The 72,089-nt window shown below is 44.8% G+C and overlaps 1 gene segment (V, D, J or C); it reads right to left on the reverse strand.

The window, feature by feature from the left end:
- Positions 1–1,365: 1,365 nt before the first annotated feature.
- LOC132808826 (Ig heavy chain C region-like) lies at positions 1,366–55,985 on the reverse strand. The segment is given in 8 exon segments: positions 1,366–1,374; positions 1,750–1,908; positions 29,143–29,270; positions 32,104–32,433; positions 32,889–33,197; positions 35,168–35,297; positions 35,361–35,479; positions 55,658–55,985. Coding segments are annotated over 8 exon segments (1,512 nt in total).
- Between the last annotated feature and the right edge of the window lie 16,104 nt (positions 55,986–72,089).

Genomic DNA, 72,089 nt, shown 5'->3' on the forward strand with positions numbered 1-72,089 from the left:
GAGGAGACCACACCGTGTGCAAGATGCAGTAGATGTTGCTGATAGATGGTATAGGTGAAATTTTTGACAGATGTGGAAGAATCCCTTGGGCCTTGGATGGAGGTGAGGGAGTGGTTGCGGCCATTAGGTTTTGCACTTCCTGTGGTTGGCAGGAAACAGTGCCAGGAGTGGGGTGTAGGCTGGTAGGGGACGTGGACTGACGAGGGATTCACAGAAGGAAGGGTTTTTTGGAAAGCTGATAGGGGTGGGGTGGGGGGAAATATATTTCTGGTTGTGGGGTCCATTTGGAGGCCCATTAGTTCAGTGGGACAAGCGCAGGTTGAGACAATGGGTCGACCAGGGCAGTCAGGTTTGAGTGTCTTAGGAAGGAGGTGGAATCAGGCAGTGCAGGGTTCATGGACAATGAGGTTTGGAGTCTGTGGATGGGTGATCCCCAGAGATGATGAGATTGTGGATGGTCCGGGGGGATAATGGCTTGGTGATGGAAAGTGAGATCGTGAGTAAGGGGGCGGTCGGAGGCGGAGTCTGCAAGCTGGTGCCTGGCTTCAGTAGTGTAGAGGTCAGTGCACCACACGACTACTACGAACCCCACCACCCCCCCGCCCGCACGTTTGATGGTGAGGTTGGGGTTGGAGTGGAGGGAGTGGAGGACTGCATGTTGAGAGGGAAAGAGGTTGGAGTGAGTGAGCTGGTTGGACAAGTTGAGGCAGTCAATGTCATGGTAGCAGTTTGAAATGAAGAGGTCAAGCACAGGTAACAGGCCAGCATGGGGTGTCCATGGATGTGGTGTGTTGAAGGCGGGACAAAGGGGTCCCCCGTGGATGTGCAGGTGTCTCAGTTTTAAAAAAAGTCAATACAGAGGCAGAGGAAGAAACATTCAAGGTAGCAGCTTGTGTCAAACTCATTAAACTGGGACCGTAGAGGGATAAAGGTGAGGCCTTTACTGAGGACGACACATTCGTCCCTACTGAGGGGAAGGTCTGGAGGAATGGTGAAGACACCGGAAGGATGGGAGCTAGGACCCCAACTACCTCCCTCTCTATCTGTAGCAGCACCCTTACCCCACCCAGGTCCTGAAGAAGGGTTATACCTGAAACATTGACTTCTGCACCTCCCGAAGCTGCCTGGTTTGCTGTGTTCTTCCAGCCTCCTGTTTGTCTACTTCAGATTCCAACATCTACAGGGTTTGGTTTTATATAAAAGTCTCTCGCTAGTCACTGAAGCAGTATAAATTGTAATTGCACTGTGGAGTCTATGGAATTTTTGGAGATGTGGCTGAAGCCAAGGGAATTTCCTGAAAAATTGAAAATTCTGTCAGGGTAATCTCTGTGCAACTGGAAACTTTAACTTTCAGAGGATTCTAACTTACTCAAGCTGAATAATTACACAACAAAAAGTTCCGAGTTGAAAAACGTACTCCAACTGTTTGGTAATCGCGAAATCCACTTTATCTCTGGGCTCCAGAGCAACATTCCCATCCCACTCCCCCATTCCAACTCACACCCCCCACCCCATCCAGACTCCTCCACAACCCTCATCTGATCTGAACCCAACTCAACATCTTCCTCAGAGCCCACACTGACCCTGACCTTCTCTCCCTCACACCCCACCGACTACACAATATTGTGCTGGTTGGAGTGGAAACCAGCCTCCCCCTTGCCCCCTCCTCAGGAGCTCACCCTGACATCTCACTGACTGGAGCAGACACGTTTCCCTCGCGACCACACCCAGCCCGATGACGTCACTCACCACGTTCCAGAACTTTCCGTTAAGCCGTTTAACCTTCCCGCTCTTGGCCAGAGCATGCGCAGTAGGTGGTGGCCTGGGAGGGAACATGCGCAGTAAATGCCTTCCCCCGCCTGACGTTCCTTGCCGAGAGCCGGCAGTGGCAGCGGTTGTTGAGCGGCGCTAGGTTTAGGATTAAGTCGGTCAGTTATCAGGAGAACTCTGGTAATAAGGGAGGTAATGGATTTAAAGAGTGGAGATCCCCGGGATTTGCTCGTTACCATCCGAGTGTGTTAAAGGAAATTCCCTCATTATAATCATTGCAGAGTATTCTCGATCGGAAAATAACACCACTCCGAGGAAAACCAGGGACACACTGAGCAGTTAGTCTAAGTGTTGGAGTTTATCATCAGGGATGGGGTCACTGAATATCTTGTACATTTTTAAGTTAATCAATGAGCGTCATGACACGTAGGTCATGCCTGACAAACTTCTGAATTGTTTGACGAGATGACTGAGGTCGGACATGGCAATGTCAACAGAGGCAGTGCTCACATGGACTACCAGGAGGCATTTGATGAATCCCACATAATAGTCTTAGTCAGAAACCTATGAAATTGAAGGCAAATTACTGACATGGATGGATAATGGATAGGAACTCAGATTTGGCAGGATGTGACCAGTGGTGTCCTGTTGGGATCTGTGTTTGGCTTCAGTTATTCACATTATTTATTGATTAATTGGACAATGACACAATGGCCATATATCCAAATTTGCTGATGACACAATGTTAGGTATTCAAGGTTTGTGTAAAGATTTGTAGCTCAGGTGCCTGTTGCCATGGTTGTGGGTATGATCGCTGATCTGGGAAGTTGATTTGCAGTCATTTTTGTCTCCTATCTAGGTGACAGCTTCAATGCATATTAGATGGCATTATAGACATGTACATCAGCGTCTCTCAACCTTTCCCTATTCAAAGCCCCCTTCTTATCCTTGAAATCATGCAACGCCTCCCAAAAGTAAAGCTTGAATTCACATATAGTACTTTCATCAATCAGTTTCTTTCGATATCAAAAGGGAAGATAATTTATCCTCAAGATTTGAGGCCATTTCATCGATGCACCTTCTCACGGAAGGTGCAAGAAGAATATGCTTGATAGTCATTGATAGTTCCTGATGTAGCACAGTTGATAATATTTTGGCAATAGCTGGAAGCACCAACAATTCACCCACGGAATGAGGTTTACCACATTTTGCAATTAGCTTCGCTATGTTGTATGATGCCACAAGGCCATCCACATTTGTGGCTCCTATCTTTGAAAAAGCAATGGAAATCGTTGGTTGTTGATTGAATTTATTCTTAATGCTTGAAAATATGCCAAATCTTCGTCCTTTTTGTCACTATTTCTTTTCCAAATGTTTAATAAGATAGGAAGGCTTCATGGCCTCATTGGAAAAACTTTGTTCACAGACAGAGCAAGCACAGTGGTAATTGCTTATTAGATAGAGATTGAATAAAGCCATATCACAAATAGTCCATACTATACTGCATGCTATACTCCACTTTTTCTTACTCAATGAGGCCATTTTTACACTGTCGCTCGAATACCCAAATGGAATCATGGGTATTACCTTATCACAATTATTTTAAGACGCTCAGACAAGTGGCAAAATTTGATTGGCTAATTAGCTATAATGTGCATTCATTCTGCCACCCAAGCAGAATGCCATCTTAGAAGCGACACGAGTTAGGTGATATTGATCTCAGCAGTAGAATCAGTGCCAACTGTGAATGAGTTCAAATGGTTTGCTATTCACGGAAAAGACTATCAATAATAGCTCAGGAACCAGTCAGAGCGCACTCCTCCATGGGTGCAGGGAAAATAACAGACTCGTGTTATGCGACTGTCCATCTGCACACAGCAATGTCCTTCAAGGACATGGCAGTCTTCCAAGTGATTGGTAAGCTCTCTACAAAGTCGTTCAGTGACCCCTTGCCGTCCCCTTTGACTTCAACGCCGACCGAAGGAAGGGAAATGCCCCTCAGGAGGCACTTCCGCCCCCGTTGAGAAACACTGGTGTACATGATGGCATAAAATTACAAGGGGATATTCATAGACTAGGTGGACGGGCAAAACTGTGATAGAGAGAGTTCAGTGTGAGTGTGAGGTATCAATTTTGGACTGACGGAGGATAGATCATGATGTTTTTCAAGATGGTATGAAGTTAAGTATAGTGGAAGTCCAAAGAGACTTTGGTTTTAGGTGAATAGATCTTTAAAATGCCATGAATAGATGCAGAAAAAAATTATAATCAAACAAATGCCAGCTTTTATAACGAGAGGAAGACAGTACAAGGATGCAGAAGTTACGCTGTGAGTATTCAAAACTGTTCGAACCTTACCTGGAGTACTGAGAACAGATTTGGGCATCAGGTCTTAGGAAGGATACATTGGCTTGTAGTGAGTACAAAATATGTTTACAAGAATGAGACTTGTAGTTTATTCACTCATGGGATGTAAGCTTTGTCGACTGGTGAGCGCTTATTATCCCACCCGAGATGCTTTTGTGAAGACGGTGGTAGTATGCCTTCTTGAATTGCTGCAGTTGATGTTGCTGGTTCATCCATCATAAGGTCAGAAGTGGGGATGGTCACTGATGATTGTAGAGTGTTTGGAATTGGCGACTCCTCAGATACTGAATAGTCCATGTTCAAATGCAACAAGGTCTGAACAATTTCCAGAATCAGGCTGACAAGTGATAAGTAATATTTACACTAAACAAATGCAGGGCTATAACCATTACCAATAAAGACAATCTGACCATCATCCCTGTTATTCAATTGTATTATCATCACCAAAACCCCAACTATCAACATCCTAGGCGTTACCATTGACCAGGAACTCAACTGGACTTGTCACACAAACACAGTGGCTATCGGAGCAGATCAGAGATTAGGAATCGTGTGGCAAGTAACTCAGGTTGTGACACCCAAAGCCTGATCATTATCAATATGGCACAAGTCCAGAGTCGGTTGGAGGGCAACTTGCCTGGATGAGTGCAGCTCCCACAATGCTGAAAAAGCTTGACACTATCCAGGACAGAACAGCCTGCTTCATTGGCTTTACATCCACTCCCTCTGCCACTTATGCTCAATAGCAGTAGTGTCTACTGTCAACAAGATGCACTGCAGAAATTCACCAGAGATCCTCAGACATCACCTTCCAAAATCATGACCACTTCTATCTCAAAGGAGAAGAGCAGCACCATCACCTTCAAGTTTCCTTCTTAACGTCCACTTAACAGTCTGACTTGGAAATACATTGCCTTTTCTTCATTGTCATTGGGTTAAAATCATGGAATTCCCTTCCTCATGTCAGTGTAGGTCAACCTACAACAGGTGAACTGCAGCGGTTCAAGAAGGCAACTCACCACCACCTCCTCAACGACAACTAGGGACAGGCATAAAATGCTGGCCAGCCAGTGATGCCCACATACTACAAATGAATAAAAGGTCCATAAGCTGTTGGTGAATCCACAATGCACTTAGGGAAGAAATTCCAGGGTTTTGATCCAGTGACTGAACAAATAGTAATATTTTTCCAATCCTGGATGGCGAGTCGTTTGGAGGGGAACTTGCTGGTGTTGGTGTTCCCATGAATCTGCTGCCCTTGTCATTCTCGAAGAAAGTGGTTTTACATGATGAATCATGTTAGGCACATATGTATTTGATTGTGATTGTTGGAGGCCAGTCACCTCAGCTCCAGGACGTGTCTTCAGGAGTTCCTCAGTGTAGTGTCTGAAGCCCAACCATCTTCAGCTGCACCATTAATGATGTTCCCTCGATTATAAGTGCAGACTAAGGATCTTTGGTGAATTTGTGCAGTTCATGTTGTTACATTGTATCCTGGGTGCCTGGTATGACTTTACCCAGCAAAGAATTTGCCACCCACCCCTCGTATTCCAGTTTTCCTACAGCTCCTTGATGCCACACACAATTGAACATGGTCTTGATGTCAAGGGCTATCACTTTGGCTTCACCTCCATGTTTGAACCAAGGTTGTAATGAGGTCAGGGACCTGTGTGGCCCTAGTGAAACCCAAACTGGGCTTCATTGAGCGGATTATTACTTGAAATTTTCTTGAGAATTTAGAAGGTTAAAGGATGATCTGATTAAGGTCATTATGATATTACCAGGAAACGACAGAGTAAATTAAGATAAACTATTTCTACTGATTGGGGATTCTAGAATTAGGGTACATAGTCTGAGAATTAGGGCCTGACCACTCAGGAGAGATGTTCAAAAGCACTTCTACATACAAGGTGGGAGATATTTAGAACTTTTTTCTCAAATGGCAGTGCATGTTAGATTAGTTGATTTTCAATCTGTGATAGGTAACATTTTGTTATGAAGGGATGTTGACCAAAGGCAGCTTTGGCACTTAGGTGTAGATAGGCTATGGCTTATCACAATTAATACGATATTAACAAAATGCAAACTAACAATTTACACTATAAATCTAATGAACTGTCTTGTGCTTTAGCTTAACTCTAATTAACCTTAGGATGCTGACGTCAGCGTGTACAAGGGGGCATAACTACAAATTGAGGGTGATAGATTTAAAACAAATGTCAGAGGCAGGTTCTTTACGCAGAGAGTGGTAAGGGTGTAGAATGTCCTACCTGCTAATGTAGTCAACTCAGCCACATTAGGGATTTAAACAATCCTTCGATAAGCACATGGATGATTTTGGGATAATGGAACGAGCTGAGAATAGTTCACAGGTCGGTGCAACATCGAGGGGCGAAAAGCCTCTTCTGCGCTGTATTGTTCTATGTTCTATGTTCTCTATGTTCTATAATCTACATGATGATGATCATCTAGTCATCTTCTCCTGCTGGTTTCAGGCGTGTCTTCACGTGGTTGGTCTCAGGTTACCGCTCCTGAGGATGGTCTTGCAATGATCCTTACACTTTGAGGATTCTCCCAAAAGGGTATAAAGACTTCAGCATCCACCAATACATTGATCAGGAAGCCATCTCTAAGTAAGGGCTAAGGCACCCCTGCGTATGGTAAACAGCTTAATTTTTCCAGTTGTCCTGGGGATGGTATTCAGGTAAATTCAACTCAATTGAAATTCAAGTGTATATTGTATTGTCTACAGCTGCTGAGTCAATTGTATACTGTCTGTCTGTAGCTGCAGTCTGCCTGGATTCTGCACTTTTGGTTAAAGCTTGTCTCAATTTCCCAGCATGCCTCACTTATTGTCCATTTCTCATAAGTCCACCATTTTGAGTGGCCTGCCTGGCCACAAGGCCCTTCAGCTCTCCAAGTCTGCGCCAACTCATTTCGCCCTTCTATACTAAAACCGTCCTCACAGAACATAGAACATAGAACAATACAGCACAGAACAGGCCTTTCGGCCCACGATGTTGTGCCGAACATCTATCCTAGATTAAGCACCCATGCATGTACCTATCCAATTGCCGCTTAAAGGTCTCCAATGATTCTGACTCTACCACTCCCACGGGCAGCGCATTCCATGCCCCCACCACTCTCTGGATAAAGAACCCACCCCTGACATCTCCCCTATACCTTCCACCCTTCACCTTAAATTTATGTCCCCTTGTAACACTCTGTTGTACCCGGGGAAAAAGTTTCTGACTGTCTACTCTGTCTATTCCTCTGATCATCTTATAAACCTCTATCAAGTCACCCCTCATCCTTCGCCGTTCCAACGAGAAAAGGCCGAGAACTCTCAACCTATCCTCGTACGACCTATTCTCCATTCCAGGCAACATCCTGGTAAATCTTCTCTGCACCCTCTCCAAAGCTTCCACATCTTTCCTAAAGTGAGGCGACCAGAACTGCACACAGTACTCCAAATGTGGCCGAACCAAAGTCCTGTACAGCTGCAACATCACTTCACGACTCTTGAATTCAATCCTTCTGCTAATGAACGCTAATACACCATAGGCCTTCTTACAAGCTCTATCCACCTGAGTGGCAACTTTCAAAGATCTATGTACATAGACCCCAAGATCCCTCTGTTCCTCCACCTGACTAAAAACCCTACCGTTAACCCTGTATTCCGCATTCTTATTTGTTCTTCCAAAATGGACAACCTCACACTTGGCAGGGTTGAACTCCATCTGCCACTCCTCAGCCCAGCTCTGCATCATATCTAAGTCCCTTTGCAGCCGACAACAGCCCTCCTCACTGTCCACAACTCCACCAATCTTCGTATCATCTGCAAATTTACTGACCCACCCTTCAACTCCCTCATCCAAGTCATTAATAAAAATTACAAACAGCAGAGGACCCAGAACTGATCCCTGCGGAACTCCACTTGTAACTGGGCTCCAGGCTGAATATTTACCATCTACCACCACTCTCTGACTTCGACCAGGTTAGCCAGTTTTCTATCCAATTGGCCAAATTTCCCTCTATCCCATGCCTCCTGACTTTCCGCATAAGCCTATCATGGGGAACCTTATCAAATGCCTTACTAAAATCCATGTACACTACATCCACTGCTCTACCCTCATCCACATGCTTGGTCACCTCAAGGAATTCAATAAGACTTGTAAGGCAAGACCTACCCTTCACAAATCCGTGCTGGTTGTCCCTAATCAAGCAGTGTCTTTCCAGATACTTTTTTGAACAGGGGCACAACATTCGCTACTCTCCAGTCCCCTGGTACCACCCCTGTTGACAGTGAAGATCATTGCCAACGGTACTGCAATTTCCTCTCTTGCTTCCCACATAATCCTAGGATGTATCCCGTCAGGCCCGGGGGACTTGTCTATCCTCAAGTTGTTCAAAACGTCCAACACATCTTCCTTCCTAACAAGTATCTCTTCTAGCTTACCAGTCCGTTTCACACTCTCCTCTTCAACAATACGGTCCCTCTCGTTCATAAATACTGAAGAAAAGTACTCATTCAAGACCTCTCCTATCTCTTCCGACTCAATACACAATCTCCCACTACTGTCCTTGATCGGACCTACCCTCATTCTCGTCATTCTCATGTTTCTCACATACGCATAAAATGCCTTGGGGTTATCCTTGATCCTATCCGCCAAGGATTTTTCATGCCCTCTCTTAGCTCTCCTAATCCCTTTCTTCAGGTCCCTTCTGGCTATCCTGTATCCATCCACTGCTCTGTCTGAACCCTGTTTCCTCAACCTTATGTAAGCCTCCTTCTTCCTCTTTACTAGACATTCAACCTCCCTCGTCAACCAAGGCTCCCTCACACGACCATTTCTTTCCTGCCTGATAGGTACATACATATCAAGGACACGTCGTATCTGCTCCTTGAAAAAGTTCCACATTTCCACCACATCCTTCCCTGACAGCCTATGCTCCCAACTTATGTTCCTCAAATCCTGTCTTACAGCATCGTAATTTCCCTTCCCCCAATTGCATTCCCCCACAGGATCCATATCCCTCGACAGTGGAACCTCGATTATCCAAAGTCCTTGGGCGAGCAGGTTTTCATTCAGGTAATTGATCATTCGGTAAATTGATTTGACGTTAAACAATTGAAGCTGCATCGCCCATAATTGCATTAAAAAGCATGCTAACAGTGTGTTTATTTCATTTGATCACTAAAATCTTCACAAACACTGCATATTGCTTAAAAATTCATGACATTTTACAACTCAGATCACATTTTATGTACTTGTGCAATTAAAAAAAATCATTGAGGTGGAGGTTATTTATTATTTCCAAAGAAATTATCCAGCGGCTGTTGTTTGAGGAAGTGCTGTCTCTTTTTTGTTTCCAAACAATAACATGTGACGAAGATGCATCAGTTTAACAGCATCAACTTCATCTTGTGTTTCATACCACTCCATGAAAAGTCGCAAACTGTCAATAGCTTCATTAACTGGAGGTGATGCCGGTATCAGAATTTCCTTACTATCCACACCATTCATACAGTCCTGCTGTTCCTCTGTGACTACGTTGACTATTTGATCATTGGAGAATGTCTCTGTTTCAATTTCATTGTCAGAGTTCACCCAAGCATCAATCTCTGTCTCTGCAAAGTCTCCTAAACCCAGGTGTCTGCAGTTTTCAGTGATTTCAGTGGTTATGCTTTGTTCTGAACGGGTGTCCACTTCACTGGCACAGCTCCCAATACACAAGCTATTGTACCAACAGTCTGCAATTGTTGATGGCTTGATGTGGTCCCATCAATACTCTCCTGATGTTCTCTCTCTCTCCTCTCTTCTGAACCTTGCTCTTTTGTCTTTTAGTTAGAGGAGGAAGGGGGCTGACCATTCCTTAACACCAGGTTGGTCCACGATGCTCTGCAAAGTCCACTCCCAAAATAGTTTTTTTAATTTCAAAAATAAATTTATTCATAAGAAATCTCATAATGTCTTTATAAATACATTGGCACAAGTGCGGTTCAGTTCTATACAGTTGCATATCAAATAAGCAAACAAAACATTGGACTTTGACCTGTCCAAATACCCAAAGACTTCTCTTATATATGCAATACTAATAGTTACATAAATGAGGCAGTTTCTCAAATATATCTACCTATTAGTATTTGCACACAAGAGTGGATTTTGCTTCCGTTTTTTGGCAGAATCCAAGTCCAATGTTTTGTTTGTTTATTTGATGTGACACCGTACAGTCCACTTCCAGAATGCAAATGAGAAATGTCTCAGCTCCTCCAGTTAGATGCACTTCCTCCTGCTGGTCACCTGGGGTGGTCTTCCACGATGCTCTCCACATCCATGCTGATTGTGAAGTCCACTCTCAGAATGCAAATAAGTGATGTCTCCACACCTTTAGATTGAACATAGAACATTATGGTGCAGTACAGGCCCTTCGGCCCTTGATGTTGCACTGACCTGTGGAACTAATCTGAAGTCCATCTATCCTGCACTATTCCATTTTCATCCAGATGGTTATCCAATGCCCATTCTAATGCCCTAAAGGTTGGCAAGTCTACTCCTATTGCAAGCAGTGTGTTCTACGCCCCTACTCCTCTCTGAGTAAAGAAACTATCTCAGACATCTGTCCTATATCTATCACCCCCAATTTAAAGCTATTTCCCCTTGTGCCAGCCATCACTATCTGAGAAGAAAAACTCTCACTGTACACTCTATCTAACCCTCTGATTATCTTGTATGTCTCAATTAAGTCACCTCTCAACCTTCTCTCTAATGAAAACAGCTCAAGTACTTCAGCCTTTCCTCTTAAGACCTTCCCTCCATAACAAGCAACATCCTAGCAAAGTTTCTCTGCATCCTTTCCAAAATTTCCACATCCTTCCTATAATGCGGTGACCAGAACTGTAAGTAATACTCGAAGAGCAGCCGCACTAGAGTTTTGTACCACTGCAGCACAACCTCATGACTCTGAAACTCCATCCCTCTACCAATTAAAGCTAACACACTGAGTGCCAACTTAACAACCCTATCAACCTGGGTGCCAACTTTCAGGGATCCATGTACATGGACACCGAGATCTATCTGCTCAGCTACACTACCTAGAATCTTACCATTAGCCCAGTACTCTGTTTTCCTGTTGTTCCTTCCAAAGTGAATCACCTCACGTTTTTGCATTAAGCTCAATATGCCACCTCAGCCCAGCTCTGCAGCTTACGTATGTCCCTCTGTAACCTGCAACATCCTTTGGCACTGTCCACAACCCCATTGACCTTAGTGTCATCCATAAATTTACTAACCTATCCTTCTACACCTTCATCTAGGTCATTTATAAAAGTGACAAACAGCAGTGGCGGCAAAACAGATCCTTGCGTTACACCACTGGTAATTGAACTCCAGGATGAACCTTTCCCATCAACCAACACTTTTCAGCTAGTCAATTTTCAGTCTTTCAGCTAGCCAACTTCTGATACAAACCATTAAATTTCCCTCGATTCCGTGCCTCGCTATTTTCTGCAATAGCATACCATGAGGATCTGTATCAAACGCCTTACTGAAAACCACATCAACCACCTTACCCTGATCCACCTGTTTGGTCACCATCTTAAAGCACTCAAGAAGATTTGTGAGGCACAATCTCCCCTTCACAAAACCGTGTTGTCTACCCCTAATCAACTTATTCCTCTCTAGGTAATTATAAATCCTTTCTCTTATGACTTTTTCGGACACTTTACCCACAACTGAAGTAAGGCTCACTGATCTATAATTACCGGGGTTGACTCTATTCCCCTTCTTGAACAAGAGGGAGTTGTCCTCCAGTCTTCTGGCACTATTCCTGTAGACAATGACAACACAAAGATCAAAACCAAAGGCTCTGCAATCTCCTCTCTGCCTTCCCAGAGAATCCTGGAATAAATCCCATCCGACCGAGGTGACTCATCTATTTTCACACTTTCCAAAATTGCTCACACCTCCTCTTTGTGAACTGAATTCCATCTAGTAGCCTGTTTCTCAGTATTCTCCTCGACAATATTGTCTTTTTCCAGTGTGAATACTGATGAAAGATATTCATTTAGCAATTCCCCTACCTCTTCAAACTCCACCCACAACTTCCAACTCCGGTTCTTGATTGGCCTTAATCTTTCTCCAGTCATTCTTTTATTCCTGATATACCCATAGAACGCTTTAGAGGACACTGGTGGTTCTTAGCCTTCTCTTTAGGTCTTTTCTGGCTGACTTGTAAATCTAAAGTGCCCTAAAGTGTCTCATCCTAATAGAAGCCTTTTTCTTCTTCTTGACAAGAGATTCAAACTTTTTAGAAAACTATAGCTCTATCGCTCGACAATTTCCTCCCTGCCTGACAGGCACATGCTTATCAAGGACGCACAGTAGCTGTTCCTTGATAAAGCTTCACATTTCAACTGTGCCCAACCCCTGCAGTTTCCTTCCCTATTCTATGCATCCTAAATCTTGCCTAGTCGCATCATAATTGCCTGTCCTCCAGCAATAACTCTTACACTGCCGCATATACCTATCCCTTTCCATCACTAAAGTAAACATAACTCGAATTGTGGTCACTGTCACCAAAGTGCTCACCTACCTCCAAATCTAATACCTGGCTGGGTTCCTTACCCAGTACCAAATCCAATGTGGCCTCGCCCCTTGTTGGCTTGTCTACATACTGTGTCAGGAAAACATCCTGTATACATTGGACAAAAACTGACCCATCTAAAGTACTCGAGCTATTGTATTTCCAGTCAATATTTTTAAAGTTAAAATCCCCCGTAACAATAATCTTGTTACTCTTGCTGCTATCCAGAATTATCTTTGGTATCCTTTCCTCTACATCACTGGAACTATTCGGAGGCCGAGAGAAAACTCCCAACAGAGTGCTTTCTCCTTTACTGTTGCTTACCTCAGCTCGTGCTACCTCAGTAGTTGAGTCCTCAAATGTCCTTTCTGCCACTATCCTTGACTAAGTGCACATCTCTCCCTCTTTTAGCATCTTCACAGTTGCATGTGAGTAGTTTTGGACCCAATATTTAAGGAAAGCTATTATTTCATTGGAGGCAGTTCCAGAACATTGATGTGGGTGATCCCTGATCAAGAGGTAAAGGCTAAACAGGCTGAGAATTTAGAAGAATGCGATATGATCTCATTGCAACATATAGGGTTCTTAAGGGACTTGACAGGGTAAATGCTGAGAGGATATTATCCCTCACGGGAGAGTCGAGGACCAGAGGGGATGGTCTCATAATGAAGGGTTGACAATTTAAGACTGAGATGCAGAGGAATTTGTTCCTAGGTTTGAGAGTCTTTGGAACTCCTCATTACATAGAGCTGTGGGAGTAACATCCCTGTCTATATTTAAAGCTGAGATAAATTCTTGAGCAGTAGGAGAATTGAGGTAATAGGAAAATACAGAAAAGTAAATAGTGTGGAATGTCGTATCAGCAATGATCCTAACGAACGATGGAGCAGGCTTAATGAGCCAAATGGTCTGTTCCTATTCCTATTTCTTATGGTTTAGGACCTTGAGCTATAATTAACCTATATCACGTTCTCCTTTCCCACAACATCACTCACATTTTCCATTGCTGTGACCTCAGGCACATTAGTCGAAAGTGGATGCAAGTAGAACATCTACAGAAGTCCGTGCCTGGCATTAGGAACCTATTGGAAGTAGATTATTCCTATTGGACACTGGCCTATGTTATATCTCAGCAGGGGTCAAGTAGCTGGTGTCATGGAAGTTAAATTGACTCGACTCAAATGCTAGCAAGAGCATAGACAAAGCTTTATTGTAACCTCTACAGGGGGCTAATAGATTTGGCAAAAATGTCTTATATAAGGGCCCTGAACAAGTTTCACATATTCTCTTTATACTATTTTTTGCTTATTCTTATCACAAGCTCAAGCACAAGGGTTGGGAACATTCAAGCCTCTTCCTGCCCACCCCCCATTCTTCACTCCCTCCAAAATCATTGCCATGGGTCTCCAGAGTCTGGTGACATTTGATGAAATATGCCTACATATTTGAAGAAATATGGCTATGGATTAGGACCGGCTCCTGGTCTCCTTGCCTTGGTCTATCTCCCATACAATGTCGCTATTGAATGCTTTGCACTTTTTATAATTTAAGTTGGCCAGAGGTCATGTGTATCCACGGAGTCAGGCACATTCCCTAGTAATAGGTATTTGTTTGAATCGAGCTTATAAAGTGTTTTCATGGCAAATTCAATACAGGCAGCATCACATCCACACCGTTTCACTGATGTCATCAATTAACAGAAGTCTAAATACTGAGGTGATTACACTGCTCTGGGTCAGAGACCTGTAATTATTCCTGGGTTTATTATGGTCAGATCTTTCAGTAAACTGCGAATGGATGAAGGAGCAGGAAAGGAAAAGGAATAAAATTCTCTTTTCAACAAAACAGCCAATACTGACTAATATGACATGAACCTTCAGTAAATTTGAATAATGAGAAATTACTATGTTCGGATTCTGATCAAACATTGAGTTACAAATTGTGCTTGTAAGGGTTAAATTAGCAATAGTGTATAAAGACCTTGAGTTTCTTGTTCCGAGATAAGGAAGTTAAACTTGAATCCTTGCATTTGGGATATTTCCCCTCTGTCCCAGTGCAGACAAGTCTTTATTTGACCTATTTACTCCCCACCCACCAGCTCCTGCCCTCACAGCCAAAACTCTCGATGTTGATAAGAAGTGCCAAATATTAACTTTGTGATCATGCACATATTTAAAATGATTTAACTGATATTTTATGACCAGTTGCGGCTGTGAAAATGTTGACACCTCACACTGTGAATTAAGTGGAAATCTAAGTTTGTCAGAAACTAAAGGGAACACATTGGCAAGTAAGTTTGGTCTAATATCAGATTAAATCTGCTATATTAGGGATCCAATAATGAGAAAGGGAAGTGCTGGCAGTTGTTGTCAGATTATGTCAGGATTGCCTCACGAAGGCATCCCACAGCAGCGTGGTGAACACAAACACAGATGAGAACAATTACAGAAAACAACTGCTTGACTGGTTCAGAAATGCTTGGCTTATTTTGAGAGACCAATCTTAAATCAGCATAAAACATCCAAAGTTTTTCAATGGTCCGTTGAATTTTGCCTGTTTTTCAGTATAAAGGTATTGCATAGCCCAGAAATGGCTTTAAACAAGGATGACGTACTGTGACATACTGAAGAAATGGTTTTCTCTTTCTTTCGCTCTGTGCTGTCTCTTCCATACCCCAACCCCTGCATTCCCTCATTGTGGTGTACTGTAGACATCCTGTGGAAGTCAAAAGAATCCCATACCAACACGACCAAGATGGTTCATGAGGCATCTTGAAAACAAATAAAATCCCAGCAGCATTTTTTAGATCATAGGACAGCATTGTCAACACACTCCAGGGGGATGGGTGGTGAAGACAGCAATAACTAGTTACATTAGCAAGATTACAAGACTGGGATACAAGGTGTACTGCTTTGTCATTACCCCCTCATTAACTTCACCATTGCAAGGCTAAAATCAGGAGCATTGGAATCCTCACTGCTCACCTGGTGATTTGTTTAATTGCAACAATAGTCAAGAAGCTCAATATGATCAAAGAGAGAGCAGTTTGATTGACTGGCAAAAGAACTAACGTACCTAATTTCCACTCCCTTCACCATCACTGAGCTACGATGTTGGGCTACCTAGCACTTACACTCGACGGAATGAACTGCAGCAACTCATTAGACTTACACTGAAAGGACCTTTCCTGTCTATAATCTCTATTTCTGAACAGAACAATAATCAGCTAAAGGTCTGTTCCACCTGATTCTGACTTTGCATGGATATCTCTGTTCTTTTATTATCACTATGGCAAAATAATGCGATTTATTAAAATTGCAGTCATTGACTAACTTAGGAAAACTAGTCGACCAGACTTGGAATATTGAATCTCAAGTCTGTGATTTCTTTTTTGTTAAATTGCTTTAGACTTAATTCTGAATAAGTTTACTGATGTTAAATGAGTTAATTTGTGCTCTTTGATGAATTGCAGTTCTGGAAACATTGTCAGTGCAAACAGTGAGGAAAATGGGAATGCAGGTTCTCCTGGATCAAGTGAAGTAATTACAAAGTAAGCTTAGTTGCATGCATGACTAAGTTAGTCATTATATCAGGATATGACAAACCATTAGGAAATAACTGGTGAGCTGGTAGTTTATGCAATGTTATACAACGATCAATGGTAACAACTCGGAGGCAATGATTTGATCAGCTCTCAAAGAGGAACTTACCTATGTTCACTCCCAAGTCCTTTTACTATGTGATACTGCAAAACCTCTCCTTATGAAAATTGTAGATTCCTTTTGAAGACCTCAGTTGAAGCTGCCTCCACCACTAAACTATCAGGCAGAACAGTAAAAAGTGAGGTCTGCAGATGCTGGAGATCACAGCTGCAAATGTGTTGCTGGTCAAAGCACAGCAGGCCAGGCAGCATCTCAGGAATAGAGAATTCGACGTTTCGAGCATAAGCCCTTCAAGGGCCTATGCTCGAAACGTCGAATTCTCTATTCCCTGAGATGCTGCCTGGCCTGCTGTGCTTTGACCAGCAACACATTTGCAGCTATCAGGCAGAACATTCCAGTTTCCAAGCAATGCTTTTTAAAAACAGTTTTCCTTGTAACCGTTGTTTTCTTTTTTTTTGCTGATCAAGTTAAATCCACTGATCCTTTTCTTCTCAAGCCTTTTTTAAAATATAATCCGCACAGTATGGAAACAGGCCACTTGGCCCAACAAATCCACACCAACTCTCCAATCCAAATGCATTCTCCTACTCTTTTTACTCTATCCAAATCCCTCATGATTTTGAACACTTTTAAAATGAATTCTTCATCTTCTGTTCTCAAACTATCCACATAGTTCTCCAGTTGCTCATCTCTGGTACCATTTTTGTGTACCTTTTGTGCACGTTCTCAAATCCCTTCCTGAAGCGTGCTGCATAAAGACCAGACATGAGGGAAAAGCATGTTTATAACTATTTGTCATAATTTCTTTATTTTGCATGCCACTGTCTTATTTATAATGTTCAGAATCCTCATGATATCTTCAATCTGCAATCAGAGGAAGTTGACAATTTAAGTTCACGAGTAAAGAAAGTGACAGTCGAAAAGGAAGTTTGATCCAATGTATGAACATGTTATGCTTCAACATGTGTTCAGTCTCTTTCTGAACCTGTGCCACCCTTCAAAGGTTAAGTCTATAGGATGTTGCTTGATTGGAACAGCATTTCCTCAATCAATATTATGTGCAGTGAGATTAGTAATTCCCAGGTTATTCCCACATATCTCCCCATGTGATTGTAGTAACTCTTTCAGGTCATTTCGATTTTCATCCGGAAGGTAACTCAGCAGTTTATCCCAGTTTTCCAGAACTTCCTAATTGTTCAATTTAATTTGAGGAATGTCCAATTCACAATCATCTGAAATTGTTTCGTCACTCTGTGTTGTAGCCAGTAACACATTCTTTTTTGTTTTCCTATCAAAATAGCTTTTGAACAAAACACATCTCTTTAAGCCACAGAATGGTCACAGAAATAAGTGGAGCAGTAAGCCATTCAGCCCCTTAAGCATGCGCTGCTGTTCAAAATGACAATGGCTGATTATCCAACTCAGTACCCTGTTCCATTATTCTTTTGATAAGCTTTGATCTCTTTAGCCAGAAAAAAAACTATTATGTTTTGGACTCAATCAATTTCTATGACTGTGAATTCTAAAGAGTCACCACTGTCAGGGTGAAGAAAGGTTTCCTCATCTCAGTCCAAAATGCCCGAGCCAGTATCTGTAGACCGTGACCCTGGTTCTGGACTCCCCAGCCGTGGAGAACATCCTTCCTGGTTATCTAATTCTGGATATAAACACTGACTTGTGCTGCATCTTGTGATCTTAGCCTGGGTCAATATGGGGAGGGTTATTCTCAGTATTGCCACACTTTGACAGTGCAAGTTAACCTCTTGCTGACAGCAGGCTGGAAGCAAGGTAGCCATTTGTTGCTAAGGAAGAGATAGGACTGAGTGCTCACTGCCCATATTCAAAAGGGAAGAATGACCCATTGAGGAGAGATATTAGAGGACTTTTTGTAGCTGTAACGGTGGACACTGATAGAAATTACTGACTCCCGTATAACACACAGGGAATCAGCAAAGGTGACTCAAACTGCTGATTCCTAATTAGCACTTTCCAAATGACAACAGCCCATTGGTTGAAGAAGCTTTCCTTTTTAACATTAAAATGTTCAGCAATGTATGACATGCCTCTGGAATAGGCAGGACAGGAATTTAAACCTACTAGGTCTAATCTAGGAACTTAAGCCTACTGATCTAGGGGTAGGGAGACTATCATTCCACCATAAGAGGCCTGTTGTGCATCTCATACAGAATCAATGCAATTTCCCTTAATTGCTTCATTAATTTCTGGGGATGTAAATAATAAGCCGCCTGTCAGAGTATTGGGTGTTGCTCAGGTGTCACTGAGTAGTGTGCTGATCTTTGAGTTGGAGGGTTCAAGACCTACCATCGGGTTTAGAACAGACTAATTGATGCTGCCACAACAGTGCAGTCCTGAGATAATCCTACGCATCAGATGTATATGAGGCATTAAACCAAAGCCACTCTGCCCTCTAAAGGGACCCTTATTATTTTGAATTAAAGTGAGGAGATTATACCTGGTGTCCCAGCCAGTACTTATCGCTCAATCCCGATGAGCAGATGATCTGGTCATCATCTCCTTCCTGCTTTTCTCATGGTACACAAATTAGATATCACATTTCTGACATGTGACTACATGATCAAAAGTACTTCAGTTGTTGTAAAGAACATCTCTGATTGAAAATTGACTTTGTCAGAACCTGCATGTATTGTTACTCAACTTGGTTGTTCATGTTTCACTCTCTGCTGTAAGAAAACACTCCTTCCCAACTTCCATCAAATGAGAATGAGACAAAGCTCAGTGCTGTAATATTTAACTTTGTACTAACATCTGGGTCAAACTAATATACCATTCAATGCAAATATAAAATAAATGGAACCAGTTTTAAAGTATCAAAGCAAATTATATTTTCCACCAAAGGAGTGTATTGAAATATTTCAATAGTTCTCATTGTGTCAAGTACCAGCAAACAGTGGAGTCTGTTCCAATCTATTTTATCTTGTCTAAAGAATAGGCTGAGGAAAAGAACAGTGCATGAGGAGAGCAGTACAGTGTGGATCAGTGATTAACAGCAGGAGAATTATTCTCCAGATTAGAATAGATATGTAGTGGAATATACTAAAATGATAGAATAAGAGAAGCTAAAGTGAGATGTTGTCAGCTGAAAGTTTTATAAGCTTGTTAAAATCTGGTCAGTCAGGATCTTATTGAATAGGGGAGCAGGCTCGAAGGGCCAAGTGACCTGTTCCCATTTATTGTTCATACCGCAAAACAATTTTGCGAGTTACTCGAGCGGAGGTATTAAACACACATTTTAAACTGTTACATGTGCACATGTTGACATTTCCATCTCTGATTCCCTGGGTTTGATAGCATGTAGTTGACAGTAGCCCCAGGGGTTCTGCACTTGTTTCAGAGATCTGGAAAGAGATGTTTAGGATACTCTGAGATTGCATTAAGATGTTATATAAATGCACAACTTTTCTACTTGCCTTCCTGCTGGGGTGGAGGGGGTTTTGCTCTTCATCAAACCTGTGTATCATTTGACTTCAATTTGCTTTTCTTTGTTGCATTATTGTATGGAGTTTATTCTCTTAAGTCAATAGCCTGGATTTTGCCCAAAGTTTAAGAGGATTTTACTCACATTGGTGAGTTTCTGTATCCCATGAAGTAACTTCATTGCAGTCAGTAATGGGAAATAAAGCAGATCAAATATAATGTTGTTAATTGTTATTAGGTCAATTAATAGGGATAACTATATGCTGTTCTATGAGCCTCAGGATTTAAAAGCCTTTTCAGTAGGGCCACTGCTGATTTACCCAACGCGCTATATTGGTGAACTCACTGATACTGAAACCTCTATAATCTGGGACAATGATGAAATACAAACTGACTGGAACCGCAACTTATCAGAAAAACTAGGGAACAGAGAGAGATTGGGGCCGAAGCTCAGAACACAGAGGCACTGCAAACCCAAGCACCCATTGACACAGCTTCTCGAGATGAGTTATGATGTGGTTCTGCACTATTCGGTTCTGATCTGTGATCGCAACCAATGCTTCTCTGTCAAGCCGATGTGGTTTATGGATAAAAATAATGTCTGCTAGAAGGTAACTACAAAGCTCTCTTGCGATAATGCGACACAGACTCAAGTGAAATGTGGAGTATCTCCTTTTGGGGCTTCTTGCATCCTTTCAAGTGGCAGCTGAATTTGATAATCAGGTCTCAGTTACTATCGAATTGAATGAAATCTTGTTAGTGGTTCATTTATTTACATTTCCCTATCTCTGAGGTTTGCCCCATTTCGTTATTAAAGAGCCAATGTGTGTGAGATCTCTTTAGTGCTGTCCATAGGATAGCCGTACTCCTGCCACTGTGCAACTGCATATTGATAGATGCCTTTAAAAACAATCTGAATCTATGGTCACATACTGGTGTAGGAACTGAGCGGGGCCCAGGACAGAATGAGCAACTCTTCAACTGCTGCTAACCAATGTCATTATCACAAGGGTGCTTTTGGTGCCATCTTCACTATTCAGAATAACAATTAGTTTTCCTGCTGGTGCAGCATTTCTCTCTATTACTTTACATAATAGTGTGCTGTGTGTATGTGCATGTGGTTTGTTTCTATTTATTTCTGTTCCTCAATGGCTTTGAAATTGTTGCTGTATAGGATCAAAGGTAAAGTAATGTCTCCACAAGGACATTGTTGCTGGTTTCCCTCTGAGACCAGTGCAGAACTTTACCAGTTCATTGTCGGCCTGATACATTATAGTGAAGTTTCCCCTCTGCCAGCTGGGACAGCATGGACATTTGAGTATTGATGGAAATAAAGGTTTTTTTTATTTCGGTCTTTAGTATTGTACTTATCAGGACACTCTCAAGAATACCAATGGGAAGGGAGAAAGCATTTAATCTGTCTGGGTAATGAGTGCTGATTGGTAAAGGCATGGAGGATGGTCCAGGTGATGATTGGCAGTTAACAGCCAATGCTTGTTGTGATTCGACTAAATTGGTGATGGCCATTCTCGGACTCATTTGGCAGGGCAATACCTTGACCACAAAGGCAACCTACCAATTGAAAACTTAACAATGTTTAGCTGATAACTGTCTGTCACCATCTGACCAGTCCATTTCCATTGGGGACATCTCGGTCAATCATTGTGCACTTTCCAAAGCATCAGAACTCTTTTCTTGTTCAGTGTAAAATGTTGTTTCCCTTCATATCAAAATCCTTGCAGCTATCCTGATGTATGCAAGACAAAAAAAAGAGCATGTCCTATTTTATAGCAATATCCAATTTCTATATTTGCAAACAACCGTTTGAATATGGGAACCTTTTGTTAATGGAGTATCCAACATCCAGCTGGTATCATTAAAATGGAATCTAGTTTTTGAATTTGAAATGATTTAACCCCCTGACAAGCCCACTTTGTACATGCAGATCCTTTTTGAATATTGTATCAGTCTGGCTGTTGAAAGACAGCTTTGGAAAGTTGTTTATTTCTGTCAACTTCTATTTAATGAATTGCTGAAACGGTGGATAATGCATTCTATTGCATTTTCAAAACTGAGATATCGTGTGAAATCAGGAGATGTGCACAGTGCAAATAAAAATCCCATTTAATGCTGGCCTGGACAAGACTGGTAAACTTAAACTTGTGCTTATAGAGAAAGGACTGAGATCTTAACTGGCTCATTATCATCTAATGTATTGAGATTAAACTTACGTCTATCTCTAAATTCTTCAAGGCCTTGATCCACGCTGTCTCTTGTACCCCTTATATACACACTCTGTTCTTTGGTTCTCTGATTGCTTTTGTCCATGAGTCTGGTCAAGTCCCCTGAATTAGATGTACTTTACTGATAAACTTCCTTACATGCCCTCTGGTACTCATTCTCACTTTGAAAGCTTGCTTAAAAGCCGGTTTCATGTCATTGGTCCTAAGTCTTCTGATACATGCCAACAACCTTCTCCTGCTTGGCATTCGGTGCATCCTTTTCCAGTTTGGAAGGTCAAACTCGAATGCTGAATATAGGGTTAAAGGCAGGATTCTTGGCAGTGGAGAGGAACAGAGGGATCTGGGTGTGCAAGTACATAGATCCCTCAAAGTTGCCACCCAAGTGGATAGGGTTGTTAAGAAAGCAGATGGTGTTTAGACTTTCATTTACAAGGGAATCGACTTTGAGAGCAGCGAGGTTTTGCTACAGCTCTACAAGTCCCTGGTAAGACCACACCTGGAACATTGTGTCCAGTTCTGGTCACCCTGCTATAAGAAATAGATAGAGGCTTTGGAGAGGGTGCAAAGAAGGTTTACCAGGATGCTGCCTGAACTGGAGGGCTTGCTTTATGAAGAAAGGTTGAATAAGCTCAGACTTTTCTCTCTGTAAAGAAGGAGGAAGAGAGGAGACCTGATTGAGGTATACAAAATAATGAGAGGAATAGATAAAATCAAAAGCTAGAGAATTTTCCCCAGGGCAGGATTGACTGGTACGAGGGGGTCATAGTTTTAAGATATTAGGAGAAAGGTATAGAGGAGACGTTAGAGGTGGGTTCTTTATGCAGAGTGTTGTGAATGCATGGAATGCTTTCCAGCAGTGGTGGTGGAAGCAGAGTCATTAGGGACATTTAAGTGACTGCTGGACATGCAAATGTTTAGCAGTGAGTTGAGAGGTGTGGGGGTTGTTATTATATTTTACATTAGGATTAGACCTCGGCACACTGTCGTGGGCCAAAGGGCCTGTTCTGTGCTGTATTTTTCTATGTTCTATGTTAAAGCATCTCATAAATGTGAGTATTAATATCCACTTTGGCAGATTTAATTGATTCTCATTGGAATGTATCTGCCAAACCTTTAGCAAAACCGAATCAGCAAACAGCTTCAGACTGTGCCCACGTCCAACACAAAACATTGCTGCTCCTCATTCACTTTTCAAATGCACTGCTCCATTCCAAATAGCAGACCACCCATTCCCATTCATAGAGATGTGTTTCTGACGGATGGAAGTGGTTGTTTCTGTACTTCTGCCATTTTTATTGAACTCATCTCAAGTTACACTTTAGAATTTGACGGTCAGGCCAAGACTGTTTGTTTTAAGCTTTATCAATTTTGACCAGGTTGCCAGCTCTTCATGTTCTTGAATATTGGAATATTGGCTGCGTTCTATCAGCCCTCTAGGGACAGGCTGCAAGGTCATTAGGTGGGTAATAGGGTGGAAGATGATAAGGGAAGGAAGGAGTTTCCACCTCCGTAGTATTTTATTGATCCCAAATTCGGGAAAGGATGACCACTCAGGTGGCCAATGCAGAGTCTGTTCCTGCCAATGCTGGCAGTTTATTAGCAGTAAGGTCTTCCATTGTGTGGGAGACCTCCCCCTGCATCCTAGTGACACCCCTGGAGGATGTCCCTCCTAATGTAGTACCTTATGGTCACAACAGGGTATCCCATCTGCACACTGGAACAGTCTCCTGTCCATGGTGGCAATCATTACGGGAACTGGAAATCAGAGTAAGTGAGTGAAAGAAGCCGTGAGTGCTAGAATGTTCACAACATTCCCAGGATCAGGTTGGCAGCTCCTACTGAGGCCATTAATAAGTCATTGAGATCCCCCAATTGGTGCATTTCAGTGCTATCAAGCAAATAGTGAAGTGGAGCCATGTGATAAAATCATTTACATTCAGTGCTGGATACTTGAGACTTTTTTGTGAGAAACTTTATAATTCTTCTAAATGTTCTTCGTGCACTTTTTGTTTCATACAATGGTGATTTTCTACATAGGATTACAGAGGAAAAACAGACCGTTTGGCACAATCAGTTTATGCCAGTGCTTATGTTCTACTCAAGGTGTTTCACATCTTTCCTCATCTAAATCGCCCGTTGTAATTCTCTATTCCCATCCCTTCCAAGTGCTCCCCTAGTTTCGTTGAAATACATCTAAACTATTGATTTCAACTTTTCCGTCTGGTCACACATTCCCCATTCTCATCATTCTTTCAGTGAAGAGGTTTCTTCTGAATTCCCTTTTGGACTTCTTGAGGTATCGTCTTATTTTGACAGCCTCGAGTTATATTCTATCCCACAGTGAAATGTTTTCTCTGTACCTTCTCTTTTCAAAACCTTTCTTAATTTTAGAACTGTCATCCTTCTTTTCAAGAGAGAAGTGAACAGCACAACAATTCTTCGTTGATATGCACAGCCAGAAACTTGTGTAGCATTCTCGTAAATCATCTCTTCACTATCTCTCATACATTCTATAATATGTCAACTTGAACTGCAGGCAATACTCTTAATTATAGTCAACCAAATTTGAAACCCTACTTTCAAATCTATCCCTTTAGAGATACAACTTAGAGCTTTGTTTGCATTTTTATGGCCTTTGGAACCTGTGGTGAAATTGTTAGTGACTGATGTAATTGTCTGAAATCCCTTTGTTTGTCTCCCTCACTTAGACGTGCATCTTTGTCTAAGTGACCTGCACATTATTCCTACCAAGATGTAACATCTTACGTTTATCTGTGTGGATCTTCATTTGCTAATTATTTGAATGTACGGTAAATTAATTAATGATCTCTTGCAACTTCTTGTAGTCCTCAGAATTGGCTACATTTCAACATTCCTTTCCAATTTGGTGTCATTGAATTGCTAACTTTTTTGTCGTAATTAGATGCAACATTTAATTTGCAGTTTTACTTTATTTTGTTTTGAATATTTAGAGAGGTGCAGTAATCCACACATTAACTATAACAACTAAATGTAGAATGACAGATAGATGAAAATTATTACAAACACAGGACTAATTAATAGACTCTATTAACTTCACGGTCAAAACAGGGAATTATTTTTTACACGAATGATATGGTGAGATGATCCGTAGTGCAATAACTTTTTGTCCATTTTTTTGTTGCAGTTTATTTCCCAGGTCTTTCTGTGCTACTGATATGAATTTGAAAAGGCACCCATCCTCCATTTTAAACTAAATGATAATAAAAAAACCAATATTTATATTAAATGCAACATGATTTATGAAGCCAATCCTCTAGGCTTATACATATTCACGGCCATGTAGAGTTATACAGGGAGAGGCTGAATAGGCTGGGGCTGATTTCTCTGGAGCGTTGGAGGCTGAGTCATGACTTTATAAAGGTTTATAAAATCATCAGAGGCATGGATACGGTAAATAGACAAGGTCTTTTCCCTGAGGTGGGTGGAGTCTCATCTAAACCGTGAGTATAGGTTTAGAGTGAGAGGGGAAAAAGTTCGAAGTACCTAAAGAGTAACTTTTTCATGCTGAGGATGGTGTATATGGAATGAACTGCCAGAGGAAGCGGTGGAGGCTGGTGCATTTTCAACGTTTAAAAGGCATCTGAGTGTGTATAAGAATAGGAAAGGTTTAGAGGGATATGGACCAAGTACTGCCAAATGGGACTAGATTAGATTAGGATAACATGGGCAAGTGTGATTGAAAGATCTGTTTCCAAGTTGTACATCTCTATGACTCTATGATCTACCCCTTTGCTCTTAGTGTACTAGTCGAATCTCTTTGGATTATCTTTAACATTATCTCCCAAGGCTATCTCATTTTCCTTTCTTGTCCTCCTCATTCCCCTCTTTAGAATGTCCCTGCACCTCTTGTACTCTTCGAGATTCACTTGATCTCATTTATCTATATCTAATATATGATTCATTCTTAATCTGAACCAGAGCCTCAATATCTTTATTCCTCCAGTGTTCCCTCCTCTTACCAGCCTTACCTTCACACTAACTGGGACATCACGCCTCCGAACTCTCGTTATCTCACTTCTGAAAGCTTCATTCTTGCCGGCCGTCCCTTGAGCTGCAAACAGTCTACTCCAATCAACTCTTGAAAGATTTTGTCTCATACTATCAAAATTTGCCCTAGTTCAATTAAGAACTTTAACTTATATATAATGCCAATCCTTTCCATAGATATTTTAAACTAATCGAATTATGACCCCGGCCCCAAAAAGCTCCCCTACTAACCATTCAGTCACTTGCCCTGCCTTATATCACAAGAGTAGGTCAGGTTTGCTCCTTCTGTGATAGTTACATCTGTATATTAATGAAGAAAATTGACTTTAGCACTTACCAAATTCCTCACCATCCAAGCTCTTAAGACCATGGCTGTCCCACTTTATGTTTGGAAGGTTAAAATTTGCGATTATTACAATCCTATTATTCTTACGTATAAATAAGATCTCTCCACATATTTTTTACTCAATTTCACTCTGACTACTGGGGGGATTATTACAATTGCATCAAAGTAATCATGCCCTTCTTATTAATGAGTTCCATCCACATAGCTTCACTGGACCATCCCTCAGAAATACCTTGTGGTAGAACAGCAGTAGTTTCACCACAAGAAAAATTGACTCCAATCTCCTTCTAGCTCTTCCTACTTCTGCCGTACCTTTGATGGTGGGAGGGGCTTTGAACATAAATGATTCAATTTACTGGTGATGGTTAGTAGCTGAAAATAAAGATACTCTGGGGGACTTGGGTGATGGGAAATAAAAGGTTACATTGTGTGGAAGGAAAATTCTGGATTTAAACAAGAATTTTAAAAAACAAACTCCATTCTGTCTGCCCAGGTCTTCCCTACACGGCTGTACCTCCAGAGTACTTTCCTTTTATTTTGATGTGTTCAAGTTAATCCCGCCCACTGTTTTGTACTTGTCAACCATTTGTTAACGGGTGTTTGCTGTTTCAGAGTGTAGGTTACCTTATTGTGTACGTTCTCAGAGTTCAGTGTTTGGGTCCTTGTTGTTCCAACCTGTGCTTTGGTCTCTAATGCAAAATTACAGCAAAATATTAACAGCAATTTAAGGCAAAATGTTAGGATATTGGAAGAACAGCACAGAGCATCAAGTTTGACAGAGGGGTTGTGGGAAAGGACGTGGAAAGCAGCAGGGTTTCCAGAACTTCTGATCTCTGCCTTCCCTGATCGAAATCAACCTGTGATTGATCATTTTTGAGGATTGTTATTCATTAATATCGGTGTGTCAGATAGATCTCCGTCTCAGGGAGGGGTGACGTGCTCCTTTGTTTTGTGATGAATTCAGAGAACATACAACAGTAAGGGGGTAAACCCAAAGGGGTGAAGGAGCAGAGGATCCTCCGTGTGTATGTGCACAAATCAGGGAATGTACCATGACACGTGGACAGAAGAGCAAATAAACCCTACTTCATCAATAACACCGCAGAGAACAAACACAAAGCTATTATGTTACACTGAAATCAAACAGTCTCTTGTCTCACCTGGAATATTGCATCTCGTTTCAGGTGCCACATTTTTGACAAAATGCGAAGTTATGAGATTGGGTGCGTGACTGATTCACAACACCATTCCCGGGATGATACACCTCACCAACTCTGAGAAATTGAGAATGTTCTCCTCTGCTGATAGTTCCCAGACTCTGTGAACTGTTGCTATGATTGGTTCTCAGTTCCGTCTTGTGTCATATAGATCCCAATGGCTGAATATTTCAGGGACTCATGAGCTCTGACTTGCCTGATCAACATTGACCTCTGATTTATTATTTTTGAGGGTTGCTGTTCAGTAATATCCCTGTATCAGATAGATCCCAGTCTCATTCCCTGGGATTTGACAGGTGTGGTGTGTCAAATAGATCCCAGGAATTCTGCTCCATGAGATTTATGCGTGAGAAAAACTCCAGTTCTGAGAATCCGCCCTTGGATTGTGCACATGTTGCTGTCTGACTACCTGACTGAGCGTTGACATTTTTGGCTGATGAATGTTTCGTTGGGCGTTGTAGGTGGTGATTTATGTATTACTAACCCAGGCTGTCCGGACATTGGGAGTACATGTAGTTTAGACGGTGTAGAGTAAACTTTCAAACTCCTTTGCCTGCCTTTTATAGGCTTCTGGTGGAGCAAAGCTCCTAATTTGTATCATTACGTGACCCGAGGCCGTGACCCTTGGTGCATAAGAGGAAATGTTCTCTAATCATTCTGCCTCTGGAGTGTTCCATCAGGCATATCGTGTGAAAGATGTATTTACATTAGTGGGCGGCATGGCAGCGCAACATTAAACTAAATGACTGGATGAAACACAACCAAACAGAACAAGTGAAAGTACTTGGCTGGGAAAGGAGTAGGATGTGGGAAAATGTATGATTACTGACTGGCCTTGAAGAAAGAATGAAGCAAACTCAAGGTTAGTGCATATTCATTTGAGATTTATTAACCATTTCAGAAAGCATTTCTATCCAAAAAGTTGATGTAAAAGCTAACAGAAGTGAATATAATGGCTGGTTGCCACATTGAGATGAGAACACATGCGCTGTGAGGTGGGAATTTTATGTACATCAGTAACAGTCACAAGAAAGGGAATACAAAGGCTCATCAGAAAGGGGAGGCAACCATTCTGAGTAAGGAACAAATAAAAACAAAACAAATGGGCTTCAAACAACTGGGAAGCTACAAATTCTTCCAACCACAACCATCTCAAAGATATCAAAGTAAAAACGAAAATCCATCAATAATTGTCTCAGTTACACACTGATAAACTGAAGTGATCTCACTGTTAGAGTCAGCAACAGGACAGATTGGAGATTGGGAATTCAGAGACCTTGATAAGCAGATCAGGAAATCAAAGGGGTCCAAAATTCATTCACTTAACCTGGAAAAGAGAGATAAAGCAATGACGCAGATATTTATGATCAGGGACTTTCAGATTTAATGTTTATTAAATGGCACACTTAGAGATTTCACAAAACATATTGGGCTGCTTGGTGTGAGAAAGATGTGATTATTCTCACCTTCACCAGAGTGACGGCAGCGCTGTAGAAAATACTCAGGAAGAACAAGGTGATGAACGTGGAAGCAGTTGTCCAGATGTTGCTGTTATCATCCTCATAGTCTTCAATCCAAGTGCTATCTATTGAATCTATGAATATAAAGCCAAGAGAATGCATTTAGATCGTTTATTGATCCAGATCGATCTATGTGTATCCAAGTCATGTAATTAGAGACCATTACATCTTCATAAAGCAGTCAGGTATTTCTCAAGTGTGACTCTTATCTGTATCCATCAGTGCATTATTGACTCTCAGCAAGAAATTACAAATACGAACTGCACATGTTCTTTCTTCATTGTCCATGTCAGAACGTTTGAAATTATTTTTCTTTTAATCTATTATTTCAGGATACTATTATTTGAGGAACACTTATTACGAATGAATATTTTAATTATATCATTATATTTTAAATATAGGCTGTGACAGCACTTTAGTTGAAAATTGTGGCCATCACTGAATAAAAGTTCAAATGTGATTCTCACCTTTATGTATTGGTGACCAATTGCTTGGCAAATCGTGAATATAAGTGACATCACAGTCAGGACATTGCTTCATCTTTTTGTTTGTAGGATCTGTCTATTTAGGAATAAGTTTTTGTACATGTGTCCCTTAATTTATTTGACCTACTGCTTGGTGTGTTTGGTTTCCCTTTAATGTTTGTGTATGTGGTTATGAGAGTCTCTTACTTCACTCTTGCCCATGTTGGAGTCTGTGCATGAATAAACATAGTCCTGTTCCTTTACTGCTGGTGTGCTCATGTGTTTGTGCACCGAAATTTTGGTCTGTTCACACTGTGTAAGCATCATCATGCTAATATGCCATTTTGTTGCTGCCTATGCTTATCTTGTAATGTCTTTGTGAGTGTTCACTTTTCATTAGTGCTATCTAAAATGTGTGCTTATGTGTCTGTTTCAGGTCCTACCTAAACGAGGTTATATTCATGTTGATGCTTAATACATTTTAGCATGCAATGTTATGTTTTGATGGGTGTTTATATTTATATGACGATGTTTGCTTGTGTGGCAATCTTTCCCAAACCATCTCCTGAGAAGCTTGTTTGTGTTACTGTGTGTGGATGCTTGCTGATGCTTGTGCCCATTCTCCTTATTTAATAAACGCCCCTCTATTTGTTGATCTATGCACTTGTGTGTCTGCATGTGAGACTCTGAATTTGTGTGTACGTGTGACATTGTATACATGCTGATCAATGTGGTTTAAAAATAACTAATTAAGCTGCCTCTGTCATCGTATGTTTGTGATTCTGAAAATGGGAAAATAATGATATTAATATTTATCTCTGTGCACTTACATGCCTGTATGAGTTGACATGGAGGAGGACATTTTTCGGAATTTGTATCTGTGTGTTCATGCGTGTATGTCTGTACGCAAAGTGCTGTATGAATGTCTATGTATTCATGCCCATTTGTGTGTTACCGTGTGTCTATATTTCTCATGGTTATGTGTGAGTACCCCTGTTCATTTGTGCAAATAATTTTCTTTCGGTGTATGTGAGTTTTTGTATGAGCTTAGGTGAGTGTTCAAGTACCACTTGCATGTGTGGCTCTGTGCGAGTATGCGTGTGTGACATCTTATCTATATGCACATTTGAGTGTGCACATCAATATGTGTCTTGAGGTGAGAGCCCATATATGTGTCATTACATGTGTATTTGCGATCATCTCTCTGTATCTGTTCTTATACCAGACTGCAATTTTTATTATTCTATTTTATTGTTCTAATTTTAATGGATTGCCCATAATTAGATTTGACCTTGGTGTTGTAGGAAACATTTCCCATCGTCGTGGAGAGATAAGCATTTTATGAGCAACTCTTCTGTTGCAGTGATAGAATTGCTGTCTCTGAGAGAAAAGGCGTGAGTTCAAATCCCCACTGCCCCAGAGATAACATTTCTGAATATGTTGATTAGAAAATGTCTACTTGTGTTCTGTGTGTGAAACAAAATGATATCAGGTATTCGAATACCAGAATTGATCCCATGTGCTCCAGAAAACTGAGACACAACGATGGAATTCAAACCGGGATGATGCAAACACCAGTTTTGGATTATGGGAATCAATGTTAATCATTTGTTAACAGAGCCAAGCGTGTCCAACATGTTTCAAAGGTATTATTTTGCATGGAAATGTTCAATCTTTGGACAGTAAGCAAGAAGCTGACTGTTCCTGTTAGTAACGGGGTTACATTACAGAGGACATCGACAATGAAAACTCTGCACAGGGAGCAAGAGGGCAGACCATTCATCGTTCCCCTCCCCTCTGCTCCACGACAACTTATCTGTCGATTCTCTTTGGTGTGAAAGTGAAGATACTTTCTGTCAACTCATGCGCTGGCGCAAGATCCCTGGCAGTCCCCCAGAAACAAAGGTTACATTCAAACTGTTCTGCACTCTTTACGATTGGTATGTTCCAATCAAATTTAATTTTAAAGTGTCTTAAATTTACATTTCCAATTGGTGCAATGTGGCAGTTGAAAACTGACATGAATTTTGTAAGAATGTCCAATGGGGGGAATCAAGAACACCAAGTTCAAACCTCGTGCTCTACCCTCGACATAAAATGGACAGTATCAGATTTTGTCACAGAGGGATATTGGATGGATAAGGTACTTGGTGGAATCCTGCAATGAGTGAGCTTTACTCTGTCTCTGGCCCAGGGTGTATCTGAGCAGAGAACATTAACTGCACAAGACACTTGTCCTAGACCTGTTAATAACCCACTTTAACTACACCGATGCAGTGTAAGTCAGAGTGAGAAACAACTAATTCAGTATTTACCTCACAACTGGAGGGAAAAGAAACTTTATTACTTCTGTTGAATTATTAAATGCAACTTTGAGATTTTTATTGACATGAATTAACAGTGTCCATCAGTGCAAGTGAAATGTTTACGAAACTCGGTTTACCGCTGGATTTATCGACTGTTCTGTTGATGATCTTCAATGGAATCGCTTCATGTCCCACCACACAGGAGTAAGAAGCACCGCTGGCCCACTCCTCCGCTGTAATGGATAACAGGCTGTAGATGAAGAAGGAAGTATTGTCACTCTCCGCCATCACCTCGGTGTTCTTGTAGTTACTGGGATTCACCGGCTTGTCATTGTTTGTCCACTTGACGAAGATCTCTCGGGGGGAGAAACCTCTCACTAAACAGGTGAGGGAGAGAAACCTCTGAGCGGAGATTTCTTCTGTTGGTGGCAGGAGGACCGACACTGATGGCTCCAGCGGATTAATCACTGCAGAATATTTGAGACAAATATAAATCAACCAAAAACATCCTGAACCAATATCACAATTACACTAAATATTAAAATATGCCATTTTAAATTTGGGATTTATTCACTTTCCTTTTCTAAAGGAGCAGTATGGTACACATTCTGTTCAGTAAAAAAAGTCAAGTTTAATGTGAAAGTTGCCTCCATGTTTCCAGCCCACAACAAGGGCATTCTGTCCAACTGTCATTGCTGATGGTGACATCACAACCCAGGTTTCTTCCCACCTTATCTGACTTAATCAGAATACAATATCCTTTGGTCCATCTTTTTCTTAATCAGCTACTTAGTTATCCTGCCTTCAGATGCATCATTAATGCACCCAACGGTGTTTGTTCATTACCAATCAAAGCCTGCCATTGATGTAACTGGATCTGGATTCCACATGGGATGCTTTGTGTTTTAATCTCACCGCTCACCTTTCTCCTTGTGGATGGAGTCTCTCAGCGGAGTCGGTAGATTCTGATGGTACACCACACATTCAAAAGTAACGCCACTCAGCCAGGCTTCAGTAGAAATGTCTAATTTGCTGATCACGCTGTCGGGATTCTGTCCAGGCTGGTCAGCAATCTCTGATTTCAGAGGCTTCTTTTCTTGTTTCCAGGTCACGTTGACTCCAGAAGGAAGATTGGACACAACGCAGGTTAACGTCACCGTCGCCTCCAGTAAGACTTGTTCTACTGGCGGTGGGAGGATTTTAACGGTGTTAGGGTGGCACTCGGTATCTTCTATGAAACAAAAATCAAAGTCAATGAAAAATGCCCCTTTATGATACAAACACCCAATCTTCAGATTACTTCTTCACAGGGTGAAGACACCACCTTCAAAATGGCAACTCCAACCATTGCTGAAACAATGCTTACTATTGTTGATATATTTTGATTTGTGAAAGCATTTGTGATTACCTATGACATAGCCTGTGTCATTATTCCTAAAGAACACTGGCTTTGTAACAAGTGACACCTGTGAAAAAAGTAAAATCATCGAAGATACCATTATGTAACCCATGGAATTACCTTTCTTTCAGAGTTTGTCTCTCACTTAAGACCATCTATTGATACTTTTGACAAGAGTAATCTGAATATAATGAGTTCAATTCCATGTTCGTAACCCTTAGGTGCAAGTGCTGCTGGTCACGCTGACTGCCAAATCACATCCCAAATTTCGGACAAATTATAATAAATAATAATTATTCTCTTTGCAGAGTTCTAAAGTATTACAGGAGCGGTGAATATCCATGGAAATTCTGTTCATTATATTTAACGTGATCAAAAATACTTTGCGTTATTGGTGTGATGTCATTCTCTAATTTATGTCATTGTTCCTCGTGGGCTGAGTTTGGAGTAGATCTGAAAACAAGACACTGAGTACAGCATTGGATATCGAGAAGGACACCCATCTCCTTAAGTCGTTCCCTCCATTCAGTTCGTTCATGACTGGTCTGTGCTTTCACTTTATTTACCAAACTGCATTTTTAAAATTTCTTCATAGAGCAGGGGAGAAAAAAAACAAACAAAAGCATCTTAAATTAATCTACAAACGTGATGGAAATGTACACTAATTTTATAGACATCCACTACCCACTGTGTAAACATCACCACCCCAAACCAGGCTAAATCAGCCTGTCTCGAGTTCCTCGTTCATTCATCCCTATTGTAGCATTCTTACCAGAATTTATTCTCCTCCCTCATCCACTACTTACAGAGAGCATCTTAAAGAAGCTCAGTGAGACCACGTTTATCCCAGTTCATCAAATGTGATACCCACTTGGTCTGTGGTCTGATCCCATAAATGAAGTTAAAGAGCTCAGTACCAGATAAAAATCGATGTCGTACAATGTCCAAGGCCAACAGGTCATTCCTGATCAGGGAATGAAGCATTGAACGCATTCTGATTTATTTTCAAGTAAGGGTCACTGCATATTTTAACCACATCATTTTGAGACCACAACATCATAAGATAGAGGATCAGAATAAGGCTGTTCGGCCAATCCAGAGTTTAGATCAGAATGATGCTGGAAAAGCACAGCAGGTCAGGCAGCATCCGACGAGCAGGAAAACCGACGTTTCGGGCTAAAGCCATTCTACTGTCTTCTCCCCACACTAAACAAGAGCCGAACTATCTCTGGCTTGAATATACACAATGGCCTGGTCTCCACAGCCCTCTGCAGCAACAAGTTCCACAGATTCATCACCCTCTGGCTGAAGAAATTCCTCCCCATCTCAGTTCTAAACGGTGCCCCTTTGACCCTGAGACTGTGTCCTTGGGTCCTAGTCTCGCCGACCAGTCAAAACATCTATTCCACGTTCACTCGACCTCAGTCTCTCAGTATTTTTTATGTTTCAATTAGATATCTCTCCAATATCCCCCCTCCACCCCCAAACTTATCCTTGAAGCCACTACCAGGCAAGGATTCAGCACTCTGAATGCCTCTCCCAGCATGGTCAGGCAACAAACTATTTAACAAAGCTCACTGTCTATATATCTATCTTCAACAGAGAGGAAACATGCTTTTCTGACTTGCCAAAATGTTGAATTATGAGCAATGCTAATGTAACACTCAAACTGAAATGAGATACTTGACATGTTGGGAAACGAGGAGCTGTACCTTGCTGTTTACTACGCCTGATAAATTAGTGTGTTTGATTCACATCAGAGTTCAGAGTGATTTGTAGCTCTCTCAGTATGTGTCTCTTACCCTGGAGTGCGGTGATGTTTTTACTTTGAACGTTGTCTTCATGAGTGACCTGGCAGGTATAGACTGCGCTGTTGTACCATTCACCATAAGGGACCATCAGCCGACTCGTCACCGAGAAGTTCCTGTTCGCCTCACACACGGGAGACGTGAAGAAGCCAGAATCCAAGAGTCAGCCATTTTTCAACCAACTCACGGAGATTGACTTTGGATGGAAATCGATGATTGAACAGACAATGGTTGCAAACTTGCTGCTTGCGATTTCTTCACTGGAGCTCACAGTTAGGAGAAGAGTTGGTGGGAGAGGACCTGGACCTTTAGGAAACACATCGCATAAATTATCTGATGAATTTCATAACAAATACAATCAGTTCTCATATATCAAGGTTTCTTGTGGTTAATGGATACAAGAATCATAATTGTGCAGAGTGCTGGAGAAGCTGGGATACACACAGAAAGATCAGCAGGACAATGTGAAAGGCTAAAATTATAGGACACAGCAAGGGAGTTAAGGAGGCATAGAAACGATAGGCCGGTAACATCAGAAGGGAGATAGCAACGTTGGATGGTATTCGTTTTCATGACAGAGTCTGATGAACAAGGCAGATGAAATACCGCCATAAATGAGGAAATGATGCGGTTGCTATCACGGAGACATATTGAGAGCCGGGCAGGAGTGGCTATTCAATTTTCCAGGATTTAGTTCCTTCAGGCGAGACAGGGAAAGATGGAAAAGGATAGCGGCGGGGGTTTGCGGCACAAAATGTTGCTTCTGTCGCAATTCTGACAAGAGTATTTTAGGCTGTAAAGAGAAATGAAATCATGGATATCTCCTCGAACAAAGGCAAATGGACAGTACTTCAAAACCAAAATACAGCAAACATCACTACTGGGAGAGCACAATAGACCTTACTATAGGTCCAAAAGACCAAGGGCAAAGACATGGGCAAATTTCAGAGAGATGTTAATTAAATAGGGGAATGAGAAAAGAGGTTTTTAACTTCCTCAGCATAGACTTGGATATTCATTGTGTCAAAAGTTGAGAGGTAGCACAATTCTGAAAATGCCCCCAGGAGAATATTTTAACAAAGTATGTGTTAATACAGAGAATTTTAATCCAGACCTTGCAAGAAAGGGGTGAACCTGGACTTAACTTTTGTAAATGAAGTCGACCCAGTGGGTCATCAATGGTGGTGCACTTTGCAGACAGTGATTGTAAATCAGTTGGATTTCAGATTGTACTGCAAAGGAATAGAAATTGGCCCAAAGTTCTGAAAAGGGGAAGGACAATTTTAGTAAGAACAGGTAATGACTTAACCAGAGTGGACTGGAAGCTGACACTTATTGGTAAATCTGAGTCAGAGCAGTGTGACACATTTAAGGAAGAGATAGGAAAATCACAGGGAGGACATTTCCCAGGAAGCCACTGAATAGGACCAAGAATGTAGCGGGCTCTGGACACCAAAGGGCATGGAGGGTGAGATAAAGAGAAACAAGGGAGGCTTCCGGTCTATACTGAAATCTCAGAACAATAGAAATTAGTATGGAGTACAGAACGTGCAAGGGGAAAGGAATTAGAAGAGCAAAAGGGACCATGAGAAAATAATAACAGTCAAAATAAAGGAAAATATTTTTAAAAGTTACAGGCTCATTCATAATAAAAGAATTATTCGGGAAACAGTAATGCCCATTAAGTGTTATTATTGGAGTGGAGTCGGAGGATTAGGTTGTGGTCAAAACGAATGTCTTGTGTCAGTGTTCACTAGTAAGACGGACAATGTGGGGACAGAAATCATGGAGGGGTGTTGTGATGTACTTTCAGAAATTAGGACACATGACGTGATGTTCTGTGTTGTCTTGCTGAATGAAAAGTGGTTATATTTCCAGGGCAGATGAAAAGTATACCAAGCGGTTGAGTGATGCAAAGGATGAAATAGTTGGGTCGCTGACAATAATTTAGAATTACTGTCTGGCCACAGCAGTTGTGCCAAGTGAGTGTAGATCAGCCAACGTTGCACTGTTACGCAGGACAAAGGAAGGGATAAATAATGAAAACACAGATCTGTCAAGCTAGTCTCAGTGGTAGGGAAACTGTTGAAAAGTGAAATTAGTCTTCATTTGGAAGATAAACCAACAATTGTCAGCACGGTTTTATTGAGAGAAAGTCATGTGTAACAATTTGATAGTAGTTTTCAGAGAGATAACTCGATGTACAGATGATAGCAATAATCAGAGCCAATGGGATCCGAGTTAATTTGACAGATTGGATCTCGAACTGGCTGAATAAGCACTCCCTCAGTACTGATCCTCTGACAGTGCAGCACTCCCTCATTGTTGATCCTCCGACAGTGCAGCATTCCCTCAGTACCGAGCCTCTTTTTCCTATTTCTTAGTCTTATGGAAATTTGGAGACATCGGGTTTGCAGATTCTGAGGAAGCATGAGAGAGACACACAAACCAAGCCCTGTCTGAAACTCTCTGCAATAGACTATTCAGAGGCACAGAGTCACAGAGATGCACAGCTTGGAAACAGTCCAACTCATCCATACCAACCAGAAATTCTCATCTCATTTCATTCCATTTGCTAGCACATGGCTGATATCCCTCTAAACCCTTCCTATTCACATACTCTTCCTGATGCCTTTTAAATGTCGGAATTGTACCAGCCCCCATCACTTCCTCTAGCAGCTTGAATAAGTGCTCAAATATTTATACTGTCAATTCAAACTCTAATAAACACCAACCTACGAAAGCCGATCATTGCCATTTTCAGCCCACCCTTTGCTTCTTCATTATGCCGATTTCAACAGAGGTAAAGAAACAGTCTTAGTGACCATCCTTCAGAAATGGGATAGCAAGGATCCAGAGAAAGTATATTCCTGTCATGGTGAAAGGGAAGGCTGGTAGGTATAGGGAATGCTGAATGACGAAAGAAATTGAGGCTTTGGTGAAGCAAAAGAAGGAAGCATATGTCAGGTACAGACAGGATAGATCGAGTGAATCCTTAGAGTATAAAGAAAGTAGGAGTATCCTTAAGAGGGAAATCAGGAGGGCAAAACGGGGACATGAGATAGCTTTGGCAAATAGAATTAAGGAGAATCCAAAGGATTTTTACAAATATATTAAGGACAAAATGGTAACTAGGGAGAGAATAGGGCCCCTCAAAGATCAGCAAGGCAGCCTTTGTGTGGAGCCACAGAAAATGGGAGAGATACTAAATGAATATTTTGCATCAGTATGTACTGTGGAAAAGGATATGGAAGATATAGACTATAGGGAAATAGATGGTGACATCGTGCAAAATGTCCAGATTACAGAGGAGGAAGTACTGGTTGTCTGGAAATGGTTAAAGGTGGATAAATCCCCAGGACCTGATCGGGTGTACCCGAGAACTCTGTGGGAAGCTACAGAAGTGATTGCTGGGCCTCTTGCTGAGATATTTGTATCATCGATAGTCACAGGTGAAGTGCCGGAAGACTGGAGGTTAGCAAATGTGGTGCCACTGTTTAAGAAGGGTGGTGAGGACAAGCCAGGGTACTATAGACCAGTGAGCCTGACCTCGGTGGTGGGCAATTTGTTGGGGGGAGTTCTGAGGGACAGGATATACATATATTTGGAAAGGCAAGGCTTGATTCGGGATAGTCAACATGGCTTTGTGTGTGGGAAATCATGTCTCACAAACTTGATTGAGTTTTTTGATGAAGTAACAAAGAAGATTGATGAGGGCAGAGCAGTAGATGTGATCTATATGGACTTCAGTAAGGTGTTCGACAAGGTTCCCCATGGGAGACTGATTAGCAAGGTTAGATCTCATGGAATACAGGGAGAACTACCCATTTGGATACAGAACTAGCTCAAAGGTAGAAGACAGATGGCGGTGGTGGAGGGTTGTTTTTCAGACTGGAGGCCTGTGACCAGTGGAGTGCCACAAGAATCGGTGCTGGGCCCTCTACTTTTTGTCATTTACATAAATGATTTGGATGCGAGCATAAGAGGTATAGTCAGTAAGTTTGCAGATGACACCAAAATTGGAGGTATCCTGGACAGCGAAGAGGGCACCTCAGATTACAACAGGATCTGGACCAGATGGGCCAATAGGCTGAGAAGTGGCAGATGGAGTTTAATTCAGATAAATGCGAGGTGCTGCATTTTGGGAAAGCAAATCTTAGCAGGACTTATACACTTAATGGTAAGGTCCTAGGGAGTGTTGCTGAACAAAGAGACCTTGGAGTGCAGGTTCATAGCTCCTTGAAAGTGGAGTCGCAGGTAGATAGGATAGTGAAGAAGGCGTTTGGTATACTTTCCTTTATTGGTCAGAGTATTGAGTACAGGAGTTGGGAGGTCATATTGCGGCTGTACAGGACATTGATGAGACCACTGTTGGAATATTGCATGCATTTCTGGTCTCCTTCCTATCGGAAAGATGTTGTGAAACTTGTAAGGTTCAGAATAGATTTACAAGGATGTTGCCAGGGTTGGAGGATCTGAGCTATAGGGAGAGGCTGAACAGGCTAGGGCTGTTTTCCCTGGAGTGTCAGAGGCTGAGGGGTGACCTTATAGAGGTTTACAAAATTATGAGGGGCATGGATAGGATAAATAGGCATTTGTTTTTCCCTGGGGTCAGGGAGTCCAGAACTAGAGGGCATAGGTTTAGGGTGAGAGGGGAAAGATATAAAAGAGACCTAAGCGGCAATTTTTTCACGCAGTGGGTGGTACGTGTATGGAATGAGCTGCCAGGGGATGTCGTGGAGGCTGGTACAATTGCAACATTTAAGAGGCATTTGGATGGATAAATGAATAGGAAGGGTTTGGAGGGATATGGGCCGGGTGCTTGCTGCCCATTGGTCAGAGTGGAGACATCTTACCCATCAAGCTGCGTGAGCCTTTCACACCCCCATGTCTTATTGATGAGGCACAGCGGTAGCACGGAAGGAAAGGAAAGCAAATCCTGCTCTCCATATCTCACTGAGTCTTGGAACATTCTGTCCCATGAGTCAAAGATCTGCCCTGTTCAGTCACATGAAGTCCCAAGGTGGAAACTCATAGAAACCCACATAGATTTCCCCCTGAATTGATACTGCCCTCCACAAGGGGGAATGTGTCCAATCATCCTGGGCCAGGAGGAGGGGATGGTGTGAGTTTCTAACCTGAAGTGACAGTGATGGATTTTATAAACTTGTATTACAGGATACTACAGGTGGACATTCAGATGGTAATCTCAGTAATTGTAATGCCAAACTCTGACAGAATTACTCAATTCGTCAGGACCTGGATATTCACATTGTGTCTGAGTATTGTATTCCAGCTCAATCCCATTTGCTGCATCAAAGTTCTCCTTTGAATCAGCCCATTGTCTCAATAGATCTCCCCAAACCTTCAATGTGTTCTGTAACCCTTGTATAATGAGCTGATGGGTGTAAGGTTTATTATTATAACGTGTAACATTTGTAAACCGCTCTGTCACAGCTCCCCTCAATTTCCTCTGCTCCAAGGAGAACGATCTCAGTTTCCCCAAACCCCTGATTCCCCAATGTCTGTTTGCTCTCTATAAGGTACACATCAGGATTGTGTTGGAACATTCCCCACTTGCCTACATCAGTGCAGCTCCCAACAATATTAAAGAAAGTGACCATCCTCCAGGACAAAGCACTGTGCCTGAGTGGTGTCCCATCCACCACCTTCAGCATTCCCTCTCCCCATCCCCGAGGCACAGTGACATCACTGTGTAAAAGGTAAAGTCAGCATTGTCCTCCCAGACCATAGGGCTGCTCTCTCATTAGGGAGAGATGGCTGGTGGTGGTTTAACCTGAAGGTTAGCACAACCCAGGCAAGGGGAGAGGTTGAGAAGGAGAGTCCATCTATCGTAGACCGATATTCTCCATGTATCTGGCAACAACAATATTATAAAAATGAATAGTGTAAAAAAAAATACAGAACTTGCTCCTAAAATCTCCCATTCTTTGAACCATCCTGGTAAATCTCCTGTGCCCCCCTCTAAGGGACCCTGCCATCCTTCCCAATGTGTGGGCGATCTCTGGTTTGCACAGACCCAGCTGCTCTGTGTTCCTGTGGGTGATGTCATCATCGAGCAACAGTTGCACTAAACCTCACTGCCTGGAAGGGTGGGAGACACAGAAATCCCAACAACATTTCAGATATATTTAGGTGCACGCTTGCGATGCCAAGACAGATAGCGCGATGGACCAAGTATTGGGAAATGGATTAGGATAGTTAGGTGGTAGTTTTCTTTCCTGTCACAGACTCAATGGCCCACAGAGCCTTTTTCTGTGCTGTAAACCTCAAGACACTTAATATAGGAATATGACAGGCCACCTTTGAAACCAGGTCAGAAAAGGTGATATTAGAATAGATGACACATGATTGGTCAATGTGTTTGGGAGGAAAGTGAGATGGAGAGGTTTAGGAGGAATTCTGGAGCTCGGCGCAGGAAACTGAAAGGGCCGTCATTCAGTGAGAAATAAAAATGGGGTATCCTCAAGGCTGGAATCAAAGAAAAGCAGATGTAGCAGAGCTTTGAGAGACTGGAGGGGATTAGAGTTAGGGAGGGTTCTGAGGCTGGAGAGGAATTATTAGAGATAAGGAAGAGTTGTGAGGCTGGATGAGGTGATAGTGATAGGCAGAGATGTGAAGAGGGAGGAATGTAGAGATAGCAAGAATTAGAGTTGTAGTGTTATATAGCACAGAAACAGACTCTGTGGTCCAATCAATCCATGTCAACCATAATTCCAAACTAAGTGAATCTCACCTGCCTCCCCTTGGTCTATATGCATCCAAACATTTCCTATTATGTACCGGTCCAAATGACTTTCTCGTACAATCCCTATGGCATGGAAACTGACCATTTAGAGTCAGAGTCATAGAGATGTACAACATGGGAACAGATCCTTCAGTCCAACCCATCCATGCCGACCAGATATCCCAATCCAATCTAGTCCCACCTGCCAGCACCCAGTCCATATCCCTCCAAACCCTTCCTAATCATATATCCATCCAAATGCCTCTTAAATGTTGCAATTGTACCAGCCTCCACCACATCCTCTGGCAGCTCATTCCATACACGTACCACCCACTGCGTGAAAAAGTTGCCCCTTAGGTCTCTTTTATATCTTTCCCCTCTCACCCTAAACCTGTGCCCTCTAGTTCTGGACTCCCTGACTCCAGGGAAAAAGAAATGCCTATTTATCCTATTCATGTCCCTCATAATTTTGAAAACCTCTATAAGGTCACCCCTCAGCATCCACCGCTCCAGGGAAAACAGCCTCTCGACAATGGTTTCATGGCCATCATTAGAGTTTTCATTCCAGATTTTATTGAATTCAATTGCCACCATTTGCCATGGTGGGATTTAAGTCCAGGTCCCCAGACCATTACCTGGGTCTCCAGGTTGGTTACTACTCCAGTGACAATACCTCATCGGCGATTACCTCCCCTTCTAGTGATGTTAAAAAATGAAAGCTCTCCTTCTATGATTATAATTTGAGGAAATGAACTGAGACATCTCCAAAGACTTCTTCAAAAGGCTAGAGAGCAGAAATCTGTTTGGAGGAAACAAATCATGCTTTTTTGAGATATTTTTTTAAAAATCTTATACTACAGACATGTAATTTCTGAGGCGGGGGAGGGGGGGAGGGGGCGGGGTTACAGTGATAGCTTCGTCCGGAGGCTCACTGAAGATGTTACCTAGTATAGTCACGACATGTCTGATCATGAACCTTCCAGCTCAGCGAGCAAACCTACATCCAGAACCCCAACCTCAGCTACTAATCTTCTCAGAGCTCATTAGGGAGGGTGGTGAGGATGGAGGCAAATCCCAGTAAATAAAACCAAGCAGTGAACTCGCCCAGCTGACTGACTGTGAAGTTATAAACCTCCCTGGAAACCGAGCGGGCAGCAAAGAGAAACAAACAGTGACATTTCACAGCTGCCCTCAGAGAGACCTCACTCTCAAATGACTCAGAGCTGGGGATCAGCTCAGTGGGTTTCAGTCTCTTCAAAGATAAATCTTTGTTTTATTTTCATAAATCTACAATAGTGAGTAAGGTGAGGGCTTTATTTTAATATGTCTTATGGTCTCTTTATTAATTTTTGAAAATATAAAACACAGGTATTAAGTTATTCTAGGGCAGTATTTTGTAGAGCAGTAAGACTGTGCCTTTTTCTGGGTCTGTAAAATGTTAAGTTGCAGAGATAGCCATTCTTTGAGTGATGTGCCCTTCCTGTCAGATGTCTGAGATTAGGGAACATTTCAATGATCCTGATGATGATGTCTGCATGAAGAGTGGTTGCAAATCCTATCGATCGCATAGATCTGTTGGAGCGACAGTTAAAGGCAGTGAGGCACTCACAGGAGCTAGGAAGTGTGATCTGCGATTCAGGCAGAAAACCTGCAGATACAGTCAGGTAGATGGGTTATCTCCAGGAAAGGTAGGAGAGGGAGGCAGGTAGTGCAGGCGTCACCCCTGTCTATCCCACTCTCAAACAAGTATACTGCTTTGGAAAATGTAGGGGGTCACAGACACTCAGAATGCAGCAGTGGCAGCCAAGTTACTGGTACTGAGACGAGCTCTAACGTAATGTGAGGTATATCCAGTTCCACATGATCGATGGTGATAGGGGACTCTCTAGTCAGGGGCACAGACTGCTGTTTCTGCAGCTGACAGTGAGACTTCAGAATGGGGTGGTGCCTCCCTGGTGTCAGGGTCAAGGATGTCTCAGAGAGGGAGCAGAATATTCTCAAAGGGGAGAAAACCCAAAGTGAATGTGAGGAAAGAGCTAAGTCTGAGGCTGGTACGGTTCATACATCAACAGTCAAGGGCAAGGCAGAGAATGAGGTGGGACTGAGCACCTCCATTTACTTCAATGCAACAGGCCCAACAGGTCAGGCAGATGGGCTCAGGATATGATTTGAAATAGCATTGGGATATTATAGCAATTACAGAGACATCACTCAGGGATGGATAGACTAGCAGCTTAATGTTCCAGGGTATAGATGCTATAGCAAGGATAGAAAGGGGGCAACAGAGCAGGGGGAGAAGTGTTTTTGATGAGGGATAACATTACGGCTGGCCTTCAGGAGGGTATTCCTGGGAGTATATCCAGGGGTGAAAATGCATTGCTGGAAAAGGGCAGCAGGTCAGGCAGCATCCAAGGAGCAGGAGATTCGACGTTTTGGGCATAAGCCCTTCTTCAGGAATGAGGAAAGTGTGTCCAGCAGGCTACGATAAAAGGTAGGGGACTGAGAAGTTAGAAATTAGTGATCCCCTTATTGGGATTGTACTACCAATCCCCAGCCCCTCAAATAATCCCCCAGGAGATCACTGTTCTCTGTAAGAATAGAATGGTTGCATACAAGACTTGACCTTTTTTTTCCTTTGTTCACTCACAGGATGAGGGTGTCACTGGCTGGGCCCAGAGGGCAGTCAACAGTCAACCACATTGCTGTGGGTCTGGAGTCACCTGTAGGCCAGACCAGGTAAGGATGGCAGATTCCTTCCCTAAAGGACATGAGTGATCCAGGTGGGCTTTTCCAACAATTGACAGTGGATTCATTGTCATCATTAGATTCTTAATTGCAGATTTTTATTGATTTCACATTCCACTATCTGCAGTGTCTGGATTCAAACCCAGGTCCCCCGATGGTTATCTGGGTCTCTGGATTAACTGGCTGGCGATAATATCACGGGGCCATCACCGCCTCTTCTCTTGGGAAATGAGCCAGGGTGAGTTTCTGAGGTATCAGTGGGTAAAAAGTGAGGTCTGCAGATGCTGGAGATCAGAGCTGAAAATGTGTTGCTGGTTAAAGCGCAGCAGGTCAGGCAGCATCCAAGGAACAGGAAATTCGATGTTTCGGGCACAAGCCTGATTCCTGATGAAGGGCTCTGGCCCGAAACGTCGAATTTCCTGTTCCTTGGATGCTGCCTGACCTGCTGCGCTTTAACCAGCAACACATTTTCAGCTGAGGTATCACTGGGGCAGCACATCAGCACTGAAGATCCCACAGTATTGTGGCTCAGTGGTTAGCACTGCTGCCCACGCACCAGGGACCTGGGTTTGATTCCAGCCTCAGGCGACTGCTTGTGTAAAATTTGCACATTCTCCCAGTGTCTGCATGGGTTTCCTCCCACAATCCAAAGATGTGCAGATTCGCTGCATTACCCATGTTAATTTGCTAAGAGAAAGTGAGGACTGCAGATGCTGGAGGTCAGAGCTGAAAATATGTTGCTGGAAAAGCGCAGCAGGTCAGGTAGCATCCAAGGAACAGGAGAATCGACGTTTCGGGCATGAGCCCTTCTTCAGGAATGAGGAAAGTGTGTCCAGCAGGCTAAGATAAAAGGTAGGGAGGAGGGACTTGGGGGAGGGGTGTTGGAAATGCGATAGGTGGAAGGAGGTCAAGGTGAGGGTGATAGGCCGGAGTGGGAGTGGGGGCGGAGAGGTCAGGAAGAAGATTGCGGGTTAGGAAGGCGGTGCTGAGTTCGAGGGTTGGGACTGAGCCAAGGTGGGGGGAGGGGAAATGAGGAAACACCACGCCTAACCCCACCCCCACGCCGATCTCCGTCCTCGTTCCGATTCCCGCCACCATGCCTAACGCCGCCCCACTCCCAGCTTCAGCCCCACACCAGGTCCTGGCTCCCAGCACTGCCGTGTTTTCACCATCCCTCCAGACCTCCCCCCTCTCTGAGGATGAAAGATCAGTCCTCCGCAGAGGCCTCACCTTCATTCCCCTACGCTCTCGGATTAATGAGTTCAACACGCGGCGAAACATCGAGCAATTCTTCCGCCGCCTTCGCCTTCGCGCCTACTTCTTCAACCAGGATTCTCACCCACCCTCTGACGACCCCTTCTCCCGCCTCCAACACACCCCATCCACCTGGACACCCCGTGCTGGCCTCTTACCCGCCCTCAATAGCCAACTGCCGCCGCGACATTAACCACCTTAACCTCTCCACCCCTCTCACCCACTCCAACCTCTCACCCTCAGAACGTGCAGCCCTCCACTCCCTCCGCTCCAACCCCAACCTCACCATCAAACCGGCAGACAAGGGAGGCACAGTAGTAGTTTGGCACACCAACCTTTACACCGCTGAGGCTAAACGCCAGCTCGCGGACACCTCCTCCTACTGCCCCCTTGACCATGACCCCACCTCCCACTACCAAACCATCATCTCCCAGACCATCCATAACCTCATCACCTCAGGGGATCTCCCATCCACCGCCTCCAACCTCATAGTCCCACAACCCCGCACCACCCGTTTCTACCTCCTGTCCAAAACAAACCTGACTGCCCCGGCCGACCCATTGTCTCAGCCTGCTCCTGTCCCACCGAACTCATCTCTACATATCTCGAAACAATCCTGTTCCCCTTAGTCCAAGAACTCCCCACCTACATTCGGAATACCACCCAAACCCTCCACCTCCTCCATGATTTTTGCTTCCCCGGTCCCCAACGCCTTATCTTCACCATGGACATCCAGTCCCTGTACACCTTCATCCCCCATCATGAAGGACTCAAAGCCCTCTGCTTCTTCCTTTCCCGCCACACCAACCAGTACCCTTCCACTGACACCCTCCTTCGACTGACTGAACTGGTCCTCACCCTGAACAACTTCTCTTTCCAATCCTCCCACTTCCTCCAAACCAAAGGAGTAGCCATGGGCACCCGCATGGACCCCAGCTATGCCTGCCTCTTCGTAGGATATATCTTCCGCAGCTACACTGGCACCATCCCCCACCTTTTCCTCCACTACATCGATGACTGTATCGGCGCTATCTCATGGAGGCAGGTTGAACAGTTCATCCACTTTACCAACACCTTCCACCCCGACTTCAAATTTACCTGGACCATCTCAGACTCCTCCCTCCCCTTCCTAGACCTCTCTATTTCTATCTCGGGCGACCAAATCAACACGGACATTTACTACAAACCAACCGACTCCCACAGCTACCTAGACACACCTCCTCCCACCCTGCCCCCTGTAAAAATGCCATCCCATATTCCCAATTCCTTTGTCTTCACTGCATCTGCTCCCAGGAGGACCACTTCCAATACAACCCAGATGGCCTCCTTCTTTAAAGACCGCAATTTCCCCCCAGACATGATCGATGATGCTCTCCACCACATCGCCTCCACTTCCCACTCCTCCGCCCTTGTGTCCCGCCTCTCCATTCGCCACCAGGATAGAACCCCACTGGTCCTCACCTACCACCCCACCAACCACATCGTATCATTCATCATCATTTCTGCCACTTCCAAACGGACCCCACCACCAGAAATATATTTCTCTCCCTTCCCCTATCAGCGTTTCGAACACTTCACTCCCTCCGTGACTCCCTCGTCAGGTCCGCATCCCCCCACCAACCCAACCTCCTCTCCCGGCACCTTCCCTGGAATCGTGAGAAATGCAAAACTTGTGCCCACACCTCCCCCCTTACTTCCCTCCAAGGCCCCAAAGGATCCTTCCATATCCGCCACAAATTCACCTGCATCTCCATTTACTGCATCCGCTGCACCCGATGTGGCCTCCTCTATATTGGGGAGACAGGCCACCTACTTGCGGAACGTTTCAGAAAACACATCTGGGACACCCGGACCAACCAACCCAACCACCCCGTGGCTCAACACTTCAACTCCCCCTCCAATCCACCAAGGATATGCAGGTCCTTGGACTCCTCCATCACCAGACCATAGCAACACGACGACTGGAGGAAGAGCACTTCACCTTCCGCCTAGGAACCCTCCAACCACAAGGGATGAACTCAGATTTCTCCAGTTTCCTCATTTCCCCTCCCCCCACCTTGTCTCAGTCCCAACCTTCGAACTCAGCACCACCTTCCTAACCTGCAATCTTCTTCCTGACCTCTCCGCCCCCAACCCCACTCCGGCTAATCTCCCTCACCTTGACCTCCTTCAACCTATCACATCTCCAACGCCCCTCCCCCAAGTCCCTCCTCCCTACCTTTTATCTTAGCCTGCTGGACACACTTTCCTCATTCCTGAAGAAGGGCTCATGCCCGAAACATCGATTCTCCCGCTCCTTGGATGCTGCCTGACCTGCTGCACTTTTCCAGCAACACATTTTCAGCCATGTTAATTTGCCCATGGTATCGAGATGCAATAGATGAGGTGATTGGATGTGCAGGAAAATCTCTGTCTGGTGTGAAAAGATCCTTTGGGGCATTGGACAGGGGTGAGGTGGGGAGGTGTGGGTGCATGTTTTACTGTTCCCCCGGCAGTAAGGGAAGGTGAAGGGTTGGTTGGTGGGGAGGCGTAAACCTAACGAGGGCATCACGACAGGGAATGGTCTCTGCGGAACACAGATAGGGCAGGGGAGGGAAACATGTCCCTAGTGGTGGGGTCTGACTAGGTAGCAGAAATGGAAGAGATTAATGTGCTGTTTCTGGATTGTGTGGCAGGTGAGGACCAGGGGATTATATTCTTCTTGTAGTTGGGAGGGGTGGTATAAAGGCGGAGGTGCGGGAAGTGGAGGATATGTGTTGGAGGGCATTGCTGATCAAGTGTGAGGGAAATTGCAGTCCTTGAAATAGGAAAACTTTCTGGGATGTCCTGGAGTGCAATTGCTTTGCCTGGGAGTAGATAGGGCAGAGGCAGAGGAATTGGGAATACAGGATCATGTTTTTACAGGAATATACTCTAGGGTAATCAGGAGGGCAAAAAGGAGACATGAAATAGCTTCAGGAAATGGTTTAAGGAGAATCCAAAGAAATTCTACAAATACATCAAGGATAAAATACAAATACACCAGACAGAGAATAGGACCCCTTAATGATCAACAAGGCCGTGTATGGAACAACAGGAGGTGGGAGAGGTACTATACTGTTCTTGTATTTCATGTCTTTTTTTTACTAAAGAAGGATATGGAAACTAGAGAGTTTGGAGAAATAAACAGTGATAACTTGAAAAGTGTCCATGTTACAGTGGAGGTGGTACTGGATGGCTCAAATCGCATCAAGGTGGATAGATCCCTGGGTCCTGATCAGGTGTATTCCAGCAATTTGTGGAAAGCTTGGGAAGTGATTGCAGTGCCCCTTCCTGAGGTATTTATATCATCGTGGTAAGGAAAGGCCAGGGAACAAGAGAACAGCCAGCCTGAAGTCAGTGGCAGGCAAGTTGTTGGAAGGGATTCTGAGGGACAGGATTTACATGTATTTGGAAAGGCAAGGAATGATTAGGGATCGTCAACATGGCTTTTTGCGTCAGAAATTGTCTCTCTCCAACTTGGTTGAGATTTTTTGAAGAAGTGATTGGAAGATTGATGAAGACAGACTGTGGACGTTGTCTATATGGGCATTGAACAAAGTTCCACAAAGCAGACTGGTTAGTAAGGTTAGATAACATGGAATGCAGGGAGAACTAGCCATTGGGATACAAAACTGGCTTGTAGGTAGGAGACAGAGGGTGGTGATGGAGGGTTGATTTCTGGACTGGAAGCCTGTGAGAAGCAGCGTGCTGTGGGAATGGATATTTGAATCCTTAAATAAATTATTTGGATGTGAATATATGAGGTAGGTTTACATAAAACAACAAAATTGGAGGTGTAATGGACAGTGAAGAAAGTTAGTTCAGAATAAAAAGGATCTTGATCAGATGGGCCATTGGAGCGAGGAATGGCAGACAGATTTTAATTTAGACAAATGTGAGCTGCTGCGTTTTGGAAAAGAAAATCAGGGCAGAACTTAATACACTTAATGGGAAGGTCCTGGGGAGTGTTGCTGAACAAAGAGACCTTGGAGTGTGGGTTCATTGCTCCTTGAAAGTAGAGTCACAGGTAGGCAGGGTAGTGAAGGTGGTGTTTGGTCTGCTTATATTTATTGGTCAATACATTGATTGCAGAAGCTGGGACGTCATATTGTGATTGGATAGAACATTGATTGAGCCATTTCAGGAATCCTGTTTTCAATTCGAATTTCCCTGTTCTAGGAAGGATGTTGTGAAACTTGAAATGGTTCAGACAAGATTTCCAAAGACTTTGCTATGGTTGGAGGATTTGGGCTACAGGGAGAGGCTGAATAGGCTGGGGCTATTTTCACTGGAGAGTCAAAGACTGAGAGGTGACTTTTGGGTGATTTATAAAATCATGAGGAGCATGGATACAATGAACAGCTGGGGTCTTTTTTCCCCAGGTTAAGTGAGTCCAAAACAAGACCACGTGGGTTTAAGTTGAGAGGGCAAAGATTTAAAAGGGATCTAAGGGGCAACGTTTTCAAGTAAAAAATGAGGTCTGCAGATGCTGGAGATCACAGTTGAAAATGCGTTGCTGATGAAGGGCTTATGCCCGAAACGTCGAATTTCCTATTCCTTGGATGCTGCCTGATCTGCTGTGCTTTAACCAGCAACGCATTTTCAACGGCAACGTTTTCAAGCTGAGTGTGGTGTATGGATGGAATGAGCTGCAAGAGAAGTAATGGAGGCTGATACATTTACAACATTTAAAAGGCATCCGATTGGGTACATGAATAGGGAGGGATTTGAGGAATTCAGACCAATAGCTGGCAAGTGGGACTCTGTTAGTTTAGGATTCCTAGTTGGCATGGGCGAATTGGACCATTGTTTCTGTGCTGTACATCTCAGCACAGATAATTCTCCTTGGATGTGAGAAGGTTAAGCAGTGATTATGACCAGGTGTAGATTTGTTTCCAAGATATTTTATGGGTGGCACAGTGGTTAGCACTGCTGCCTCACAGCGCCAGAGACCCGGGTTCAATTCCTTCCTCAGGCGACTGACTGTGTGGAGTTTGCACGTTCTCCCCGTGTCTGTGTGGGTTTCCTCCAGGTGCTCCAGTTTCTTCCCACATTCCAAAGATGTGCGGGTCAGGTGAATTGGCCATGCTAAATTGTCCGTAGCTTAATGTAGGGGTATGGGTGGGTTACGCTTTGGTGGGTCGGTGTGGACTTGTTGGGCAGAAGGGCCTGTTTCCACACTGTAAGTAATCTAATATTTAATTTGAAGAGAGAGTGGAATTTTTAATAATGTCACAATTTTAGCAACTACTTTAAGTTAATTAGCAAATAATACAAGGTGAATATGTGACCTATACTTTACTCAGTACATTCTGAGCATCTGGAACGGTCTGAACAGCAGGTGGACACAGATTCAGCAGGTATTCTCAAACAGATTTGCAATTTTACTTTTTAAGGAAAGTCTTGGGAGGTTGTGGCCAAATATGAGGGGAATTGGGACAGATTTGCAGCATCTCCAGAGGGAGAGAGTACAGCTCCAATGGGCTGAATAGCCCCCAGCCTCTGTGCTCTGTGATACTGCCCCATTCACTGTGAATGATGAAGCTCATCCCAGGGCAGAGAGAGGTAGGAGCCCTCCACTCTCATCACAATGGGGCCTGGCTCACTGACCAATAGGAGGTGAGTTGGTGTGGTCCTTCCAGCCAATGGGAATGAATAAGAGGCGTGGCCAGCAAGATGCCACATGACCATGAGCTGTGCAGGGACAATGTCACTGTGAGTGGGAGAGCCAGCAGAGAGGCTGCTAGACCTGAATGACAAACTCCTGGTCAATTAAAACCAAAAGAACTGTGGATGCTGTAAATCAGAAACAACAACCAGGAGGCTCGTGAAAATGTCAGCGGCCGAACAGCATCTGTGAAGAGAAACCAGAGTTAAAGTTTCCGATCCAGTGACCCTTCCTCAGAACTGACGTTACCGAGGGAAAAAAGTCAGTTTATATGCAGAAGGTAGGGTGGGGGGAGGATGTAAGGAGTAAAGGGGAGGTGGGGATAGAGTGAGAAGAACAGTTCGATAAAGGATTTTTTTTATTTCAAAAATATACTTTATTCATAAATACTTTGATCTATACAACTGGACATGCCGTACATAGGTAAACATTCCATTTCTTTTCATACCGAAACAGAGTAATCATTCCTATTTACAGGTCGGTATGATTATATTTTGAGCTGAGGTGCCAGCAGAGCCCAAATGACTACGTGGGCCCCCTGTTCTTCTTAGGCAGGCAGATGTTACACGGTGGTCTTTCCCCACCGCGCCTTGGCGGCAGCTGCCCCAAGCTTCAGCGCGTCCCTCAACACGTAGTCCTGGACCTTGGAATGTGCCAGTCTGCAACACTCAGTCGGGGTCAACTCCTTCAGCTGGAAGATCAACAGGTTTTGGACCGCCCAGAGAGCGTCCTTCACCGAGTTGATGATCCTCCAGGCGCAGTTGATGTTCATCTCGGTGTGCGTCCCGGGCAACAGGCCGTAGAGCACGGAGTCCCGCGTCACGGCGCTGCTCGGGACGAACCTCGACAAACACCACTGCATTCCTCTCCAGACTTCCTCTGCATAGGCACATTCCAGAAGGAGGTGTGTGACAGTCTCGTCCACCCCGCAGCCGCTTCGAGGGCAGCGTGCGGTGCGGCAGAGAGTCCGGGCGTGCATAAAGGATCTCACAGGCAGAGCCCTTCTCATCACCAGCCAAGCCATGTCTTGGTGCTTGTTGGAAAGTTCTAGCGATGAGGCATTCTGCCAAATAGCTTTGACAGTCTGCTCAGGGAACCACTCGACAGGATCCGCCCTCTCCTTTTCCCAAAGGGTCTCAAGGACACTACGTGCTGACCACTTCCTGATGGACTTGTGGTCAAAGGTGTTTTTCTTCATAAATTTCTCCACGAAGGACAGGTGGTACGGAACGGTCCAACTACTCGGAGCGTTCTGCGGCAGCGAGGCCAGGCCCATCCTTCGCCGCACCGGGGACAGGTAGAACCTCAGTACGTAGTGACACTTGGTGTTTGTGTACCGGGGATCCACGCACAGCTTGATGCAGCCACACACTAAGGTGGCCATCAGGGTGAGGGTGGCATTGGGCGTGTTTTTTTCCCCATTGCACTGGTCTTTGTACATTGTGTCTCTTCGGACCCGGTCCATCTTTGATCTCCACATGAAGTGGAAGATGACCCGGGTGACTGCGGCGGCACAGATTCTGGGGATAGGCCAGACCTGTGCCACATATAACAATACTGAGAGTACCTCACACCTGATGACCAGGTTTTTTTCCCATGATGGAGAGCGACCGTTGCTCCCATCTGCCTAGTTTCTGTCTCATCTTCCTGATCCGCTCCTCCCATGTTTTGGCGCACGCCCCAGCCCCCGGACCCAAATACCCAGCACCTTCAGGTGGTCAGTCCTGACGGTGAAGGGGATAGAGGATTGGTCGGCTCAGTTCCCGAAGAGCATGGCCTCGCTCTTGCCTCGGTTTACCTTGGCCCCCGAGGCCCGTTCGAACTGGTCGCAGATGCACAGGAGTCTGTGCACAGACAGCTGATCCGAGCAGAAAACGGCGACGTCATCCATGTACAGGGAGGCCTTAACCTGTAGGCCTCCGCTGCCAGGAATAGTCACCCCTCTCAGGCTCGCATCCTTCCTGATGGATTCGGCAAATGGCTCTATGCAACACACAAACAAGGCGGGTGAGAGGGGGCAGCCCTGCCTGACTCCAGATCTTACAGGGAAGCTATCTGATTCCCACCCATTGATTGAGACTGAACTGACAATGTTGGTGTAGAGCAGTCTGATCCAATTCCCTCCCCAAAGCCCATTTTGGAGAGGACATCCCTCATATATGTATGCGATATCCTGCCAAAGGCTTTCTCCTGGTCCAGGCTGATGAGGCAGGTGTCCAGCCCCCTGTCCTGCACGTAGGCGATCGTATCCCTGAGGACGGCAAGACTCTCAGAGATCTTCCTGCCCGGTACAGCACAGGTTTGGTCAGGGTGGGTCACCGATCCCAGAGCAGACCTGACCCGGTTGGTGATGACCTTTGACAAGATTTTGTAGTCTGTGTTTAACAGTGAGATCAGTCTCCAGTTTCTAGTTTCTTCCCCCTCCCCCTCCTGCTTGTAGATGAGGGTGATGATGTCTTTCCTCATGGATTCACTCATGGTACCTACCTGAAACATACTGACATACACCTCCAGCAGGTCCCGGCCAATCAAGTCCCGAAGAGCAGAATAGATCTCGACCGGTAAGCCGTCGCTTCTGGGAGTTTTATTCTTTTCAAAGGACTCGAGGGCCTTGGTCTGCTCATCCAGAGATAGCGGCTGGTCCAGCCTCTCTCGTGTTCCGTCATCTAGGACCTCCGTGATAGAGGACAGGAACGACTGGGAGGCCGCGCTGTCGGTTGGCTTCGAGTCATACAGACTGGCATAGAAGGATTTGCTGATCCTCATGATGTCAGCCTGAGATGACGTTACCGAGCCATCTTCTTCCTTCAGGCTGCTGAGCACGGAGCTCTCTTTGTGCACCTTCTGGAAAAAGAAACATGAGCACGTCTCGTCCTGCTCCACGGAGCAGACTCTGGACCGGAAGATTATCTTGGAGGCCTCCGAGGTAAAGAGTGAGGCTTGCTGGCCCTTCACCTCTTGGAGGTCCCCCGTGACATCGACCCCCAACGTCTGCAACAGGAGCATGTTCTGCTTACTTTCCTGGAGTTGGGACAGTTTTCCCCACCTCTCCCTCGCCTCCTGAACACCTTTGAGGATGAAGAACCTCTTGATGTTCCCTTTTACTGTTTCCCACCAGTCTGCTGGAGACTCAAAGAGGGGCTTCGCGGTTCTCCAACCTGCGTAATCCCTCTTGAGCTCCTCGATGTTTCCCGGGGTCAACAGCTTAGTGTTTAGTTTCCATGTTCCCTTACCCGCCCGCTGCTCGTCTTGTAGGTGACAGTCGGCCAGCAGGAGGCAGTGGTCAGAGAAGAACACCGGCTTGATGTCGGTGGATCTGACTGAGAGCGTTCGGGACACAAACAGGTCATCTATCCTTGAGCGAATAGACCCGTCTGCCCGTGACCAGGTGTATCTACGCTGCGCTCCATCTGCAGGGGTGATGAAGACGTCGTGCAGCTTGGCATCTTTGACCGTTTCCATCAGGGCTTTGGACGTGGCATCCAGTTTACTGTCCCCCCACCCTCCGGATCTTCCATCTGCATCAATGATACAGTTGAAGTCTCCGGCCAGAATGACCGGCCTGGATGGAGCCAGCAACAGTGGAAGCTGCTGCAGGACGGCCAACCGTTCACTCTTACCCGCTAGGGCGTACACGGTGATTCGTCTCACGGGAGCGTTTCTGTATTTAACATCCGCGACGAGGAGGCGCCCGCCCACCACCTCCTTAACCTCGGAGATGGTGAAGTTGCCTCCCCGCAACAGGATACCCAGGCCTGAGGAGCGGTTATCGTTGCCTCCCGACCACACTGACAGCCCATGGGCCCACAAGCTCGACCATCTCCTGTAACTGCTGAGGTGTGGTATCCCACACTCCTGCAGAAACAGGACATTAGCTTTGACGTTGGCCAGGAAGGCCAGCGTTGAAACACATCGCGCAGCAGATTTTATGCTGCCCACATTAATACTGGCAATTTAAATCCCCATTTCTTTTAACAAGTTGTGAGGTTACCCGTGTCCAATTGCCGCCGGTCCTGCCCCTCTGGGGTAGCTGTCTGCATCCCCATACAGAACACGAACTGCTGGACCCTCGCAGGGCTGAGGTCGCTGTTCAGCTCCTCACTCGGTCCATTTTCCCGCTCCGGTGTCATCGGGCTGTGACCAGGGTCCACGCTGTCTGCTTCTATATCTGACAGTGGGGCTGTCAGAGGGTCGCTGCTCCCAGTGACCTGGAGCTGTGTGGGGGTGGGGCCCTCCTGGCTTTTACCTGGTGGGGGTGTGATAGTTTCCCATTGCCTCAGGAGGTCCGTCCCTTGGTTGGCAGTTGCTGCTCTCCTTTCTCCCCGCAGCACTCTGCCTCTTCTTTTGGTGACGACCCTCCTTACGTCCGTCCTCATCCTCCGAAGAGCTGTCCGTGTCTTCCCCATGCAGCTGCCTTTTCCCCTGTTTCTGGGAGGTTTTGGCAGCTGGGTGGGTTTCCCTCCTCTTGTTTTGCACCAGGATCCATTCCTCTGCCTCCTTCTTTCCCTTCTCCACCTCCTCCTCCGCCCGTCCTGTCGGAGCTTTGCTCAGCAGCTCTCCCTCTCCAGTAGCTGGCGTCTGCTCTGCTCCGGCCTGTCCTTCTTTTTGCGTGCCCCCAGACACCGTTCCCTTGCTGGTTTGTGGCCCACCCCCCGGCCATCTGCGCGTAGGTGGCGGCCCCACGTCTTGGGCAGGCCTTGTACACGTGGCCCACCTCCCCGCACAGATTGCAGTTTTTTGCCTCCTTGCATTCTTTGGTCGGGTGGCCCTCCTTCTTGCAGTTCCGACATATCGTGACCTTGCAGTCCGCCGCCATGTGGCCTGACCTCCCACAGGTTCGGCACACTTTCGGCTGCCCTGCGATAAGTCAGGTACTCTCTGCTCCCTCCGATAGCAAAGCTGGAGAGTGGGTGGAGGATGTTCCCACTGGCATCAACCCTCAGGGTTGCCTTGACCTGTCGTTTGCTAGTCCAGATCCCGAAAGGGTCAACTACATCAGTGCTTTCTCCCTCAACCTGCTCATATCTCCTCAGGAACGTCAGGACATCAGTTGCTGGAACATAGGGGTTGTACATGTGGATCGTGACAACCCGACTCCTCTGTGCAGGAAGCACACACAGCGGGACCCCCGACAAGATGGAGAACAGCGGCTCCCCGTCCTTTTCCTTGAAGACCTTCAGGAGCTGCTGGCGTTGCTTCACGCTCCTGAAGGTGACATCGAAGTAGCCTGCCCCAGGGAAATGATAAAGGATTAGATAACTATCAGGCTGGGAGGGTGAATAGCTGTTAATTGGGACTGTTAGGGCTAACCATAGGTAATTTGTAATGACAGGCTGTGAGATCAAGGCCTGGTGTGTGGATAGGGCCTTAGGGAATGGGATTGTTAACCTATGTTTAGCCACTAACTGTCTCCATTGTAAGCTGTTCCCCACCTACATCAATCCACGATTGGAGCTGCCGAGGACACATTCCTCTGGAATATCCTCCCTAACCCTCTCTGTCCTCCTTTAATTTGTATCTGAAAATAGTTCTGTTTAGTCAACGTTTCCATCATTCATGAAGCACTTTAGGGAGATTTGTCTATGTGAACAGCTCCATACAATGCAGGTAGTTGTTGTTAATGTCTGACATTGGGAGAAACAGGAATGAACCCTCTCTCTCGTACCTGATGAACGGCAGCAAAAGCAGAGAATGGTCTGTGCAGTGATTGATGTCAGTGCAGGCCAACAGGGGGCAGAGGGTGGGACTGGAGGACCAGGCAATGCCAGTTTGTCCTCCAACCAATCAGAGTGAATGAGGGTATCCTCAACACTGGCATTAAGGAAAGGCACATATAGCAGAGGTTTGAGAAACTGGAGGAGATGAGAGATAGGGAGCATTCTGATGCTGCAGAGGAATTATAGAGAGAAGGAAGAGTTGTGAGGCTGAATGAGGTGACAGTGATTGGAAGAGTTGTGAGGCTGGATGAGGTGACAGTGATTGGGAGAGTTGTGAGGCTGGAGCCATTCACAGGGATAGTGAGGAAACAGACCCTGTGGTCTAACCAATCCATGTCGGCCATAACTCCAAACTGAACTAATCGCACCTGCCTCTGCTTGGTCCACATTCATCCAAGTATTTCCTATTAATGTACTTATCCAAATGTCTTTTAAATATTATAATTGTATTCACAGCTACCACTTCCTCTGGAAGTTCATTCCACATGGATAAAAATTAAAACATCCCTAATGTCTTTTTTTCAAACCTTTCTCATCTCTTCTCAAAATGTATGCACCCGAGTCTTGAATTCCCTTCCCCCCGGCCATTCACCTTATCCATACTCTTCATGAATTTATAAACCTCTAATAAGGTCACCCCTGAACTTCCTACGCTGTAGTGAAAAATGTCTCAGCCTCTCCTTATTACACAATCCTTCCATTCCCATCACCGTCCTGGTAAATCTCTCTGAATCTACTCCAATTTAATAATAGCCTTCCTATAACAGCACAACCAGAACTGGGCACAGTATTGCAGAAGAGGCCTCACTAACATCCTGTACAACCTCAACAAAGCGACTCCCTCTACTCAAAGGTCTGAACAATGAAGGTAAGTGTGCTAACCACCTTCTGAATCATCCTGTCTACACCTGACACAGGCTTCAAAAGACTGAACCCCTCGGTCTCTTTGTTCCATATCACTACACTAGGCCCTACTTTTAATTAGTGTAAGTCCTGCCCTCGTTTGTTTTATCAAGATGTAATATTTTGAATTTATTCCAATCCAAAAATCCAATAAAGTCTTTGAGTATAAAGGCAGTAAGAGTATACTTAAGAGGGAACTCAGGAGGGCAAAATGGGGACAGGAGATAGCTTTGGCAAGTAGGGTTAAGGATAAGCCAAAGGGCTTTTATAATTATGTTCAGAACAAAAGGCCATCCAGAGAGAGAATACGGTAACTCAAAGATCAGCAAGGCAGCCTATGCATGGAACTGCAGACGATGGGGGAGATACTAAACGAGTATTTTGCAATAGTGTTTACTGTGGAGAAGGACATGGGTGAGACAGAATGTGGGGAAATAGATGTTGACATCTTGAAAAATGTCCATATTACAGAGGAGGTGGTGCTGGGTGAGTGGCTAACGAGCCGGTGCAGGGGAGAAGGATTCACATTTTTGGATCATTGTAATCTCCTCTGGGGTAGAGTTGACCTGCACAAGGATGGATTGTCCCTGAATTGGAAGGTGTCTAATATCTAGGCAGGGAGACTTGCTAGTGATACTTGGGAAGCATTAAACCAGTGAGGGAGTCCGGGGTAAACCCAAACAGATAGTGAGAAAAGAGGTAAATCTGAGGCTGGTACAGTTCAGAAGTCAAGCAGTCAAGTGCAAGGCACAGAACGAGGTGGGACTGAGCAGTGACTGAGCAGTGACTGAGTGGCTCAACACTTAAACTCCCCCTCCCACTCTACCAAGAACATGCAGGTCCTTGGACTCCTCCATCGCCAGACCATAGCAACACGATGGCTGGAGGAAGAGCGCTTCACCTATCGCCTAGGAACCCTCCAACCACAAGGGATGAACTCAGATTTCTCCAGTTTCCTCATTTCCCCTCCCCCCACCTTGTCTCAGTCCCAACCCTTGAACTCAGACCACCTTCCTAACCTGCAATCTTCTTCCTGACCTCTCCGCCCCCACCTCCACTCCGGCCTATCACCCTCACCTTGACCTCCTTCCACCTATCGCATTTCCAACACCCCTCCCCCAAGTCCCTCCTCCCTACCTTTTATCTAAGCCTGCTTGGCACACCTTCCTCATTCCTGAAGAAGGGCTCATGCCTGAAACATCGATTCTCCTGCTCCTTGGATGCTGCCTGACCTGCTGCACTTTTCCAGCAACACATTTTCAGCTCTGATCTCCAGCATCTGCAGTCCTCACTTTCTCCAATGTAATAACAAGGCCTGGTATGTGGGGTAGGGGGTAAAGAAACTAGGACGTGGGAGCATTCAGAACATAAAATTATTGAATTCGATGTTGAAGCCAGAGGATTGCAGGGTCCCCGAGTGGGAGATGAGGTGTTGTTTTTCTAGCTTGCTTTAAATTGTGGCGCTGGAAAAGCACAGCAGGTCAGGCAGCATCCAAAGAACAGGAGAATCGACGTATTGGGCATATAAGCACTTCATCAGAAATATGGGTGGTGGGGGAAGAGAGGGCTGAGAGATAAATAGGGAGGGGTGTGTGGGGTTGGGGGAAGGGAGTTAGGAAGGCAACAGGTAGATGTAGATGGAGGGGTAGTGGTGAGAGGATGGAGTGGATAATTGGAAAGGAAGATGGACAGGTGGGACAATTCAAGAGGCCAGTGCCGAGTTGGAGGGTTGAATCTGGAATAAGGTGGGGGAGGGGAGACGAGGAAACATTGATGCCGTGTGGTTGAAAGGTCCCAAGGTGGAAGATGAGGTGTTGTTCCTCCAGGCCTCGGGTGGCTCAAATTTTGGGGTGGAGGACATCTGGGACTTGCATGTCCTTGGCAGCGTGGTGGCGGGAGGGGGGGTAGCTGATGTGGTCGGCCACAGGGCGGTGGGATTGGTTGGTGCATGTGTCCCAGAAATGTTCCCTGAAATATTCCACAAGGTGGCGTCCTAACTCCCCAGTGTAGAGGAGACCACATAGAGAGCAACGGACACAATAGGTGAGGTGTTTGGATGGGCAGGGAAATCTCTGTTGGATGTGAGAGGATCCTGTGGTGCCTTGGAAGGAGGTGGGGGGAAGGTGTGGGCACAGGTTTTACACTTCTTGCAGTGGCAAGCAAAGGTGCCGGGAGTGGAGGATGGGTTGGTGGGGAGCATGGATCTAATGAGGGAGTCTCAGAGAGAATGGTCTCTGTGAAATGCTGAAAGGGGTGAGGAGGGAAATATATCTCTGGTGGGGTCTGATTGTAGGTGGTGGAAATGGTGGAGGATGATGTGTTGTATCTGGGTGGAAGGTGAGGACTAGGGGGATTCCATCTTTGTTGCGGTTGGAGGTGTTGGGGTTCAAGAGCAGAGATGTGGGAAGTGGAGGAGATACACTGGAAGGTATTGATGACCAAATGGGAGGGGAAATTGCAGTCCTTGAAATCGGAGGCCATTTGGTATGTTCTGGAGTGTTCTGCCAGCTTGCATCAAGCTTCACTGGAACACTGCAGTAAGCCTGAGACAGAGATGTTGGCCAGGGAACAGGCTCGTGTGTTAAAGTGACAAGCAACTGGAAGCTCATGGTCTTTTTTGCAGCAGAACGTAGATCATCAGCCACCATTTCCAGCACCTCCACTGAGATGCTGCCAGACACAGGTTCCTGTCTCCTCCATTAACAGCTATGCACCCTCCCAGCCGGATCGTTATCCACTCCTTTGTCTTTCCAAATGTTCCTGTCTCTCTTTGGGCTCTGTCCCCACCTATTATTTACTCTTTAACCCCTATCTCCTGCAGTCCAAAGATATGCAGGTTAGGTGAATTGGCCCAGCTAAATTTCCCAAAGTGTTCAGGGATGTGCATTAGTCCGGGGAAATGGGGCTGTGTGGGATAAACTTCAGAGGGTGGGTGTGGAATTGTTGGGCCGAAGGGCCAGTTTCCACACTGTCGGGATTCTAATTTCCCAGCTGTCATCGGTTCTGAGGAAGGGTCACTGGACCCTTGGTGTTTGCAGGAGGAGGAAACGGGAAAGGGGGGCGGGGCAGCAGAAACCGGATCAAATGTAGACTGGGAGGGTTTAGCTCCACTCTGGGAGTAACGAGATGAATCTAGGGAGAGGTTGTGACAGGAGCCCTCAGACTGTGCTGTGCTCCTCTTGTACAATGTGGGAAATAAGGGGCACTTCCAGTCTCCCTGACGGCTCTCTGTGCAGGAAGTGTTACTGGGAAACTGCTTTTCAGACCTGGAGCTGTGAGTGGACTCACTGGAGCATCTGCAATCCTGAGAATGTTTTGGACAGCATGTTTAGTGAGTTAGTCACACTGCAGGTGAGGGTTACACAGGCAGAAAGGGAATGGGTCACCATCAGATCAAGCAAAAGGCTCAGGAAGGGAGTGCAGGAGTCCTCAGTGGTCATCCCCTTCCCAAACAGATACCGTATCCCGCTTGGGATTCTGTTATGGGGGGTTACGGGTGGGGTGGCCTCTCAGGGGAAATCAGCAACAGCCAGGGTCATGACACCACAGAGAGCTGTGCTGCACAGAATGGGAGGAAAGTGCCATGTGCTCGTGAGAGCAGGAATAAGAGGAGAGATCAGCTGGATGTGTGGCTGGGCAAATGGTGTACCAGAGAAGGGTTTAGATTCTTCAGGCCCTGGGTCTGTTTCTGGGTTAGGTGGGACCTATACCAGCCTGACTGGTTACCCCTGGGCAGAGCTGGGAGAAATCTCCTCATGGGGGCTTTTGCCAGTTTCATCGGTGAGGTTGTAACTAACCTGGCAGGGGGATGGGAACTAAAGTGTAGGCTTCGATGGGTCAGATTCAGGTCAGGGAATGGGAGGTAGAATATCAGTGATGTAGTCAGCGGCTCAGAAAGTCAAAGGAAAGGAGGATTAAACGAGGATTGAGTCCCTCTTCATCCATCAGTCCTGCCATCCCAGGAATCAGAGTCAACAAAATTTATTGTAGATTCCCACCATTTTGCTGAAGCACTTCGACTCAGAGAGTGATACAGCATGAAACACACCCTTCAGTCCAACCCGTCCATGTCTATCAGATATCCGAAACTGATCCAGTCCCATTTGGGAGAGTTGGCCGATATCACTCTGAACACTTTCTATTCATGTATCCCTCCAGACGCCTTTTAAATGTTGTAACCCTCCATGCATTCATTACTCCTCTGGCAGCTCATTCCATACACACAGCAACCTGCCAGGGAAACGTTTGTCCCTCAGGTCCCTTTTCACTCTTTCCCCTCTCACCTTAAACCCAATGCCCTGTAGTTTTGAACTCCCCGACACTGGGTGGAAACAAAGTCCTTGACTATTCACCCTGTCTCTGCTCCTCTAATAAGGTAGCCCCTCAGTCTCTGACGCTCCAGGGCAAAAGCCCCAACCTATACAGCCTCACCCTTTAACTCGTCAGCCCTAACAATAACCTTGTAGATATTTTCTGAAACCCTTCAAGTTTATCAAAACAGAGTCATAGAGATGTCTGGAATTCAAATTTTGTGAGAAGATTTGTAGCTCGGGTGCTCGTTGTTGTGGTTCTGTTCGCCGGGCTGGGAATTTGTGTTGCAGACGTTTTGTCCCCTGTCTCGGTGACATCCTCAGTGCTTGGGAGCCTCCTGTGAAGCGCTTCTGTGATCTTTCCTCCGGCATTTGTAGTGGTTTGAATCTGCTGCTTCCAGTTGTCAGTTCCAGCTGTCTGTTGCAGTGGCCAGTATATTGGGTCCAGATCGATGTATTTATTGATTGAATCTGTGGATGACTGCTATGCCTCTAGGAATTCCCTGGCTGTTCTCTGTTTGGCTTGTCCTATAATAGTAGTGTCTGGAATGAAAACAGGCACAGAATGGAAGCCCACGCAAACACACACAGGGAGAATGTGCAATCACCACACAGAGAGTGGAATCGAATCTGGGTCCTCTTGTTGATCAGTGCACTGACCAATACAGGTCAGCATCCCAAATGAAACCTTCAGCACCTGATCTCCCTGAAACTCCACTTCCGAGGAACTATGCAATTGTTCTGAGCCCTTCAGAGGGATTGAAGGGGATGGGGAGAAAACAGGAACAAGGTTGAGTTGAAGATTTTTCAAATAACTGTGTGTCCCCCCCCATCTACTCTTTCCCCCGACCCCAACATTGCAGGGAAAAGACCTTGTCTATTAACCCTATCCCTGTCACTTCTGATTTTATAAACCTCCTATAAGGTCACCCCTCAGCCTCTGACACTCCAGGGAAAACAGCGTATTCAACCTCTCCATGTATCTCAAATCCTCCAATCCCGGTAATATCCATGTAATCGTTTTCTGATGCATTTCAAGTTTCACAATATTGTTTTGATAGGAAGGAGACCAGAATTGCATGGAATATTCCAAAAGTGGTCTAACTAACGTCCTTTGCAGCCTCAATATGATCTCCCAACTCCTATACTCAATGCTCTGACCATTAAAGGAAAGCGTACTAAAAGCCTTCTTGAGAGTTATAAGGTAGCTAGGAAGGATCTAAAGAGAGAGTTAAGAGCAGCGAGGAGGGGACATGAAAAGTCCTTGGTTGGTAGGATTAGGGAAAACCCAAAGGCTTTCTATAGTTATGTCAGGAATAAAAGAATGACTAGGGTAGGAATAGGTCCAGTCAAGGATAGTAGTGGGAAGTTGCGTGAGGAGGCTGAAGAAATTGGGGAGACACTGAATGAATACTTTTCATCATATTCACTCAGGAACAGGACATTGTTGACGATGTGAATATTGAGTCACAATTAATTAGAATGGATGGCTTTGAGGTATGTAGGGAAGAGGTGTTGGAAATTCTGGAAAGGGTGAAAATAGATAAGTCCCCTGGGCCTGATGGCATTTATCCTAGGATTCTCTGGGAAGCAAGGGAGGAGATTGCAGAGCCATTGGCCTTGATTTTTATGTCCTCGTTGTCTACAGGAATAGTGCCAGAAGACTGGAGGATAGCAAATGTGGTTCCCTTGTTCAAGAAGGGGAGTAGGGATAACCCTAGTAACTATAGGTCGATGAGTCTCACTTCTGTTGTGGGCAAAGTCTTAGAGAGAATTGTAAGGGATAGGATTTATGAACATCTGGATAGGAATAATGTGATCAAGGATACTCAGCATGGTTTTGTGAAGGGCAGGTCGTGCCTCACAAACCTTATTGAATTCTTTGAGAAGGTGACTAAGGAGGTGGACGAGGGTAAAGCGGTAGATGTGGTGTATATGGATTTTAGTAAGGCGTTCGATAAGGTTCCCCATGGTAGGCTACTGCAAAAACTACGGAGGTATGGCATTGAGGGGGAGTTGGAGGTTTGGATTAGGAATTGGCTGGCTGGAAGGAGACAGAGGGTAGTAGTTGATGGTAAAGGTTCATCTTGGAGTGCAGTTACCAGCGGTGTTCCACAACGATCTGTTTTGGGACCATTGCTATTTGTCATTTTTATAAATGACCTGGAGGAGGGGCTAGAAGGTTGGGTGAGCCAGTTTGCGGATGATACGAAAGTCGGTGGAGTTGTTGACAGTGAGGATGTGGCAGGTTACAGCGGGATGGAGATAAGTTGCAGAGCTGGGCAGAAAGGTGGCAAATGGAGTTCAATGTAGGTAAGTGTGAAGTGATTCACTTTGGTAAGAGTAACAAGAAGATGGGGTACTGGGCTAATGGTCAGATACTTGGTAGTGTGGATGAGCAGAGGGATCTTGGTGTCCATGTACACAGATCTCTGAAAGTTGCCACCCAGGTAAATAATGCTGTGAAGAAGGCATATGGCGTACTGGCTTTTCTTGGTAGAGGAATTGAGTTCCGGAGTCCTGAGGTCATGTTGCAGTTGTTTAAGACTCTGGTGCGGCCGTATCTCGAGTATTGTGTGCAGTTTTGGTCGCCATACTATCGGAAGGATGTGGAGGCACTGGAACGGGTGCAGAGGAGTTTTACCAGGATGTTGCCTGGTATGGTCGGAAGATCATATGAGGAAAGGCTGAGGCACTTGGGGCTGTTTTCATTGGAGAAAAGAAGGTTTAGGGGTGACTTGATAGATGTATACAAGATGATTAGGGTTTTAGGTAGTGTTGATCATGAGAACCTTTTTCCACGTATGGAGTCAGCTATTACGAGGGGGCACAGCTTTAAATTAAGGGGTGGTAGGTATAGGACAGATGTTAGGGGTAGATTCTTTGTTCAGTGAGTCATGAGTTCATGGAATGCCTGCCAGAAGCAGTGGTGGACTCTCCCTCTATATGGGCATTTAAACGGGCATTGGATAGGTATATGGCGGATAGTGGGCTAGTGTAGGTTAGGTGGGCTTGGATCGGCGCAACATCGAGGGCCAAAGGGCCTGTACTGCGCTGTATTTTTCTATGTTCTATGTTCACTATCCTATCTACCTGTGACTCCACTTTCAAGGAGCTATGAACCTGCACTCCAAGGTTTCTTTGTTCAACAATGCTCCCGAGGACCATACCATTAAGTGTATAAGACCTGCTCAGATTTGCGTTTCCAAAATGCAGCACCACACATTTTTCTAAATTAAACTCCACCTGCCACTCCTCAGCCCATTCGCCTATCAGATTAATGTCCCATTGTATTCTGAGGTCAGCTTTTTCACTGTCCACTACACCTCCAATTTTGGTGTCATGTGCAAAATTACTAACGCCTCCTATGTTCACATCCCAATCTCTTATATAAATGACGAGAAAGAGTGGACCCAGCACCAATCCTTGTGACACTCCACTGGTCACAGGCCTGCAGTCTGAAAAGCAACCCTCCACCACCACCCTCTGCTTTCTACCTTTGAGTCAGTTCTGTATCCAAATGGCTAGTTCTCCCTGTATTCCATGAGATCTAACCTTGCTAACCGTCTCCCATGGGAATCTTGCCGAATGCCTTACTGAAGTCCATGTAAATCCTGTCCACCGCTCTGCCCTCATCAATCCTCTTTGTTACTTCTTCCAAAAAATATTCTAGCAACAGAAAACAGAATGGCACAGCACCCGAATAATTGGCCCACTATGTCTGTGCGGGTCATAATGTTATTCCAAACTAATTCCATCTGCCTGTATATGATCCATATCCCTGCCAACCCTTGCCTGCTTATGTGTCTGCCCAAATGCCTCTTGAATGTTGTGATTGTTTCTGTTTTCACCTTCTCCCAGGAGAGTATGTTGTAATCACTTACCACCTTCTGCACAAGAAACCTGCCTGACACAACTCCCTTTAAACTTGCACAGATGTTGTTGGAAATGCTCAGCAGGCCATGCAGCATCTGTCAAGAAAAATCAGCTAATGTTTCGGGTGTGGTCACTCTTTCTCAGAAACGTTAACTCGAACTTCTCTTCACAGATGCTACAGATCTGCCAACCTTTTCCAGAAACTTCTTTTTTAATATAGTTTACAGCATCTGCAGTTGTTTCGGTTTTGGTATGCTTTCCTTTATTGGTCAGAGAGTTGAGCGTAGGGATCGGGAGGTCATATTGCAGTTGCTCAGGACATTGGTTAGGCAACTTTTGGAATGTTCCATGCAACTCTGGTCTCCTTCCTAACAAAACAATATTCTCCAAACGAAAGGGGTCAGAAAATAATTGTGAGGATGTTGCCAGGGTTGGAGGATTTGAGCTCCAGGAAGAGGCTGAATAGGCTGTTTTCCCTGGAGCATCAGAGGCTGATGGGTGACCTTACAGAGATTTGTAAAATCAGGAGGGGTATGGATAGGGGAAATAGACAAGGTCTTTTCCTGTGGTGGGGAGTTCAGAACTAGGGGACAAGGAGGGTGGGGGAACAGGGGTGAGGGGGGAGATGGGAGTACAGTGGGAGGATGGACAGAGAGGCTGGATGGGGCAGACAGAGGGAGCAGGGGGACAGAGGGGGGCAGGTGGTCTGAGGAGGCAGACAGCGAGGGGGTCTATGTGGAACATGGTGGGGGGGAGCAGACAGGGGGCAACAGAGTGGGAGAGGCGGGATGGAGAGTTATTTTATAGATCTATACGTCAACCCTGTTCCTGTTTTCTCCCCGTCCCTGAAATCCCTCTGAAGGGCTCAGAACAACTGCATAGTTTCGGGGAGATCAGGTGTTGAACGTGGTATTTGGGACACTGACCTTTATTGGTCAGTGCACTGTTCAGTAAAGGGACTCTGGTTCGATTCCACTCACTGTGTGGTGTTTGCACACTCGCCCTGTGTGTATCTGCGTGGGCTTCCTCTGGGTGCTCTGGTTTCCTCCCACAATCCAAAGATGTGTGCGTTAGGTGGGTTAGCTGTGGGAAATGCATTGTTTCACGGAAACTGTTCAATGGTTGGTAAGGTCTCATGGGCTGAATGGCCTCTTTCAATGCTGTAGGGATTCTGTCACTGAGTATAGGAGTTAGGAGGTCATGTTGAAGCTGTATAGGGCATTTGTGAGGCCAACCTTAGAATACTGCATTCAATTGTATTCTTCATGATTTCGGAAAGATGTTACCGGGATAGGACTCAACCTCATAATGGCAAGTTCCTGGGAAGTGTTGACAGACAAGTAGACCTTCGAGTGTGGATTGATAGTTCCTTGAAAGTATGGTTGAAGGTAGACAGGTCAGTGAAGGTGGTGTTTGGTATGCTAGCTGTTATTGAGCAGTGCACTGAGTATAGCAGTTGGGAGATCATGTTTTGGTTGTTCAGTTTATTGGCTCAGCCAATTTTGGAATACCATCAAGTAAAGGAAAGCAGAATAACTGCCTTCTTCACTAACCTACCGAACTGCGACTCTACTTTCAATAAACTCCATCTGCCACACCTCAGCCCATTCACCCAACTGATCAAGATCCAGTTGTACTCTGAGGTGATCTTTTTCACTGCCCACTACACCTCCAATTTTGGTGTCATGTACAAACTTAATAACTTATGTTCACATCCAAATCATTAATATCAATGAGGAAAAGTAGTGGATCCAGCACCGATCCTTGTGGCACTGCACTGGTCACAGACCTCCAGCCTGAAAACCACACATCATTAGGTTATAATCCAACAGGCTTATTTGGAAGTACAAGCTTTCGGAGTGTGCTGTGATTTTTAGCTTTGTCAGGATTATCTCGATGATAACAGTAAAGTGCTTCAACAATTCGAGGCCATATGTTCCCCATACAATAATTTCCCCGCTAGCAGTGTAAGCTGCTATTCCGGCCCTATGGATAGCTACTCATCACTTTCTCCCCCCAATCCCATCCATCCTTCTGTTGATCTTTTATGTTTTTCTAATCTCCTCGTTTCTCGCTGGTCTTTGCCAATTTGTATACCTTTTATTTCCTTAGACACACATGGCAGATTTTTCTAAATTTCTTCTTTTTGACTTATATATACTTTTTTTGAACACTTTGAAAAATTGCTTTGATATTCCTCCACTGTCTGTCAACTGTCCCATCGGAAAGTCTTTGCTTCCAGTCTACATTCGCCAACTCCTCCCTCACCCTATTGTAGTCTCCTTTGTTTAAGCACAGGATCTTGGGACTGGATTTAATCTTCTCGCTTTCCATCTGTGTTCTAAATTCATCCAGACTTATCACAAGTCTATTGTCACATAATGAGGTGAGGTGATGTTTTCTGGGCCTTTTGGTTTTCATTATCAGAGACCTTGGCTTTGTAAGAAAGTGTAGGATAGATATTCTCAACAAATTATTCTGGATGCTGTGAATGTACTACACAGACTAAAAGTATAAATTACTGTCTCCCCTGGTTTAAAATTGCAAAATCATTATCTCCTAGAAGCTTCCTCATTCTCTAAGTTTGAATTGCTAATCCACCTGACTATCCTGCTTTTAACAAAAATCTCCTTGGGTGAAAGTTGTGAGTTTTGGATTCAGCTTTCCAGTTATTACCGTGAGAAGATAAGGACTGGGCACAGGAGAGGCAATGCAGCCCTTCGAACCAGCTCCCCCATTTAATATGATGATTATTTAATATGGTAAAACCTCAGTCTCAGCTGGATTTTCCCGCCTGCTCTCTCTCACCCTTCAACTAGTTGCAAATTACAAATCTGTATCTCTTCATTAAGTTTGCTCATTGTCCTGGCATCCACTGCATTTTGAATAGGGAATTCCACAGATTCACAACACATTGAGATAGATACATTCTTCTCCATGAGAATAGAATAGAACCCCTACAGTGCAGAGGGAGGGTATTTGTCCATAGAGTCCACACCAACGCTATGATGAGCATCCCATTCAGACACATCCACTCCTTGTAACTCTGCATTTCCCATGGCTAATGACCTAACCAGCACCTGCATGGAAACTGGGCAATTTTGCATGGCCAACCCACCTAACCTGCATGTCTTTGGACTGTGGGAGGAAACTGGAGCACCCAGAGAAAATCCACGCAGACGCGGGGAGAACGTGTGTACTTCACACAGTCGCCTAAGGCTGGAATCAAACCTGGGTCCCTGATGCTGTGAGGCAGCAGTGCTAACCACTCAGCTACCTCTGCTTAAAATCTGCTCCTCCTTATTAACCTCCCACCCGCAATTGGCTGATTCTATATTCCTTACATCAGAAATTGGGTTGTCTAAGTGGATGTCTCAGCAAAACCCAGTGACAGCTCACATGTCCTGCGTGTCTGAATGGGGATCCAATACCCACACTCTCCACCCCACACTTTTCATTCACGTTCCAGAGACAGGGCTCCAGTGGCTTCCTGGGGACTACAACTCCCACAATCCCAGAGGCAGGGACCACGCGTGTGTGGGGTAACCCGGCACTGTACATGTGCAGAATGTGGGCGGGTTTTGGAACATGTGCTTTGGGGTAACTAGCGGAAAGTATTTCACACTGTGATTGGCTGGAAGAGGGACACATCTGCTTGTAGTATTGATCTGCCGGGGAGTTAAGGTGTCACCACATCCACGTGGGACCAAGTTCCATCCCCAATGCGTCATAATGCTGGGAATCGACCAATGGGAAACAAAGAAGGCTCTGACCCATTCTCCCAGACTGAAGGTTCCTCTTCTGTCCAGGATCTGTCACCTTCCTTTCTGTTTCTTTTTGTTTCATTCTGCGGTTACATTATTGACTTGCAGCAACTGAAGGGAAAGGAAGTGAACCCAGATAGGGTACAGAGTCTAACCAGGATGGGAAGTGGTGGTATGGCTATGTTTATCAGCCATGAGAATGGGGAGGGTGTACATTAGGGACAGCAGGGTCTGAATGGTGGGAGAGAGTATGTGGGCTGGAGGGTTACAGCTTTGGGGGAAGAAAGGGAAAAAGATATTCCAGAGAAACTAGAATTCTCTGTTCTGAATTTCTAATCTGTACATATTCCTTTATACAGGGTGCTGGATGGTGAAGATTCACAGACTGAAATCTCAAAATCATGTGCAGATCATGATTAATTTAACCAGCGTTGGACAAACCAAAGACTGAGAGTTAATCGGCCAAAATCCTGCAACACTCTCCCTCCCAGCATTGTCGGTCTATCTGCGCCAAATGGACTGCGAATCGTTCAAGACAGCAGCTCACTACCATCTTCTCAAGGGTAACGAGAGATGGGGAATAAATGCTGGCTGATCCAGTGATGCCCATATCCTGGAAATGGCTTCCATCTCTAGTTGCTGAAACCCAGTTGATGTTCCTGCAGGATGATGAGGGATGCTGAGTGCATCCTCCAGGAGGCAGCACCATCACATTACCCCTGTCTACACCCACACAGTAACACAGCAACGTCACTGGAACAAAAGGCAGTGAAGCCAAAGGAGGACTTTGATGAATTTACCTCGAAGACCTATCTCTAAGGGGATTGGAACCCAGCAGGAACAGGAGACTGAGCTGGATGGTCAGCTGTTTCCCACTGATTGGTGGAGCAGGATTGAAAGGCCGAATAGCCTCCTGCTGCTATCTCCCAGGTATGTATATAGGCATGGAGCCCGGGTAGGAAGAAGTAGGCAGGGCAGGGATTCTCCAGGAGATTGCAGTTCCACATCAGTTTTCAGTGAGGGAAGGTTTGAGGGATTTTATTTAATATTTGTCTTTTATATTAAAAAAAAACAAATTTGCAAACCTTGTGTTCAAGTTTATTCCAGAAGAAATAAAAATAAAATAATCAAAACGATCTGAATATAACAGTTTTAAAAATTTCAAACGCCCTATAAAACAAAATCCTGTCTATTCCCGACACCATCACTTCCCAGTTACTCAAACTCCAGGGAAATATTCCTTCCCTGTCTGAACCTTTGGTTTGATTTAACTGCTTTTCAGTTCCCGTTCTGTGAGCTGTGAAGTGTTCTTTCCCCCCCATTTCTCCGACCCAGAAGTGTTATCACACACAGCTGAGCAACTTTCCCACCATCAAAATCATCATGACGCCATTTTGGTTTTTGTTAATATATAATCACCAGCAGGAAACCAGCCGTGTAACCAATTGAATATTTACAAACAAAGCCCATTACGGGCAAAACAAACCATTACAAGTGACAAAGTGAGAAGGGAGTAAATCAAGGTAGAGTTGGGGGGAGGGGGCAGCGACAGAGATAAAGTACTGTACCCCCTGCAGTGCCCACCTCTATCTAAAGGCATCGAGAGCATTGATACACACCACATGCTCCTTCTCCAAGGACACCCTGCTGTGTAGCCTTTATCCTCAATCATAGAATAGAATCCCGACAACGTGGAAGGAGAGCATTGGCCCATCAAATCCCACCGACCATCCGAAGAACATCCCACCCTGAGCACACCATCCCTGTAACACAGCATTTCCCATGGCTGATCCACCTAGTCTGCACATTCCTGGACACTGGACAATTTAGCACGACTGATCCACCTAACCCGCACATCTTTGGGCTGTGGGAGGAAACCAGAGGACCTGGAGAGGACCCACACTATCATG

This window comes from Hemiscyllium ocellatum (assembly GCF_020745735.1).
Source record: "Hemiscyllium ocellatum isolate sHemOce1 chromosome 40 unlocalized genomic scaffold, sHemOce1.pat.X.cur. SUPER_40_unloc_3, whole genome shotgun sequence".
Lineage (NCBI taxonomy): Eukaryota > Metazoa > Chordata > Chondrichthyes > Orectolobiformes > Hemiscylliidae > Hemiscyllium > Hemiscyllium ocellatum.